Below are 71,552 nucleotides of genomic sequence, written 5' to 3'. Positions count from 1 at the left end.
AATGACTCTTCCAGCACTCTTAACAACGATTGATTCATAATGCGCAGTAATACCAGAAAACTGCGACAAGACATCATAGGCAATATCATCTTTAATATACAATGAAGTTCGTCCACCTCTACGACCTGATCTATAAACACCCTCAGACCTATAGCCGGAAAAGTGTACAACATCTTGAACATTTTGAAACCAAGTTTCCGTAAATGCTATGAAGTTAAAATTGTAGTCAAGGGATTCAAAAAATGCCTCTGTTTCAAGTTGCTTGTTCCTCAAGCTTCTTATGTTTGCGTGGAAAACTGACATGTTATCACATTCTCTGCGCAGGGTATGTACTAGGGATTTAAAAGAAGATACATCGTGATACATAACTTTAGTGAAGTCAGCCATCGAAAGCAGAAATCATAACAAGGAAAATTATAAGCGGTGCAATCTTGTGGCCGTTCAACGAATCTTATCAAGATCAGCTTCGCAATTGATGCGCACTGCCCGCTGGCCAGATGCCCTACGCATGAAAAGCTTTCCATCCTTTTGCCATGCGAACTCGTAGTGCATTTCCCGCGCCTTCGCCTTCATCATCCACAGAAGTTTCTTATTCTGCGATGTCAAATTGTCTCTGAAATGTATCGCCTATTGAGCAGCTGTAAGCTCGTTTTTCTTTGCCATCCATTCATCGCGCATGACACGTGATGTGAAACGAACTAATATTACCGAGGCTTTGCCAGGCTTGGCAGGCAGTCTGTGTAAGGCCTCAAAGTCGGTACGGGTCAACTGAGGAAGGTGAAGTTTATTTGCCAGTTCATTCACCGTAGCGAGAAGATTCTCGTTTTCAACATCCGGCAGTCCCTGAATTTCTAGATTCTGTCTTCTACTGTACTGTTCGAGGGCTGCGACCTGTTTTTTTAATTCAGACACTTCCTGATTGTCGTTAGAGGATTCCACCATATCGATTCTTTTCCCAAGGCTTAGGATTTCTGCTGATTGTTTTTTTCATTTCTGCAAGTACCATGTCGTACTGTTCAGACAGATGCTCAATGGAGTGTTCCATTTTGTCGACCGTTTCCTTAATTGAAAAAAGAGCATCCACCCTACTCTTAATTGCAGGTAACTGAGTCAATTTTCGATTTATTTCAATGAGCACCTTCTCCAGTGCTTTTTCATCCCGCAAGTTACCACTTGCCCATTGAGTGCCACGGGCAGCTAAGACAAGGCATGTTTGGCATTTCCATGCTCTTTTTGACGTATCATCTTTAGATTTGAAGGCAGTTTTGCTTATGCCCGAGCATGTGCCCAAATGGTAACTGTAGTTACATTCAGAACACGTTGGATTCACACAGTTATCTGGGAGCAGCTCATTACAGACCAAACACAACTCCGACATTTCGCTTCAAAAAACAGAAGCTACAAAGCACTTCAGCGCCGAATGTAAAGGAAGTATACGCAGCAGTGGTGGTGGCAGAAGCAATATAGCACGTTAAAGTAGTGAGAAATTAAACCAACCTGCAAAAGCAGAGGATAGTGATCACTGTAGAGCCGTTCCGTCCGTTGCCACCACCACTGAGCAAATGCGCTCGTCGAAGGCTTGCCGTCGTCTTTATGTCAGCACGGCGGTGACGTGGCTCATGACGTAGGGCTGTAGCTGACACGTAGTAGCGGCCGCTATCGGGAAGCTGCAGCAGGCAAGCGGTGATTTTGAAGACAGTGAAGTGTTACAACGCAGTAACTGCAAAAGCAGAGGATAGTGATCACTGTAGAGCCGTTCCGTCCGTTGCCACCACCACTGAGCAAATGCTCCAACAAATGCTCCAGCAAATGCTCCAACACAACAGATCTACAGCCTCGTTTTATTGACTTCCGTTTCCGAAAACAAGTATTTTTGCATAACTCCGTATAATACACGCTCAGAAAATAAAAAAAAGTGAAATAGGCATGACATGTAAATGACTAATAAACAACACAAAAGTTCACACACAGGGAAATAACAAAAAATAAATAAATATAGCTCGAGAAAACGCGAAGGTCTTTTCATGTACACACATATAAAAGATATTTATATGATGCCCTAAAGACCAAAGTGTAGAAGTGCTTCTGATATGCGCACTGCGAGCTTCTGATATACTCACTGAGATATTGTAGAAAACTGACGACGTGTATGACAGAGTCATGAAAACTAAAGAAAGGGAAAATTTACTGGTAATGGCAAAAACAGCAACACGCAAAATACATGAAAAGTAGAACAAAATGCTAATGTTTTTTGATTGACAGCCATACAAAAAAAACAAAAAAAAGACAAGAGCTTACTTATAAAGCCGCACAAAATATATGTAATGCGTGATATGTTCATTACTACTGAACAAAATGGAAAAGCCTGGCAGAACAAAAATAACATTGTACTAAAACGGAAATACACATTATCACATTATTTTGCACTTGGCCACAAGTTGAGTAACGGTGGCAAAGGGGGCACAGAAGGTAGTCAGCTTTTGCAGCAGCACATAGAAAACATTCGCAGAAAGGTCTATTCCTCAATCAAAGACAAGGCATAAGCCGAGAACACGGTTTTTCTTTCACCCAGAATGCAATGCTTAGCAGTAAAATTACGTCACTTAAAGCGCTAAGTCGTACCTATCGGCACTCCTTTGTGTAATAAAAAAGAACTGCAAAAATCTGCATTTAGGACACTCGCAGTGCTCATGCTTTCCAGAAGAAAAAAAAAACGTATCATGCCTACACAGGTTTTTGGCGCGGTTTACCCAACGGCGATTACTGAGACAATACGTAAACACGAACAGTAATTTTACAGCTGTTAGTACGTTTGTGGAACGTGGCACACAGAAAAAGTACTGAGGGGGGAATGGAAAGCTTAGCAAGTTACTGAAGTTGCAGGCTGAGACTTGGCACAGAAAAACACAAGCCATACACCAGGTGACAATGAGGAGGAGCACCTATTTGTCAGCTTCCTCTACCGGTAAGAGGGCAGTGTGGCACAATCAAGGCGCAACGACGTCCGGGGACTCGTGGAGCACACCCATGGGCAGGGACGTGTTCATGTGCATGCGCCTTCTGATGTCCTTGGGTCTGCGCGCTCACCTGTTGTCTTTAGGCTCCCGGAACAACCTTGCAGGTGCTTCCGGGCGCCAGGTTGTTCCAGGTGTTCCGTCAACCTTGCAGGTTCACGATCATAATCGTCGGTGACTGTATATGATGGCGCATACTTCCTGCGGGGGGTCGGCGAATATTTCGACGATGTGATTGGAAAATTACGCTTACTGATACAATTGGTAATATAGTCTGGAAGAAATGAGTACAAATAACGTATGAAGATTTTAGGAAAATCTCCCTGAAACAACCATGAACTCCTCTACGGCTGAGCAAATACCCATGATGTATCTTCGAAGACAGGAGGCTTCTATAGAAAGAATATTCAGAATGGAAAAACTGAAACCAAGTTGTCCCAACATTGATACTAAAATATTTTTCCTTAAGATAAACAGTAAGAGAATAAGGAAAAATGATCTAGGGCCTCATCTTCTCGACATATCGGGCACAGACAGGAGAGTGCCCGACGAGCCCGATGAGGATAAAAGGTTAACACTGGTGTCTCACAATGTAATGGGATAAAAATTCCTTCAGCTTCTTTTGTTGTGAAAGAAATATCCGTGCCAAGGTAATAGGAAATGTTGATATTCTGAAAAATTAGCTGTAGCTGAGCTGAAAAGGTCCTGAAAAATTACATATCCCCTGAATCAAGCAGTAGTTTGGTAAGTTGATGTAGGATGTAACGAGCACACGCTGCTGTAGCTTAGCGGCTACGGGGGCGAATTGCAAAACCGCCCACGTGCCGTGCTTTGTGGGTACGTTAAGGATTCCCTGGAGGTCAATTAATCCGGAGTCCCCCCCTAGGGTGTGCCTCATAATCGAATCGTGGTTTTGGAAAAGAAAAACCCCAGAATTTCGGAAGTAATATTAGTACAGGGCCATTGAGAGTGTCAGCAGTGTGTCAGCGAGAGTGTCAGCAGTGTCGTTCATGAGTAATGCGTTATTCCAGGCACCCAAAGCAAGATAAATAAGTTTATGTGGCCAGGCACAAGAAAATGAAAGGTGCGTAAACATTAGTTCTACTATTTGCTCTAAGCGATCAACATAAAGATAAAGAATCCCTTATTGTGACTACCATCGATATTAGTGAATTTAGTTTGCGTAATGTTAACAGTACAGCAAGAATTTCAGCCAGAATGACGGATAAGAAGTCCGGAATCCTGACTGAGAATGACGAGTCAGAGCAACAGCGAAACTGTCAACTCTAGATTTTTATTCACTATCTGCGGCGGGTGGCGCAATGCCGTATTTATAGCTAAACTGAATAAATGATCTTATAATAGTCTATTTATTACAACGTGAGACGATGGTCTTGCTCTGTTTCGGTAGGTGACGTCATAGATGATTCGTACACTCACGTGAGAAATAGGTGGCACCTCCCAGATACGTACATTTAAGGGATTTATCAATGTCTATACAAAGAATAGATCTGGTGTATAAAACCGAGGCCAGTGTATCCCGTAGAGAAGTTGACAGTCATTTTAGCATACTCTAAAAAAGATGAAGGCGAACGCCTGCGCGCCCACCAGAGATTCATTACCTTCAAATCAGTTTATTATTATTATTACATCGTATGCTAATTACTACGTAAAAGATATACAGACGAGGGTCCCAAAGTGCGAGACAACGGGACCCTCGTTGAAGATTACAGTTAAACAATACAAGGATTAGGAGCAGTGCAGACAATAGAATAAATATATCAATTAAGAAAGAACAGTAAGCATAACAGAATTGCTTAACTTTTTCTTTGGAATGCGTTGTTACTTACCATTACTTTGTTTACTCCCACCAAAGATCGTGCATTCGAGTACCTAAATAACCCTCTCTTAATTAACATCATAGTTAGTGGGTTCGACTCTCGACTTTCACGATGTCACTTGCAATCTAGCTTGAAGATATGACTGGTTCTCCCATACCTCCATGTGGGGTAGTGCCTTCGAGTGCCTTGATACACGTTAACTTCAACTTCATTTATTTTTTACCTTTAGTAATTTGTACCAAAGGTCGTGGGTTTGACTCCCACCAAAGGTCGTGGGTTCGACTCTCGACCTTCACGATTTCAACTGGAATTCAACTTAGAAATATGGTCGGTTCGCTCATATCTCCCCGTGGGTTCGACTCGCAGCAAAGGTCGTGGGTTCGAGCGCCTTAATTAATTTCGCCTTAACTAACACCAGAAGTCGAGAGAGCGACTCCCGCCATAGGTCATGGGTTGTACTCTAGACCCTCAAGAGGTCAATTAGAATCCAACTAGGAGATTTGGCCGGTTCGCCCATATCTGCAAGTTGGTTTGTTTTGATTTTTGTGACTTAAGGCCAGACAACGGAATTTTTGACCGCTGCGCCATGTAAGGTATTTGCCTTAATAACGCAGGCTAGAAAATGGATATGGTTTGCAATCTTCTAGTAGGGGATTCATGCATACTTAGGAATCAGTAATCAGTAAACGAAATCTACACAATATTAACAACCTGATTTCTTCGCAACAACTTTTGATAATCCGCAGCACAGGCGCAGGGCTTGCCGCTCAAGCAGGACCAGAGGGCGTGATTTATAAGCTGGCGCAGCTGAACATAACAGAGATCCAAATTCCAGAATGGGCCACACATATACTTCGTATATCATTAGAAGTGGGTCTCTCCGCATCCCCTATCAACCCTAGCATAGCTTACGTAGCATAGCAACTGCTCTCACTCCGGTTTTAACTATATGGCAAATATCGCCAAGCCATCTGAGGCAAGTCATTGGCTAATCCCAAATACTTCACCGACTCCACTTACAGTACAGTCTCGAGACTGTAGCATAGAGATGTGTTGATGGGATTATTAAGAGGAAAAAAAATGACGAGTACTTTATAACGTTACCTTGTTTACGCGACACGTTTAGATATTCATATTTTTCATGGGCAATCGAAATCTGTAATTCGTTGCCAAAGGAAATCATAGAATCAGATTCTGTGGATGGCTTTGTCGCAAAATTGGAGCCATATTTTGGTTGCTCATGAAAGTATTTGGGTGCGTAGTTTAAAGATAATGAGTTGGTTGAGTGATTGCACACTAGTGCATGTGTGATTGTATACTGCCTTATGATTTCAAATGTAAATATTGCAATGTGCTGAATAGTGGTGTTTTATAGATCCCCAATAACTACAAGAATGTTATACGACTAATATTGCAATTGTTTTGAGCACCTTTTGTTGTTCCTTGATTCATGAGAAACAAAGAAAATGTCTTGTGTTGAATACCAGTGTTGTTGTATGGCAATTTTCTTTTCCTTTCTATATTTTGTCTTCTTTTTCTTTTTTTCCTGTTTTTTCCATGCTCATGTGTATTTTTACAATCCACTTCCTGTTTGAGCCTGCGTAAAGGCCTACAGTATTGTTAAATAAAATGAAATAAATAATCTTGTTTAACCAGGTCTTTATGGCGTCAAGGTAGTTTGTAGCCTATATTCGGTAGGACTTGTTGTTGGGCTAGTTGGTGTTTGCTTATCTACATAATGTAGCGCGAAGGCACAATTACAAAGAGACACAGAACACGTCAAAGGCGCTGTTCTGTGCCTCTTCTCTGTAATTGTGTCTCCACGCTGCATTATGTCGGTAAGTTGTAGTCGACAATAAAAGGAGTGCATATCACTGTCTGATGCGAAGAAAGCAATGTCAGCTGCTTGCAATATTGTAACACGACGAGAAGAGGAACAAGAAGAGGACGACGACAGTCTCTCAGGCGAGCAGCAGCACTTCTACGGCTAATTTTCCGATCGATCATCTCTGCCCACGTACATCTGTAAATAAACACACAATTATCCGTAAGAGTTGTGCTGAAGGTGCTGGGTACTGTGATCACGCCAACACGGTTCTCCAATCACCTCATCTTCGTCGAAGCCGCCGCCTTGCTGGACTGCCTCTATTACCGCTGGTGGTCGAGATGTCCCGCGATGAAGACAGAGACCGGACTGTAACAGATCCAGCGCTCTCTTCGGTACCAGTTTCAGCGGCGGCAGGTTCCTAGCGACGCCAGCACCTCGTAGAGCCTCGAGTTTTCGCAGGCAAGCGGCTCAAGCTCTAGAAACGGGTGAGCAACTACTACCATTGGGACGGAGTAAGCCAGATCTCAAGCACTGTGTTTTTCGTGACGGACGCGGCGCTCACGTGGTTCGATAACTACGAGAATACGCTTGCAACATGGGATCGCTTCGTGTCGCGAACAAGAAGCACGGAGAGCAGGCGCAGCTTCAAAGAGCCGAAATTCCAGGCGAGACGTGCACAACGTATACAGAAGCCATACTGAAGATCTGCACAACGGTGAATCCTCGCATGTTAGAGGAAAACAACGTTCAACACTTCTTGAAGGGAATCGCCGATGATGTTTTTACTTCTTCATCGGCAAGGAGAGCCTCTTCTCAGTCGCCGACGTAATTCGTTATTGTCGAACATTTGAGACCCTCAAGACGCGGCGCATCATACCGAAGCTTGACCACAAAGACGAGCAATGGAAGTCATCATCAGTATGTTAAATAATATTGGCGAAGTGATAGCTTTCTGATGAACGCCACGTGATTACTTATTTATACTCGAAGAAAAGCCTCTTGGAGAGCAGTAAAATCTCCACCCATTTAAAAATTTACACATTCAGAATAAAAGATAATTTGTAAACTCTAGATTAAAAATATGCCCTTTAAAATTATGTATTCGCAAAGTGAAGCGAACAGGGCATACATTCATTGAAATCACCCATGCAACACACAGAACAGCATACATTTCAATAATTAAGAAGTTCAAACAAACATTCGAACCATCAATAGAGCTGCGCATAACCCCCTCACCAGTCGCAGTGATGGTTTTGCAACAGCTTCGCCGGAGATCCACTTCCACAGGGGCGGCATGGCGAGTCACTTTTTGTATATCCTTCCCCATGATTTTTTAGGAATTGGGCTGATTTTAGCAATTTCCCACTTAGACGGATTTTCTAAAACCCTCACTAAGTTATGTATAACAGCAAAAAGGTCAACAGGAGCTTCCTTAAATAAAATTTTGATCATACCAGAGGTTACCGAATTTGAGACGGTAGTTGAATCTGGAAGTTGCTCCACGATTTCAGGCAATTCTAACATAGTTTCTTTTTCTGTAAAATCATTTTATGCACTTCGCAAACCAGAATAATTTTGCAAGATGAAAGAAAATGTAATTTAGAGTTTCTTCACAATTTCTTCCAACGATTGGCTCATTTCATCACAACGTATGACTATCGAGTCAATATTAGTTGGAGGCCGAAGTGTTTTCCCACTGTGGAAAAAACTGATAAACGCGTGCTTATTTTTGTTGTTAGGTAGGAAATCTAAATTCTTGCAGCCTTATTCGTCTTTCCGTTTTGAAACTGCATGTCTGAAGATGGCTAGAAAAAGATTTATAATAGCTCTAAATTTCCGGACTCTGCTTATGGAATAGCTTTTCCAAGCGACCTTTCTTTTTCTGTAATCACGAGAACGTTGTTTATTCCACCAAGGGCTGTATGAATTTCTTTTACTTAATGGAATCTCAAATTCGGACTTCTTGCGCGAACTTTCGAAAGCGGAACAGATAATCGTAGTTTCTTGCTCACTATAAGCATCAGAATGTGGCGAAATACATTTCGTGAGCACTTTTTAAAAATATTGTCGTTAAGTATTGTCCATACCTGATCACTGATAAATGTTACCGCTTGTGCTACTTCTAAATTGCTGGAAGGTCATCAGTGTTTGTACAATACTCAACAGTTGACCAGAAAGTTACGGAGAAACTCGGGCAACAGAATCTAAGGTCTATTGCAGAGTAAGCTCAGCCCCGCACAAATGTAATAAATCCGGAATTTACACACGTTAGACGATTGCCCAACGACCAGCTCTAAAATCGGGTGCCACACAAACCAGTCCTTAATCCAAATGAAATATGGTGAGAAATCAAATCGCCTTTCAGTAAAATGTCACCACCACAAGAAGAAAACTATCCAGTGTGTGTTTGTCGTGTACGCCAATACGAAAGTATGCATTTACTATGGTAGACGGGCAACAGCCAGGGACATTCAGCTCTATCGCTAGGATTTCACAATCAGTAGTAGAAAGTTGAAACGGAAGTTTGCTCTGATGGTAAATTTTAGATTAAATAAATGCAATTATTCCGTCACATCTATTAGGACGGTCTAAAGAACTGATCTGTAAAATTTCATAGGAAAGTCAGGCTTTGTGGACTTCTTGTTTTTCACCTCAATCTAACAATATGTATAAAAAAGAAGACGAAATATTTTTAATCGCAAGATATAAAATTGAAAGCAATCTAAAACCAACTGGCACATACTGAGTTGCTCCAGTGGATATAGCAAGTGACAAACCCAGTGGCTTTAAACACACCGACACAGTGGCATTACAAGGGGACAGAAGGTTGCAGCCTGAATTGTAAAATTGTGAAGTGATAGGAAAGGATGGACGGCAAATATCTCAGCAACCATCGTTTTGCCCGGGACCTTGTTCTATTCAGTAATACTGCAGGCGAGTTACAACAAATGTTTGAGGGCCTTAACAGAGAGAGTGCAAAAGGGGGTTTGAAGATTGATATGCAGAAGACAAAAATAATGATGAATAGCCGGGCAAGGGAACAACAGTTCAGGATCCCCAGTCAGCCTCTAGATTCTGTGGAGTACGCTTACCTTGGTCAAATAATCACATGGAACCCTGACAAGGAGAAGGAAATTCATAGAACAATAAAGATGGGTTGGATCGCATACGGCAGACACTGTCAGCTGCTGACTGGAAGCTTACCATTATCATTGAAAATGAAGGTGTACAATCAGCGAATTTTACCGGTGCCGACATATGGGGCAGAGACTTGGAGACTGACAAAGAAGATTGAGAACAAATCAAGAGGAAGCATTAGCTCGGGACCAACTCCGACGCGGCCTATTCAAATACATGTAAAACGCGAAAACGCTTTTCTGATATAACCACTGGATCGATTTTAATGAACTTTGTTGTATTTGAGAGAAAATGTCACATTATAGTGACTCTTGGAAGTGGAATTTCGATTTAGGGCGTGAGTTGTTTGGTAAAAGAATTTTCATAAATGTGGAAGTTCTAAATATAGATGCCCGAAGCTTATAAATCAATAGCTTTGCATCAAGAACAGATATCACGGTTCTGTAAACGGCATCCATTAGATCATACAAAGCGGACAAAATCCATATGTCAATTTATATCTTAGGTGAATTTTTTAAGTTGTTTACAAGGGTTCTGCAAAAGCTATATTTCCATATTACTGAATTATCTTGGATTCATACGTAACATATGAGTTTTGTCCGCTTTAGATGTACTATCAGATGCAATTAAAAGATTTGTGATATCTTTTTTCTTTGCTTTGTTAGAGGGTTGCAATCTTGATAGTATAGTTTTCTGAAAGCTTTCAATTTTTGTGAATTTTTAATAAAAAATTGACAATCTAAATTGAAAATCCGAAACCAACAGTCGCTAGACTTGAACTTTTTCCTTTAAATGCAAGAAACTTCGTCAAATTTGGTGCAGTGGTCGCCGAGAAAAACGAATTCTCCTTTTACATGTATTTAGATAGGAGCACCCGATCTAAACCTTCCTCTTAAGGACCGCACAAAGAGCGATGGAACGAAGAATGCTACGCATAACGTTAAGAGATATAAAGAGAGTAGTTTGGCTCAGAGAGCAAACGGGCATAGGCGATATTTTATTTGACAATAAGAAAGAAAGTGGAACTGGGCAGGTCATCTAATGCGCAGGTTAAACAACCGTTATACCATTAGGGTTACAGACAGGGTACCAAGAGAAGGGAGAACAACCGAGGACGGCTGAAGACTGGGTGGGGCGATGAAATTAGGAAATTCACGGGCGCTTGTTGGAATCGGTTGACGCTGGACAGGGCTAATTGGTGATTGCATGGAGAGGCCTCCGTCCTGCAATGACCATATAATGGGCTGATGATGCTGAAGATAATGATGATGGTGATGAGCGAAACAGAGCAACCAAATTACTAGAGAAATACACGAAGCTCATGCAATGTGAATATTGAAACAGAAATATGCCAATACGCCACATGTCTCGCTATCGACAAGGAAAAGGCGTCTGTTGACCAGAGGCAGCTACCGCGCGCATGTACCGTTGTGTACGGATGCCAGCAGCTGCCTCTGTTTCTTTTTCATGTATTTTATGCCTTTCACGAGCTCTAGCAATATAGATATTTAGCTATCGCAAAAATAAGTCAGTTGATGGACAGCGCAGCTTGTCATTTTCCATGTGCCTTCACCTATGTCCCTGTCTTTGGTGTTGTTCCCGCCTGAAAATGAATAACCAACTGGACGATGCTATCGCGTTAATTAACTGCATATAAACATTTGACCCGCAATACATAAATTATGGCAATAAATTACATTACATACAATAATTATTAATTACAAGACATAAATTAGGAAATCTACACAGCTGGTGCCAGTGTACAGGTAAAGCAGACGTGCATGAGAGAGGCTCACTGTCATCATATATACATATATACATATATACATATATGTGTGTGTGTGTGTGTGTGTGTGTGTGTGTGTGTGTGTGTGTGTGTGTGTGTGTATACACCATCTACGTGTTGGTAGCACGTCTTCGCCCCCCCCCCCAAAAAAAAAGGAAGCTCAATGTCTTCCACTATGTGAAGAAGGATGACCAGCGAAGCTGTGTGTATGTGGGACCCTTAATGGCGAACTGCACCTCCGCCGCGGGTCGGCCTGGCATTGCACAATTTCGGGATCGGCCCACGTATAGGGAGTGTTTAACGCCTGCTTCACCTGTGCCGCGGGTCGGCCCGGTATTGCACTAACTTTGGAATCAGCTCAGGTATGGGGAGTGCTTAACGCGGGCTCCATCTTCTCCGCGGGTCGGCCCGGCATTGCACTATCTTCTGGATCGGCCCACGTATGGGGAGTGCTTAACGCCTGCTTCACATCTACCGCGGGTCGGCCCGGCATAGCACTATCTTCGGGATCGGACCACGTATGGGGAGTGGTTAACGTCTGCTGCTTCTCTGCCGCGGGTCAGCCCGGCATTGCACTATCTTCGGGATCGGTCCCCGTATGGGGAGTGCTTAATGCCTGCTTCACGTCTGCCGCGGGTCGGCCCGGCATTGCACGGTCTTCGGGATCGGCCCACGTATGAGGAGTGCTTAACGCCTTGAGGAGGAGGAGAAGTAGGAGAAACATTTATATAAAAAAGGAAAGGACAAGCAGGTGTCTTTCTGCTTGTGCGGGAGGTGTCCTTAGTCCAGGGCTCCTGCGGCTTTTGCTGTCTCCCGGGCCCGCCGCGCCAGTTGCTGCTGGTTGCGTGGGTCCGAACTAGTCAACAAGGCCTCCCACTTCTCGGGTGTGGGGTTGGGTATTGCGGGGCCGCCTTCACGTCGGGGCACGCCCATGTGGTGTGATACTGGGAGGCGTAATCGTTACAAAAGGACACTTGTATGAATATAGTTTGAGGTGTATTACGTGTAGTCTGCTTAAAGGGGGGTATGCATTGGTTTGTATTTGTCGCCATCTTACGGCTCCTTCACGTGAGAAGGTGTTGTGTGGAGGTGATTATTCTCGTCTGTTCAATCTGTGGTGTTGTAGTATGGCGCTGTATCGTAAAGGTGCGGGCTCCATAGATGCAGCCGTATACCTCTCTTGTGGCACCCGGGAGGCATTAGCTCGGGCTGCAGCGTACGCACGCTGATTTCGACGGAGTGACTCGTGTCCTGGAGTCCATACTATTTCAACGTTCGGCAATTGGGATGCTTGTTTGAGGACTCAGTAGGCAATTGAAGATTTCTACCACTCGCGTAGCCACGATAAGCTGCTGGGAGTCAGTAATAATTGTGACGTACTCGTTGGACAGACTAGAGGTGATGGCCAAGGCGATGGCTGTCTGCTCCGCTACGAGGTGACAGTGCGGACTCCTCCTCCTCCGCAACTGGCTGTGCGGACTGTCATCGAGACCACCTCTTGAAGGTTATAGTCGACAACGCTGGCCGTCATGGCTGCTTTTTGGGGGCACTGCGCGGCATCTGTGTATAGTGTGGTGGGAAGGCTGCCATATTTTGTCTGTAGAGTTTTTGCGCGAGCTGGTCGACGATCGGCATGATGTTCCGGGTGCATGCTTATGGGGATAGGGGCTACCTTGGTGTGATCCCGGAAGGTGGGGGCTAGATGAATTGCTTGTTCGTGGCCTTTGCCGTGCGTGGGGTAGGCTCGACGCGCTGCGCTAGGACTGTTTTTCCTGTTGGTGTGAGGGCTAGGCGTTCTCGTTGGCTTGTGAGGTGGGCGTCTATAATTTCTCGTATAGTATTATGGACTCCTAGGGCTTCAAGCTTGAGTGTCGCTATTCCCGGTGGTAGGCCACCTCTGCTGCGGGTCGGCCCGGCATTGCACAATCTTCGGCATCGGCCCATGTATTGGGAGTGCTTAACGCGTGCTTCACCTCTGCCGTGGGTCGGCCCAGCATTGCACTATCTCCGGGATCGGCCCACGTACAGGGAGTTTTTGCTTGCCACGCTAACGACATGAAAATTTCCTTGGATGGTAGAGGTATACAGCTTCGCTGTAAAATAAAGAGTATACTGGATAAGCCCCTGCTGACAGCTGCCAGGGCACCGTTTCTTCAGCTTAGCAGATTTGCTTTCGTGCTAATCGTGATGAACATGTCGTATACGTGTACAGTTAGGACCTTGGTTCGAGAAGACCAAAAGCAATGCTAAGCCTTGTTATCACTTTTTATAATTACCCCTTCGGGCAAAATTACCAAATGATTTTGTCTTTAACTAATGGCTTATTTACGTCTCCCCATTGTTCGTCTTGCCTACAGATAGCATGTTCATGAATTCTGAGAGAGCAACCTATTCGGCATCTTTTATGTAACTAAAGCTATTCATTCGGCATGTTTTAAACTACTACTTTTTAAACTAAGTAGACCTAATTAAGATTATCACGTGTTCCAAGATACTGTCACATGGTAGTGACGGTTAAGAAGACAGCAAAACTGTGACTAACAAAACGAGCGTTTTATTGGGCGAACTTGTGCCCTCAAAAACAGGCTACATTCAAAGAACAACGGTAGCGGCGAACACGATCGGCGATCGTCGAAAATCTGATCAGCGGGTGAAGCACGTCGGCTTTCATAGACCAGTCGTCGAATGTTCCAGAGTAACCGCTGGGACCCGAATGCCTCCTACAAAGTTCTACGCCATTCGCGTCGTGCATACGTGCAGTCAGATTACACAATTCGGTAACAATAGAGAGCGGATGGAACCATCGATAACATTCCAGAAACTTCCGACACATGCAAGCGTGTCCTGCGCTGTTTGAGTACATTTGTTAGGTGGTGAAACGTGTCGTCCGATAAAGACAAGTACACGTGTCAATAAAGTGCTTCCTGTCTAGGCACACGCAATTCGTAACAGTTAGAGGTGCCCTGAAACACCTTTTTGAACATAGTAAGAAAACGTTAGCGATCCGTTTACGAGGATCCTGTGAACAAGTAATTCAAATATTATGGCACTACATGCAGCAGGAAATAAAGAATTTTGCGGTAAAAGCAGTCAATAATCGCTTGCTCTTCTCTTCACAATGTCGACATGCAGCGTCATGGCAAGCAGCTGGGCCCACCAACAGCTATTAGCTGATATCATGGTCGGTGAGAGCATTCTCAATAATGCAATTGCTCATTTGAGTTAAATAAATAAAAACATATGCATGTTTGCGATCTCAAAGCGACAGAACAAACATTTCATCACTGCACTGCCGGTTTACGTACGACAGTTGCGCATTGCTGGTTCTGGCGAGGTATTCCGTAAGAGTCTACCTAGTGGACATGGCCATTTCTGCTGCTGTTGAATTTCTGATTGGCTGGGCTGGTCTGCGCATCCGCAGCAGCGAGGTGCGACACCTTATCAGCACTTCAGCAGCAGACGATATAGACGTGTCCACTAGGTGGACTCTTACAATATCTCCCCTGCCACTTGTGGCTTCCGACATGAAAAGCGTAGCGCAGATACCGCGGCCGCCCCGGGGTGGCGCCACGAGCTGTCTCGTCGTAAAACCCCTCAATCTCCCAAAGTAGCGCCATTCACTTCCCTCCTCCTCCGCTCGGCGCGGCCTCGACGGTGGCGCCGCCGGTGGTGGGCCTGCCGTAGCAGACGACGGCTAACACGCTACGCGAGGAAATCCGCAGAAAAGTTCGTTCGAGCCCTGCGGAGCAGTTTTTTCAATCGAGATCTTTCTTCGTCAGTCGGTAACTGGCCTTTAGAATTTCGTGTTGGAATTGCGGAAGAAATAGAGAAAAGGACCATTATTCAAGGCGTATTTGAGGCGTAAAGTGCGCGACGTTGAGAGTTCGTGTTGCTGAAACACGACGCAAGCACGCGGTGTACTCAAACACGCGCGTAATTACCAAAGTTTCGGGTGTTGACAGCGTGAAAGTATGTGTACGTGGTTTCGTAGGTTCATTTACGTACCTGCAGGATACTTTTGTTCGACCGGCGCGTGAGGGATTGCTGACCGCACACAGCCGGAATGGCTGTGTGCAGTCAGCAATGCCTGGCAACAGGGCCGTTTTTTTCATTGCGGGTTGCTTTGGTAATAATGAAGATATATTGTTTTTTTTTACAAGTACTGCTCCAGGAGGGCACATGTAATGGCTAACGGAGCCCTCTGAAGAGCACGTGCCATTACAATAATGCAGGCGTCGCAGGGAGTGTTCGATTACAAAATTGGCTGTCCGCGATCTTATACCCCCTTGGCATGCACAGGCTTCGGCGAGCCCCATCCAGCCCTGGTTCTAGCTTTGGTGTTCCCGTTGCCGCTTTGGTGCCCTGGAGGCGCCGTCAATAATACGAAATAATGACAAGGTGTTACAACTAGTAAATAAAATTTATTGAAGAAATACAATCGCGCCGAGGCGCCAACTTCTAAAGCAGCGATAGCGCGCCCGCGCGAGTATTATGAAACGCCAACGAGGAATTTACTGGCCCACGTACGACTCTACCATCAAAGTGCACGTTAAACATCCCCAGGCGAGCTAGATAATGTCATCTGGAGCCATCCACTACGACCTGCATCCTAGCTTTAGTCGCTTCGGAACGTTAAATACGTTAATCACCACAAACCAAATCAATACATGCGGGCGTACATCCGAAGCTAAAAGACTGCATCGTAAGTCATATTGAGCCTTGCAAAAGAGTCGAGAATGTGCTAACTTCTGGTGGAGCTCAAAACACACCCTGAATAAAGTCGCTTTTATGTCACAGGCCAGCTGCAGATGCGTGCATTTCACCGCAAGACGAAACTACATGAAACAAAGAGAGCTCATTCGAGAAAAAAAAGTCAGACAACGCACTAAAAACCACGCAGAGCATGAACACACACCTTTTCGAAGCGGAAGGCGTGAACTAGGCTCAAAATAAGAGGTTGTGAGTAGCCGTGGCCCTTACTTCACTAAGCCGTGCGTTCTTTGCCACTTCCTCGAAGTCAGCCCGCCCGATCCTGCGAATCCACACTTCTTTTTGCGTTGCGTCCACCGGACGGCAAAGCAAAAAACTTTTTCCCCTCGCTGTGTCTGTTGCGGCAACCGAAGGCGCAGCAGCATGGCATCGCAATTAAGTTCTCGGCCCTGCACATCTGCTACGCTAACGCACTCCGTCAGTCCGCCAGCCGTACTTTCGTCGCCCAGGCCCAACAATGGAGGTCGGCGCGCGCTGGAAAGAAAAAATATACAAAAGCGCGGCGCCTGCTCCGCGCTGGAAAGAAAAAATATACAAAAGCGCGGCGCCTGCTTCCACGTGGCACAGATTGGCCAATGGGGGAGCGGAGGAGGCCGGGGCGACAGGAGGCGTGGAGGAGGACGCGCCAGGGTGAGCGGGGTGGCGGAAAGATCTAAGAATGGCGCTACTTTTGAAAAATTGAGGGGCTTTATCTCGTCGTCGAGGCGTACAACCTTTAATGGCACGTTCACACTGAGGAATCCGGCGTCTACAGCGAATCGAATTCTCCTGCCGCCGAAAATCGCGTCGTTCACACCGCTTGCGCACCGCGCCGCCGGAACGACATACAGCGCCATCTGCCCCATAAAATGTTAACCTAGAAGCAAGCGCGGGATATCCCGGATGTTCGCGCTGCTCGAAATTGCGCAGTTGTCTCCGCCCACGTCCAGTTCGTGTGTTCATTTTGCGCGTCTCCCCCATTGCTTGGAAAGGCAATGATGAACCCTGAGCAAGAAGAGGCAGTACTGCTAGCCCTATTTGGCGAGCACCTTTCTGGCGAAGCGTGACGCGCAGAAGCATTCGCCGAAGAGACGACGCCACCGGCGTTGGTGGGTTCGTCCTGCTTTGCAAGAGCGCGCGTAACTTGGTCAGGTCACCTTGTCAAGTCGCTTAGACCTTGTGCTTCGCGCGGTATTTTTGTCGAAAAGGACGGGGCGGTTACGCACCAATTCGATGAGCATTTGATGAGACTGCGATATGACGAGCGCGTCGAGCTTGGCCGCCATCTTTCGAATTGCTGAGACGCGCTCCGATTGGACCGCGGCGAGGGAATCCGGCGGCAGCTGCCGCAAAAATCGGTCCGGGAGCGATCGGCGCGAAAGGGGCTATTCCGGCGGATCTCGCCGCCGCCGAACTTGGTTCCGCCGAACTGGGCGCCGCTCCAGACGCCGAATGTCTCAGTGTCAACGCGCCATAAGAGGGGCTGAGCACGCGTGGCTCCCTTGCATGTAAGGCCCCCGAAGCTTCGTAAAGTAGTGACACGCTTTGACGAACACCGCCTCTTCCACGCGCATCCTCGCCCAGGCCGTCGCCGCGTTGCTATTGGTCTACTGACGTCACGTGAAACCTCGCGCGAGATTCGTTTGTTTACTGATGCACACCAGCACCATTTATTCTTGAAAAGCGTCGACAAACTGGCGGGGAGCGCATGTTTGCGCTGTTCTTTCGTGTGAGTTGTTTGTGTGGCTTGTGAACTTCCTGGACTAAGTTTTATGACAAGTGCGCGGTCGCTTCGCGGCGTTTTCCATTAGAATGAGCAGCTGCGCCAGCGGGTGTTGAAGCAGATCCAGCGAAGGCAAAAAAGCTCTTCGCAATGCTGCGCGACAAGGGCGTCGGATCACGAAGACAGACGTAGGTTCAACAAATTGGGAGGGAGATATCCAGACCGACATCCCCCGCACGACTATGCGAGGCAAGTTGCGAGTTTTTCATCGTGTTTGCTGCGCGATTGAACTATAGGTGGCCGCACTGTCGCTGCGTTGGTGTGGATAGGCGGTCGACGGCGCGCATTGAAATGTACGCGTCGGCGTTTCGCTGTGGAGAATTTGGTCCAATTTTCTGATAGTGAAACCTGTTTACTGCAGTGAACTAATCTTATATTGCCATCCTATGCCACATTTTTGCACGAAATACGCACAACATTTCCATTTAATTTGAAGAAGCGCGAACTGTCGTACAACGCGGGACAGGCACTCACCCACCAAGTCCCTTGCAATGCCGCCAACTGGCGCCCGCCTTCGCCGCATGACGGGCCACGAGAGAGACCGCTTTTCTACTACAAAGCCTGCCTTCGTACATAGCGTTCGCGGCCAGCGTTTCCCGGTAAACATTACGGTTACATACGCTCCAGTTTCCGGGAAGCGTGAGAAGCATTCAGATATGTTTGAATGATATCGCATTGCACTCTTAAAGGCGAATTTAAGCGTCCTCCTAATGTTTTGTGTATGTTTCACTTGCGTTCCACCTATTTTGTTAATATTGTTATGTCCGTTATTATTACCGCATTCTCTGCGTATCTTGCACTGGTTTAATGAAGATTATTCCGGCGCAAAGTGGGCAAGGCACCAAGTTAATGCACACTCTACACCACCAGTTAATGCGTACTACTCAGTCCCTTCTCTTCTTCTGTTTTTTTTTATTCGGTGTGAAATGCAAACAGTTAATAAGTGCAATTAAGCATGCTTGGACTCGGTGAAAGTTTGTTATCAGGATTCTGAGGTTGCTTCAGAAGAGATTATTTTTATTGCCCTTGCATCGTTACACGCACGACAGCGGTGTGATAAAGTTGTAACTGTTTGAAAAGGTAAAATTATTAGGTAGTTTTATTACAGCAAATAGTGGCCACTCTCTTGCATTAAGCTGACAGCACCACAATGAAGAGAGAAAGGAAATTACAATAGCCACCTTTCAACTCAGCGTATTTGACGTCCTCCGTCTAGAGACTGTCATGCCACACACGATCGCATAATACCATATTTTAGCTTTTTATTTGTATAGTTACTAACCAATGTACGAAAGCACACGACTTGACTGTGAGGCCTAATTAATTCTCCATTGTGGCATCATAACCACCACATAATAATATAACCTCTGTGGACGTGTAACGACTAAGTGAGAGTCATGCGATTACCGCAATTATAGTAATGCAGTTATCCAAATATAAAGCACTTCACCAGTCTTTTTTTTCTTCTGCTGAGTGGTGTTCACGCCACCAATTCATGCTTCCTGGTATCACATAGTTTTAGGAGCGATGAGACACCGTGATTAGTCACTGGTGCGCGGCGTTCACGTCTCGCTGCTACCCTTCCATTTATTTAAATCTAGGTAAAATGCATTTGGGCGACGTTCTCGAAACACGATTCGCTAAAAAGATTGATATTGTCACCGGTATAAACTATTTGCACGATGTATTTACACGATGTATTTACACGATGGGTATATATACAGCAGCACAGAACCACGAGAGGCTGTTGCCACTTCGTCGTCTTTACCGTCGACGACCTTGCCCTCTATTCCACCGTAACATCAACCCCGGCAGAAAAAGCACCATCCCGGTGCTTTAGACAGGGCCGTCGGTAAGGGCATAGTACGGCTTAAGCCGAAAGTACGACGTCACGTGATGTGAAACCGGGCTCCATGACGGAGGTCTAGGGGATTACCTCGTAAGTGACATTGGTCACTTGACGTAGAACACGGTAAGGGCCTTTGTAGCACGGGAGGAGTTTCTCAGAGAGCGCCACTCGTCGGCAAGGGGACCAAAGTAGCACGAGAGAGCCTGGTGAAAAATATGTGTCACGATGGCGGCGATTGTAAGCCTGTCGTTGAGATCCCTGTGATGCCAACAGACGAGTACGGGCAAGCTGGCGCACATGGTCAGCGTGGGCGATGGCGTCGCGGGCATACTCGGTCCTCGGATCCTGTATCAAGGGCAGGGTAGCGTCCAATGGTAATACGGGGTCACGACCATACAGTAAGTAAAAGGGGGAATACCCAGCAGTATCGTGGCGTGATGAATTATAGGCGAACGTGACGTATGGCAGCGCTACATCCCAGTCATTGTGGTCGGGTGAAACATATTTAGATAGCATGTCAGTAATAGTCCGATTAAGTCGCTCAGTAAGGCCGTTGGTCTGGGGATGATAGGAGGTGGTCAGTTTGTGCTTGGTAGAACATGATCGTAGGATATCGGCGATGACTTGGGAGAGGAAGGTGCGGCGGCGGTCAGTAAGGAGCTGTCGCGGGGTGCCATGTACTAAAATGATATCCCGGAGTAGGAAATCTGCGACGTCGGTTGCGCAGCTCGTAGGAAGTGCCCGAGTGATGGCATAGCGCGTCGCGTAATCAGTAGCCACTGCGATCCACGTGTTGCCGGAGCTGGACTCGGGGAAAGGGCCAAAGAGATCCAAACCCACGGCAAAGAACGGCTCAGGTGGAATGTCAATCGGCTGTAAGTACCCGGCAGGAAGCATTGCTGACTTTTTGCGATGTTGACAGGGCTTGTGGGCATCTACATAGCGCCGTACGGAGCGTGCGAGGCCGGGCCAGTAGAAGCGGTGGCGCACGCGGTCGTAAGTGCGAGCAAAGCCAAGGTGTCCGGCAGTTGGGGCGTCATGTAGCTCCTGAAGCACGGTTGAGCGGAGGTGTTGAGGAACGACAAGGAGAAGGGCAGGACCATCAGAATGAAAAGTGCGTCGGTACAATATCCCGTCGTTGAGAACGAACCACCGTAACGATGGATCAGTAGGAGCGGATTACATTATGTCAATGAGGGTCCTCAAAGTAGTGTCATGGCGTTGCTGGTTGACCATGTCCAAAAGTTGGGAAATGGAAAGAACACTTGCGGCAACGTCTATGTCGGCGTTCAGGGTAACGGGACAAACAGTCAGCGTCCTTGTGTAGGCGACCAGACCTATACACCACCGAATAGGAATACTCTTGTAGCCGCAAAGCCCATCATCCAAGCCTCCCTGTGGGATCTTTTAAGGACGAAAGCCAAGAGAGGGCGTGGTGGTCCGTTAAAATATAAAAGGGCCTGCCGTATAAGTAGGTGCGAAATTTCACCACTGCCCAATACAACGGCCAAACATGCGCGCTCGGTAATAGAGTAGTCCCGCTCCCCAGGTGACAAAAGACAGCTAGCGTACACGATGACACGTTCATGGCCGTGTTTAACTTGTGCCAAGACGGCACCGATTCCGTGGCCACTGCCATCCGTGCACACCTCTGTAGGGGCTGAAGTAGCCACATGTCCTAGAATCGATGGGGTGGTGAGCATGATGGTAAGGCGAGAAAAGGCGGTGGCCTGAGAGGATCCCCATGAAAACGGTACACTTTTCTTTAGGAGATCTGTGAGAGGGCGCGCTGTCGTGGCAAAATCTTTAACAAAGCGGCGGAAGTAAGAGCAAAGGCCCACGAAACTTCGGACATCTTTTGCGGACCGTGGAACAGGGAACTCTTTCACGACGCGAATTTTCTCTGGGTCGGGTTGGATGCCAGTCGCATTGACGACATGTCCGAGAACAGTAATCTCACGGTGGCCGAAGTTACATTTCTTGGAGTTGAGCTGTAGACCGGCCTTGCGAAAAACGGCAAGTACAGCTGAAAGGCGCTCAATGTGTGTGCTGAATGAGGGTGAGAACATAATAACATCATCTAGGCAGCAGAGACAAGTCGACCACTAGAATCCTTGGAGTAACGAGTCTATCATGCGCTCAAAGGTAGCCGGAGTGTTACATAGCCCAAAAGGCATAACGTTGAATTGGTAAAGACCATCAGGCGTTATAAAGGCGGTCTTTTCACGATCTAGATCATCGACAGCGATTTGCCAATATCCTGACCGCAGGTCGATGGACGAAAAATACTGTGCCCCGTATAGGCAATCGAGGGCGTCATCGATACGAGGTAGCGGGTAGACGTCCTTCTTCGTTATGCGGTTGAGGTGGCGGTAATCGACGCAGAATCTCCGTGAATGGTCCTTGTTTTTGACCAGCACTACAGGGGATGCCCAGGGACTTGACGATGGCTCAATTATGTCTTTCGCCAGCATCTTGTCAACTTCCGTTTTGATGACGTGATGCTCCGAGGCTGACACTCGATGGGGTCGCCGATGGATGGGTGGATTATCGCCTGTATGTATACGATGTTTGACAAGTGACGTCTGGCTTAAGGGTCGGTTGTTGAGGTCGAATATATCCTTGTAGGAAAGCAATAGACTGCAGAGCTGTTTAGTTTCTGCAGGAGTGAGATCCGGGGCGATCATTTTCCTAATGTCGTTGTCAGTACATTTAGCAGACCGGAAAGGCTCACAGGCAGCGTCGACGGCGAAGGTCTCAACGCAACTAACTTCGAAAGGAGTGATTGTAGCCAGGGTGATATCTTTCGGCAGAATTTGCTTAGCGAGCCCGAAATTCACCACGCGATTGTCTGTGACCATCCCTATTGTATGCGGAACGGTAACGTTGTGCGTGAGAACGATGGCAGGTATGGGATCGGAGATGTAATCACCATCGGGTACTGGTGTAGAAGGCGACATTTCGATGTATGTGAAGACCTGTGGTGGAACGTGAACAAAATCAGTCGGTCCTAGGCGAATATCGTGTGGTGTCGGAGGAACGTCCAGCAGAGGCAGGTCAAGACGCACAGTACTTGAGGAACAATCGATGAGCGCTGAACGGGCGGAGAGGAAGTCTAGGCCTAGTATGAGGTCATGGGGGCATTAGTGAAGTACGTTGAAAAGGACGACAGTATGGCGGCCGGAAATGCTCACACGTGCAGTACACATTGCGACCATGGTCACCATGCTACCGTCGGCGATTCGTACGAACCGAGTAACGGCAGGCGTAACAATTATCTTTAAATGGCGGCGTAGGCGGCTGGTCATACTCAATATGTTTGCTCCGGTATCTGTGAGTGCTGTGACAGGTGTTCCATCAACTTGGATTTTAAGAAGGTTATGTCTCGTAAAAAGCGTCAAAGGAGGATTTTGCGGCGAATGCGACATTGCAGCACCACGTAGAGGTGCCGCATTGCCTAGTTTTCCTGCTGGGACGGTCCTGGGTAGGTCGACGACGGCGAGCGGTGAAGCTGGGGCGGACGTGGCTGACGACGTTGAGGTGAGGGCGAGCGAGCATAGCGGCGAGTCGACGTATAGTGGCGTCGGAAGCGTCATAGAAGCGAAGAGGTGAGGAACTTCGGGGCGAACTTGCATTCCGGAAGGTGGTTCGAGGAGGGAACGGCCAACGGCTCCGGCAGTGATGAGAAACGTGACCGATTCGGCCGCAGCAGAAACAGATCGCTCTGTCGTCAGGTGTACGCCAGTCCGATGGATTCCTGGTAGTATAGGGATAACGGACACTGTGAGGTGGACTGCGATAGGACCGAGGCATAGGAGTAGGGGGAGTGTCAGGGCGACTCAAGGAGCAGGCGCTGGGAAGACGCATATTAGCGATTTCCTGGCGGACCACGGACTGGATAAGCGATATCGTCTCAGCAGTATTGTTCCAAGACGTCTGTTGAGGTGAGACAGGAAGCGCTGCTTGGCGTGCGCGGTGTACAATTCGGGTCACGTTTTCGCTTGGTGGTGGCGAGCTAGATTGGTCGGTGGGGTCGGTACATGAAGAGGTCGCTGTAGTATTTGGAAGCCGTGTAAACTTATTGTATATACGGCGACTCTTCGCTTGCTGGAAACGGCGACATTCCTTCCCGATGGCGTCGACAGTCGATAAGTTTCTAAAGACCAGAAGGTTGAATGCGTCGTCAGCGATGCCTTTGATAATGTGTCTAACCTTGTCCGCCTCTGGCATGGACGTGTCGATTTTATGACAGAGGGCTAGGACATCCTGAATGTAGGAGACATCGGACTCGGTAGCAGTTTGGGCACGCGTGGCGAGTTGTTGCTTGGCGGCTAGTTGTCGACGGGTCGGATTGCCAAAAACGTCCGACAGCTTCTCTTTGACCAAGTCCCAGCTGGTTAACTCTTCTTTGTGTGTGTAAAACCACGTACGCGGTGTTCCGTCGAGGTAGAACACGACATTGGCCAGCATTATGGTCGGATCCCACCTGCTCACCTTGCTGACGCGCTCATACATCTTCAACTATTCTGCGTCAACACCTTCGAGGCCGGTGAACCTGCCGGGTTCTTGCGGCTGAGGTAGAGCAACGTACTGGGTATACGTAGTCGGCATTGTAGCTGCAGACTAGAATCATGGTCCCAGGCTGGATGAGACGTCCGCTTCGAAGCTCCATGGCGAAGACGCGTACCCAGCACGTCCACCAAAATGTCACGGGTATAAACTATTTACACGATGTATTTACACGATGCGTATATATACAGCAGCACAGAACCCCGAGAGGCTGTTGCCACTTCGTTGTCTTCACCGTCGACGACCTTGTCCTCTTTTCCACCATAACAATATGATTGTGGCGACCGGAGGGTGCGACAATCACACATCGCGCACTCGACGCTGGCGTCTTACTACAGGACAAGGTTATGGCCACAGCGCAACGCCAAATAATTTTGTACACCGTCAAAAGTACCGACCAGCATTTATGACTGTGCTACAGCCACGGAAGAAGCAGCCTTTAAAGCTATCCACGTCGTACACGCACAGGTAAACACGTAGTGCCTAGAAGACGACGCGCGGCGCAATCCACGCTGCGGTTCCCCCAGGGTCCGCCACGCGGCGACCCTCATCGATCTCGCGGCCAATTGTGTGCGTGTCAAGGCTTGCGTAATTTGCTGCGGGCGATAACGTAGATCTGTTACAAAGTTCACTGAGCGTGTTGCCATTTATCTGCACGTTTTAACATGATTCCTATGCGACGTGTGCTATGTTTATATAAGCCCTACGTGGTCGCACTTTGTGCGCCTAATAGCTATGTACGCCAACAGGCTTGAACTCGCAGGCACGCGAGGCTGCGTGCAAGAACTTGATTACGAAACTTTTAGATTCAACAAAGTCCCTTTCACTAAATTTGTGGCTCGAGCGTGAAAAGTCATCTTAGGAAGGCAACTCTCTGCCTTTCTTGGTTACTTACTAGCCTTCTTTAGAACGAACAGCTTTGTCTGCCTCTTTCGTTCGTGTTCGTCGTTGGCGACCGGTCTTTGAATTTGGGATACAAATGCAAAAATGAAACTCGTGCGTGCCCCCCCCCCCCCCCCCCATGAAATTGAGTTACGGGGCGTGTTCTTCTCCGAACGACACTGTCATAGTTGTTTCAGTCGCATACATGCTTATTAGCGTGAGCTTTAAAGTGTGTGAAGGTTTAGATGCGGCAACAGAGCACTCGCAAAGAATACGTGCGGTTGGCCGCTCGTTTGCCGACTTGTTTAGTGGTAGGTTGTGAAGTTGTTCGCTCGCTTTAGTCGTTTGCTGGATCGTAATTTCACAAAAGTCATATCTCAAATGTTATTTTGTAGCCAGCGCAACCGCCTTCAATGCATGCAGCTGGGTTGATGCAATTGGGTTAGTGGCAATTGCGTCGCTTCGTGAACAGACGAGCGTTGCTCGTGATGAGTCAGTAACTTGAAAAACTACAGATAATTTACTTAACGTAAGTTAAGTAGGCTCTTGTTTCAGCCTGAGTGAAACGCTGTTACCGCTTCGCGAACGAATGCTAAGATACTGATTTCATTTTCCATGTACGCAGAGTCTCAACCGGATGTACGGCCACGCGTATTTCTGTCGACTTCATGACACGAGAGACACAATAGCACCACGGCGCACCTTCCAGCCTTCGCGCTTCCTTAGAAGATTGGCGAGCATGCATGAAGGTTCGCATATATGTTGCCTGCTAGCTTGTAATACCCCATCTAGCCTTCGAAGAAGCGATCGTTGGTGCCTTCTGCCAGCCTCTGTGCGTCTTAGTTGATGCGCGCCGCGAATTCACCTGGAAAGGACGGCCCGGATAATTTAGGCTACTGAAAGTGCGCTAGAGGCCATGATGTTAGCCTTCGATCGTAAACTTGTAATCCGCAACTATTTGCAACAAGATCTTGCAACAAACGTTTCACAAATGCTACGTACCTAATTGCGTGTACGCAATACATTTGAAGTCGTCATGGGACTGCGTCAGCACTGGTTTCGTTAGTTTTAAATAATTATGTATGAAAACAAGAAAAAGAAAGCTGCAATCACTGAATTTCTGTAACTTTTTGTGCAGAAATTATACGCTGCACTCGAAGTTAATCGGAGATAGAAAGTCAACGCGAACGCTTAAAGCGAACCGCCTGGCTGTGCGTGCATTCACTGTGCGAAAGGTCGTCCGCTACGCTGAAGCATTGTAGGCGGCGCCACGATCGATGAGAAAACGTATAAGACAGGAGAAACGGGGAAGAGTGAAGGCTGAAGAGGAGAGTGTTGCTACTTTACGAAGTTTGAGGCGTTTCACTTGCATGGAAAGCACATTTAGCACTAGCTGAAAGTTTCAATGCTGAAATGTTTACTTGCATCTGCTTACCCTTGCCCTTGTATAGCTTCCAGCGCGTTAGTTCAAATAAAACGAGTAAGAAAGGCGCTCACCGATTTGGTTACTACGTCTATCTCTGCTTGCGTTTGATGGATTCGAAAAAATTTCCAGAAGCAGTTACGTAAAGCGAATTTATTTCACAGTAATGTCATTCTATGACTAGTCAGAAAAGTATTTCAGGGCCCTTTTAAGAGCCAGAACTATTTTTGATCTCCTATATCATTAGGAGTACCGCAGGCCTCAGTTCATGATATATTTGTTCTTTGTTATATACATTAACGACTGGCCTAATTTCATGTTTTTCTATAAGATTTTTGCACATAGTTGCGTTATTTAGCGCGAAATACGAACCATTACAGGGCACGTGATACTTCAATCCAACATAAAATGTGTATGCGTGGTGTAAGACTTGATTAATGAAACCTAATCTTACCAAATGTAAGGCAATCAGACTTACCCGCGGTATTCCTCACGACGCACTGTGGATCTATTACCGTTCCCACAACCGAGCTTTCTAGTTACAGATGGTGCCTTGACATTTATATTTCGAAGAACGTTTTTTGGCAAGCTCGTGGTAATTAGATAGCTTGGAACACTAGTCGTACCCCTGATTTGTTAACAAAACTTCTTTTCATGCACTGAAGCACACAACTAACTGGAACGCCAATGCCTTTCTCCTCAAAGTTCGGCAATTTGTTTCTCGAAACTGGTGTCGTCCTGAAAATTCGTTCCAAGTGGAAGTCCAAGTGGAAGCCTTGCCAAGTCCACTGCTAGAATTTGTAAATTGCAATGTGGGTCATGATATAATTAGCTTAAACGTTAATTAGTGAATTATTCTTAATTAGTAGATTTTGCATTTCAATTTTTTGTGCAAGTAGTGTCCGCCGCTTCGAGTAGACCGACTCATAAGCTAGAATTGAGCTTTCTGCCACCTTTAAAAAATTTTGAAAGTGTTCACTGGAACACCCTGTATATTGTGTTATTCATGGCAATCTCCTGACTGCCATTTCTTGTGACACAGTGTATTTCCATGCTTTATATAGCCCTTACGGCATGAGCCAAAACTGTTGGCTTACAGTATAAATAAATAAATAAATAAATAAATAAATAAATGGGTTCACATCGACACGAACATTAATCGGTTTCAGCAACGGCAGAAGCGTGTGCTCGAAGAGAAATCAGATATAGTTAAACTCATGACGGAACAAAGGTACGTAGACCAGGCTGTAGAGCACTTCCAACTGAACCACCAACGTCATACAGATGTCCAGCGGAGATACGAAGCGGGACATTGGAACGTCCCTAGGACATATGTGAAGAGCCTGTGGATTATTCTGGAGGTCCAAGGGATCGTCCCATGCACGCGAATTGACGTTCATAGAAACGTCGCACGAACGTCATAATGGGATATTCGGACGTTCAAGAGATGTCTAAATATGGATTATTTTTATTGCATAATTTAAAGTACGTTCTAAGGACACCTTTGTCAGGATGTAGGGCCCTTTGGGACGTTTTCCTGTTACCTATAGTCCAAAGGGCGTTTGTGAGACATTTGGTTATGGATCTAGGATATCCACATGACTTGCACACTGATTATAAATTAATATAATAGGGACGGTGCTAATTATGTGCCCTAGCATTACAGCAGGCTTGCTGCATTTTACACCCCATTAACAATGCATGGCCTGGTTTTGTGTTGGCCTGTGGCGCAATGATGAAAAGTGTCTGTATGGCTCTTGAAGATCCATCCCAGCGGTCCAATAAGCGGAACAAACATTTTTGTCTTGTAAAAGCTTAAGTACCATGAGACAGGCCAGAAAAACAGCCCACCGCATCTCAAAGTATGCCAAAGAAGGCTGCAGTGCAGCTAATCATTACTGTGCACATAATTCCCTGCTACGGTAAGCGAATACATAACATACAACTTGATAAACTGCAATAAATCAAAACATATAGACATGCAACCTCTACAGTTTGGGGCTAACAGGAACGAAGCTACAGAACTAAGTTCTGTAGGTTGCTAAATTTTTTGACAATCTCATTAAATATACAGCATTTATTTCAATAAAACAGTTGCACGAAGATCACAAGTTCAACTCTCTAATGCACTCAGCAATTTTCAGTAAAGCCCACCAATGCAAGCAAACAAAACTCACTAATTTCCCCACCCAAGCTGAGCCATTTAGAAGTTATTTATGCTGCACCATGGTTAGTAAAAATGTGCATGAATGAAACTGTTTACAAATGCACTTTCAGCTGCAAGAAAATTTACGAATTCCCAATGGGGCCACTACGGAAGTTACCATAAGGCTTGCTGTGGGCTTATTTTGGTAGTCGCATGCACATCAATGCGAAATTCGCTTAACAGTTCAGATATGTTAGCCAATTTAAGTTACCAAAGCCTTTCTCTAGGCCATATTTAGTAGTTACACACACCAGCACCAGTTATGCTAAAGACGTCACCACTACATTAACCATTAACCAATTATTGGTGACTAGTTCAATGGTCATATATAGACACAAACAGCTGCTGTATGATCATCCAGTTATGTAGAAAATGCGCTCTGTATTCATAACAAATTCCGGGAAAGATCGCCAGAGCAAACACTGACACTTTCCTGTAGTGATGAGACCACTTCAGTGGAGCTAATACGTTGCAGATGCACCTCGGCCAGTAAAAGAATTTAAAAGCCCTCTACAAGGATAGGGGGTGCAAAAGAAGTTAGCAGGAGGACTACTGCAGGCTGGCTCACTTCAGCGGTCGCAGGCACATAAATGCAATATATGCTGGAAAGTTCATAGGTGTCTTCGAAATGAAAGATGCCCACTGCAGAATTTCTTCGGGCCTGTTCCAGGGGGGACACACAGTAAAGTTATAAAGATTTGATAGATATATTGGGCATTAATAAATTTAATTTACAAGAGGATCCCTCAAGCAGTTGCAGACACGAACATTAGTGGAGAGTTCAGAGGCACAAGAGCAGTTACAAGACCCTTGCTTCAGCACAAAGCCAAGCTGATTTCACAGGTACTAGAAGTTAAAAGATACTTGCTGTACTTGAGTGGTCAGAAACTCAAATTCACCGTAAGAGTCCACAGGCTCCTAGGCCTCTAAGCAAATAAACAGCAGCTGAATGCGACCGTTCCGTGGTTGCAGCCAAATATTGCTGCAGCCGTCACAGGTACTTCGGCGACTACACAATTACCTAAAGGCTTGCAGCATGCTCGCTTCAGCAGTCCTAGACACAAAAATGCACTGTAGGAGTTCACCTGTACCAAAGTTAACAGATGATTTGTGTGGGCTTGGTTCCCCAGAGGTCACATATCAACACAAGTTAGTCCTAAAAATTCCCCGGTATTGGACAGCCTCGATGGAAGTTACCAGAGGCAGAGCGTGGCTGTGCAATCATGGCTGCAAATACAAATACTTCTGAAAAGATTACAGGTATTTTTGGCAGCTAAACATTTTACGAAGGCTTGCTGCAGGCTGGCTTCAGCAGTTGCAGACAATTACATTGCAGTTGACATGTGCTACGAAATTTAGTGGGGAATTTCTGTGGACTTGCTTCAACAGTCACAGAGACAATACTTAACGCAGAGTTTGCAGGTGTGTCGGAGGAAGTTAGCACTAGCTGGGTGCAGCCTTTTATCCATGGTTGCAGATGCAGAAGAGATCACGGGTACGCTGAACAATTTACTAGTCATCCTGTAGGGTCAGCTCCAGTGGTCGCAGACACGATAATGCACTGTTAAGATCAGAGATACTAAGGTACTAAGGAAAGTCGCAGATTTCTGTGAGCTTGTTTTTGTGCTGATCATCAACGAAGAATGATGTCGGCCCAAAGTGACACCAGGCTTATGGCATGAACACAGCATAGCTGTAAAGTATGCAAGGAAAACATATTAGAATTATGTACGAAAATTACTATACACCATTTCCATGTTAAAAACCTTCACTTTTAACAGTGATCTGCTGGTTCTGACAGCAACTTTGCTTTCTTGTGGCTTTATAGAAACTTGCCGAGCTACAGTCATCAGAAAAGAAGTTGTAAGAATTTCAACTCTGTGCAAAGATAAAAGGGATTCTCCTAGTCTCTACGTCAGCTTATCTTTGTCAAACGAGCTGATAACAGTAAAGAATGCCGCAATTTCGCCCAAAAAGCGAAGCAGTGATCACGACAGCAAATTACCAGACAGTTATAATTAAGCGGTTGTACGCGTCATCGACAGAGCCAATTACAGCAAACCTTCGCTTCCTTGTTAACAAATTTGGTGTCGTGCGCAAAGCCAAACATAAACGTATCTCCCTGACGAAAAACTCGCTGTAGGAACGCTGGCGGGACAAAGCCAAGCAGAAGCGACAAGCGATCGCTTCTTGCTGCCAAGTTTACGCGAGCTTCGGCACTACAGCTGCGCGGGAATAGCCCCTCACGAAGCCACAACGCACCGCGGCGCATGTTCGGATCAACGGAATTTCATCAGGAGTGTCCCTAAAATTTCTGTCACAGTAACAATAAAAAAATAAGGCGAATGTGGACATACAGCTTCACTAAGGATACAATGACAATATCGGGATGCAACAGTGTCGTAATCTTCTCCGGCGCGTTGCGCACACATATCAGCACATACGCTGGCCCAAACGATAGAAAATGCGATAGGAAAGAAAACTGAAGCAGCAGGATTAGTCAGCCGCCCTGTGCGAGAGGTGCTGCCGATGAAATACAAATGCCTACAATAGTAACGTTATTCGGCCCTTCCGCGGCTTTATTATTGCTCTTGCAATCACGGTTACGCTAAAAAAACTCAAACAGTAGACGAAGCTTAAGCGACACGGTCAATCACCTGACAGAAATTTAAATAAGTCTACATAGACAAGCGTTTTCCATTACCAAAATAATTGAATTATTGGGTTTTACATGCCAAAAACACCATCTGATTAAGAGACACACTGTATTGGAGGACTCCGGAATAATTTGGACCACCTAGGGTTCTTAATGTGTACCTAATCTAAGTACACGGGCGTTATCGCATATTGCTCCCATTTAAATTCAGGTGCCGTGGCAGTGACTGTATTACTGAAGATACAACAACTGCGGAGGAGCAATAGCCTAATGAGCGTAAACATTTCGATCGTTACAGACAACTGAGGCGTAAGCTCGACCTCACCATCATATAAGCATGCACCCGAGAACATGTAAATAAGCAGCATTTCCACAATCGCCCAAAAGTTTCATATCTCCAGAACCGCAAGTGTACGGCATTCTTTGGCACGAGCAATATACAGACTTAAAATTAACGTGAGAATTCAGCAGTTGGGCCACCCAATCACCACCTGCAGAAAGCGCTCGGATCATGATAGAAATACATACACAAGTGTAGTCATATCATAAGAAGCCAACAAACACTAACACCAAGGACAACCTAGGGGAAAATACTTCTGCTTAATAAATGAAATAAAGAAACGATAAATTATTGGAAATTGAACTGGATGAAAATACAACTGGCCGTAGGTGGGAACCGAACCCACAACCTTCGCATTTCGCGTGCGATGCTCTACCAATTGAGCTACTGCGGCGCCTTTTTCCCATCCACTTTCCTGGGTATTTATGAGTCCTATAGAACCCTGGGAGTGTTAGCCAGCGCCACCACTCACAGACCTTGGCAGCGGACGTGGAACGTCCTTTTTGCCGCAGGCGTCACGAGAACGTGATCTTTTTGGGTGAAGGCAACTGGTCAATACACCCTCATATGCTACCTGAAGGCATCAATGTTGCCGGATTCGGGACCCTCGTTATGTAATCAACGAGAAGAAAGGGGGTCAACCGAGGGGCCCGATTTTTATTAGTCATATCATAAGAAACCAACAAACACTGACACCAAGGACAACCTAGGGGAAATTACTTGTGCTTAATAAATGAAATAAAGAAACAATAAATCAATGGAAATTGAAGTGGATGAAATTTGGATGATTTTGAATTTGGGAGTGGATGATTTCATCCACTTCAATTTCAATTAATTTATCGTGCGAACGAAAGCGAAAGAGGAGCAGGGGGGTGGCATGCGCGGTATCGAAGGCGGCTGTGCTGGTGCTGAAACATGACGGTGAAACATCACCGCTCTACCTCCCCGGAAATTTTCGATATTCTCGCCTTGCTTACTACACCCGGGGGGGGGGGGAGGTGACAAAAGACCATGGGCCCCGTGTGTCAGACGACCTAGCTACGCCACTGCGTCCGCGCCTCTTGGATAGATGGATAGATGAATGGATGCTATAAGCGTCCCCTTTGGAATGGGGTGGTCGGTTGTGCCACCGAGCTCTTGTTACTATATTGCCTAATGTCCTACCTATGTTAAAAAAGAAAAAATAGAAAAGGACAAAAGGACACGAGGAATTCCCATAAGCAAACTTTGTGAGCCCCTATTCGGAACTTTGTTTTTGTGTGCCTCCGTTGTTTGTCGTTTCTCTACTTTTCTTCCATCAATCTTCCAACCTCTTCTTGCTAATCGCACGCGCAAGAACAGCGCCCTCAGTGGGGACTTCAAAGTACATCGTCCCTGACCTCACTGCCTGCACGTACGTCCGTCGCGCATGTGCGGTGTGACCTGCGGATGCAACGCGGTGCCCTCAGACGTACGGCTGATAATAGACAGTTTTAGCAGAACGTTTTTGACGGTCCGCTCCGCTCAGCGGGCTAGCGGAAGCGCAAGTGCGCATGCGCGACGCGTTCAGCCGTGAGCGGGTGAGCGGACGGGAGCCCCCTCTCCGCTAGAAAGCTTTCTCAGCGGAGCGCGGCGAGCGCGTCAAGCGGGTCTAGCGAAGCAAAATGGCTGCCCCCAGTGCTGCTGGCCCGTCAACGAGCTCGTTGGAATCGCGAGGTGCAAAACGCAAACCTAGAGTACACTTTAGAAGACACGAGGATCTTCTTCTACTTCGGGAGGTTGTGGCGATAAATCCATTTCAGAACCCTGCCATGTGGGAAACACTTCTCACGAACGTGATCGCAGTCCTGCGCAGGGACGTCTCGCTTCGTGCGATCAAAGATCGCGTGGAGCTGCTAGTCGGCTACTTCAGACAGGACGACCGAGAGAACCTGCGGAAGTAAGTGACTTTTCTTATTTGTGCGTAGATTGCTGTTGATTCTGCTGTTGATTCTAGCAGAAAAAAAACCGTCCACGCTTGGCCTACTATTTGTTTTTAGGTCCGGCACCGAGGAACAGTACGATGAGCTGCAGCGGCTGCTGCAAGAAGTCTCTGACTTGGCGCGGGAATTCAATTATGTGATGAAAATAAAACCGAGGAAACGAAAAGGGGTCGCGGAGGTGCGACGGCAGCAGGGACCGTCAGCTGCTGCCAAGGCAACTACCAGTGCGCAGCGTATGAGAGACGCCGCTGCCGAGACCCTCGCATCGCAGTCCAGCCATGTCGTGGACAGAGAGTTGAACGGTAATTGTCGCGCGTAAACAGGTTCATTTGCCGATTAGTACATACATGGTCTTCCAACGTACATTATTCGCGAAGGTAGGACAACGTAGCTTGCATTGCTTATATGGATCGTGAGGCATTTGTTAAAAAGAGTGCAGTACGAGAGGCCATTGCTTCGTGTCGCATTTGCTTGACGCATGCGGAAAGCCGCAATTTTGACACGTTCATGAATGCATATGTAGTGGGTAGCATATTGCAGTACATAATAAAGCAGGCACAATCTTGGACGTTATGTATGACATAAAGACATGTTACAGGCTCGTAAGTGTAATCGCCAAGCAGGTTTTATGATACATTAATTTCACTGAGTATCTTGGCAACCACACAGTACAGCACATTGAAAGAACGGAAAGCCTGGATAAAATATTTCTCATGTGCCATCTGCTTCTGGCACTTCTGTATAGAAGCAGCTCACGTTGAACAGTCAATACAACTTTTTTTGAGATGCTGCCGTTTTGTGTGCATGGTGGTGTTCATGTGAAAGAACAGGTGATCGCTCTAGTCTCAAGCATATTGCATCAACTGCTTCCATAACATCAAAAGGAAGACAAAGTACACAGTACCGCAAGATAGTAATAATAATTTCTACACCACATTTTACTACTGCGAAAAAAGTGTGGTATTGCACAGATTTTTCTTTTTTTTTGAGCAGATCAGAATGCATTATCTGCCATTACATTGCCAGTGATTTTTTTTACTCTTTTGCTTCTGTAGAAATCGAGTCGCCAGCTGCAGAGCTGCTCTGCGGCATCTATTCTGTCGAGTCACACTCTCCAGTATACGAATGCCCTATGCCGAATTCCCCTGCACCTCCGGACGCCAGGCCAGTGGAGGATGCCTCGGATGACGGCAATATCGGAACACCTGAGCAGCAACCTCAACGCAAGCGACAGTGCGTTCCAGGAACTGCACGAGGTGAGGACAATCATTTACCCTGTTTTTACTCATCAGAGTATATCAATAATGCTACATGCATTTTTTTTTTCCACATATGGCATGGTTTCTTATGCATCATTCTTTTTAAGCTATCTTCAGTCAGAGAATGGTCATACTGTATTTTTTACTGTTAATGTAGTGCATTGCCTCTTCATATGGAACATGGGGAGCTTCACCACAGAAAGGGCCAGCTATCCCAGAGTTGTAGCTAAGGAAAGAAAAAAGGTAATCAAATAGCAAAACACTGCCAAAGTCTACAAGGTTATAAAAGTACGAGAACACAGGCATAAACAGGCCATGGGATCATAGGAGTATACAAGGTAATAAAAGTATGAGAACATAGTCATAAACAGGCCATGGGATCATAGGAGAATTTATAATGTAAAGTACTGTTTAAGAGAAGCTTGTCAAGCCACTGCCTACGAAAAAATCCTATAGAGCCTTGAGAGATGTTCAAGTACCTGTGAAAGGCTTCCGACTACTGCGCTGCATTGTCAGTTTTCTCACATCTTTGAAGAAACTTGTTTCTCATTGGATGATTGTTCTGCCCACAGTGGAAGAATACGAGAGGTACATGAACAGACCTCCACACGAGATAGAAGACTGGCCAACATGAACTGCTTTCTGCGACATATGGCACAGGAGAGCAATAGCCATCAGTGAGGTTCCCGTTGGCTTGCCATTTTAAAAGAGCTACCACAAGCGAACTTGAAAAACGTGTTCCAAAGCTTATTTTTGCATATACATTGTTTTGTTGGTGTTCACATGACAGAATGTTGTTGTCTGGGCAAGTCAGCGGCGCTAAATGAAGTTGCCAATCGCTGCATAGGTAAATGCGTCGCTAAAGAAATGAAGAGGTTGTTAAATATGCTCACTCTGAAAATGTGTTACTTGATTTATTTGTCGTTATAATTAAAAAAAAAAAAGAAACTGCTCTTAAGGGCAGCTTTCCTTCAATGCCGATTGTAACTCGTCTTTGGCAGTGGGAGCAGCACAACATCGAGCTGAACGAGTTTGACTTGTCATTAGCGATATTGGTACAACCTCCCATGACGAGTACAGCCTGGTATTAGGGGTTAAAGAGTTAATATGAGGCATCCGTATAGTTTTGCCCATCTTCATACTGCTTAGAACCTCAGCAACAGTTTTCAGTTTTCTTTTGCCGCCTCCACAGGAATCCGAGCATTACAAGAGCTTGGATTGGAGCTCCTGGCCAGACGGGAGGAGCACGAGTTTTCTGTCCGCAAAGAAGAACTGGCCCTGGCACAGCGTAGGCTAGAGTATGACGAAAGGAAGCTTGCTTTCGAAGAAGAAAAGCACAGGTACATGTGGTATATATTGCACAGGTATCTTCATCTGGAGTAGTGATGAATAACCTAGGTTGTCCATCTCCTCCCTCTCTGCATTCCTTTTGGTGCCCATTACGCTATGACTAGAGATGAGGTCACAAGACCCTTGCGAGACGAAACGAGGAAAAGCGGCAGGAGAAGATGAAATAACACTCTACTTAATCAAAGATGGAGGAGACATAATGCTTGAAAAACTGGCGGCTCGTTTATCTACTGCAAGTGTCCCAGAAAACTGGAATAATGCAAACATTATATTAATCCACAAAAAGGGAAAGGTTAAAGATCTGAAAAATTATAGGCCCATTAGCTTGCTCCCAGTATTATATAAAATGTTTACCAAAATAATCTCCAACAGAATAAGGGCAACACTGGACTTTAGTCAACCAAGGGAACAGGCGGGCTTAAGGGATTCTCTACAATGGATAACATCCATGTCATTAATCATGTTATCGAGAAATCTGCAGAGTGCAATAAGCCCCTCTATATGGCTTTCATAGATTACAAAAAAGCATTTGATTCAGTAGAAATACCAGTAGTCATAGAGGCATTGCGTAATCAAGGAGTACAGACGGCTTACATAAATACCATGCAAAATATCTACAGAGAGTCCACAGCCACCTTAATTCGACACAAGAAAAGTAAGAAGATACCAATAAAAACACTGTGGTGTAAAGGTTATGAACAGGGATAAGTGCCCCAGAGAGACTGGCCAACGTTTCGATAAGTGGACCTATCTTCGTCAAAGGTGGCCTCGTCATCCTCGGCGTGTTAGTTTTGAAGGGTTACTAGAGTGACGTCAAGTGCGGTTGTTTTAGGTGGTGGCTGGCTGGCTGGTGCCACAAAAACATGCAGCCAACGACACCCTGAATCTCCCTAACCTCTTGCTTCCCCAACGCCCTCCCATGCCTTTCTTGCTCCATTTCCCTCTTGGTGTCGGTTTTGTTTTTCTTTTCTTCTCCCCGCCTTCCGACTCTCTCACTCTAGTCCGCTCGTCTTAGAAACCACGTTTACAGATGTCAAGTGACAACGCTCATTCGATTTCAAGTCTCCCTTTACAACCAGCCACCACCGACAACAACCGCTTGTGATGTCACTCTACTAACAGTTTAAAACTAACACGCCGAGGATGACGAGGCCGCCTTTGATGGAGATGGGTCCACCTATCGAAACGTTGGCCAGCCTTTCTGAGGCACTTATCCCTGTTCATAACCTTATACCACACTGTGCTATTCCATCAGTCAGTCCCGTTGATTATAAAGAAAAGTCAGACAAGGAGACACAATATCTCCAAGGCTATTCACTGCGTGCTTGGAAGAAGTATTCAAGCTATTAAACTGGGAAGGCTTAGGAGTAAGGATCGACGGCAAATATCTCTGCAACCTTCGGTTTGTCGAAGGCATTGTTCTATCCAGCAACAATGCAGACGAGTTACAACAAATTATTGGGGGCCTTAACAGAGAGAGTGTAAGAATGGGGCCGAAGATTAATAAGCAGAAGACAAAGATAATGATGAGTAACCGGGCAAGGGAGCAAGAGTTCAGGATTGCCAGTCAGCCTCTTGAGTCCGTGAAGGCATTCATTTACCTAGGTCAACTAATCACAGGGAACCCTGACCATGAGAAATAAGTTCGCAGAACAAAAATGGGCTGGATCACGTAGGGTAGACATCATGAGCTCCTGACTGAAAGCTTACCGTTATCATTGAAAAGAAAGGTATGCAATCAGTGAATTTTACCGGTGCTGACATATGGGGCAGAGACTTGGGGACTGACAAAGTAACTTGAGAACAAGTTAAGGACTGCGCAGAGAGCGATGGAACGAAGAATGCTAAGCATAACTTTAACCGACAGAAAGAGCGGTTTGTATCAGAGAGCAAATGGGTGTAGACGATATTCCATTTGACATTAAGAGAAAAAAAATGGCGCTTGGCAGGTCATGTAATGCGAAGATTAGGTAACCGTTGGACCATTAGGGTGACAGAATGGGTACCAAGAGAAGGGAAGCGCATTGGAAGCGGCAGAAAGCTAGATGGTGCGACAAAATTAGGAGCTTTGCGGGTGCTATTTGGAATCTGTTGGCGCAGGACAGAGGTAATTGGAGATCGCAGGGAGAAGTCTTTGTCCTGCAGTGGACATGAAATAGGCTGATGATGATGATGACACCATGACTTCTGTCTTCATTCATTGTATGTTTCTATGTACAGATGTGGCCAAAAATATGTCTATCCCTTTGGATACCCATATTCTTCTCATTGTGTACGGTATGTACAACTGCAGTACCTTATTTTCCTAAGCATGGGAATGCAACCTTTCGGTGGTGGTGCACTGTCATGTTCTAGAGTGGGCATACTCTTGCACAAGCCCATTTTGCATATCCTGACACACAGGAATGTATATATTAGGATACGTGGAATATGACAGCAGGGAGCATGTTTGCCAGACAACCTAATTCTAAGATGTGTAGCAATATGCACACACAATCTAGAGCATTGAAACTCGGCCATGAAGACCAGGCCACACATGTACACAGTGCAGGACAGCTTGTACACGTTGAAGCGTTGATCTCTTCCACTCAAATATTGGCACAAGGGCTACCTCGCGTCGCTGCGCAGCTACGGTGTGGAGCAGTCAGTACTCAGTGAAGCTGATTTATGTGGAGCAAGAAACTGATTTTTTTGTGTGCTCATTAACAACTTGAATACTAAAAATTATGTTTACAGATATTCAAGCATTTCGAAGCACTGTCAGTAGGTCCGTTTGATTTGCCTGCACCACCTGAACTAGTTACGAGGTGCTGCATCCTAACATTCACTTGAGCTGTACAGCAATGTTGCAGGATTGGTTCAACATTTTCCTGCACCCTCTAATGTTGATGCCACCTTGGTGAAGGTGTGCAAGTGGGTCACAGTAGTGCAGGACAGAGGTGCAAGTACTGTTAGAGCCCTGCTTACTTGCGTCTGATGCAACTATGCGAATGTGGTGTGTATTTACCCTGAAAAGCCGATCATAACAGCAGACCGTCAAACTTATGCACTCTGCACATTAGTTAGCCAAACCATAAGGCCTGCAACAAGTCTTTGCTGTCCGAGTGTTGTGTTGTTCGTAAACTGCCGTGAACTGGTTCGGAATGGTGCAGGCGAATCGAATGGACCTAATAGCTCAATTAGCAACACTGTCTGTCAAGGCATCTATGCGTGAGCGCCATCAGCCTGTTTGAAAAATGCAACCTATTCATCCTTCAAAAAATTCACACCTTTACAGGTATGAAGTGCAGCGTCGAGCTGAAGAAAGAGAGCAGCTTTTGGAACGACTGGAAAACCTCGAGAGACGTGTCGATAAAGAAAATCGCCCGAGCCTGTGATAAAAGTTTGTTTAGCTTTGAGCACAATAAATTGTTTTACAATATAAAGTACACAGAGTCCATGTGCTGTGACCTTTGGGTCATATAATTCACTTTTATTTTTGCTTCCTTGTGAACAAAGTGTGGCGACTTCTACACAGCAACCCGGTACACATTTATTGTCATACAGTGCACTACTCAAACTGTAATGTTTCTTAAAAGGCCCTTAGACCACTCTTAACATTTCAAGTGCACATTGTACACAGGATACTGTGCCAAAAATTTTTTATGAACACAGCAGCAATACACTTTGCTGTTGTTGATACACTGTTGAACAACAAATTTTTGAGGTAACATGGGTTTAGGGGCTCTTTAAGGCATGACGCCAAGTTCAATACTGGATTTCTTACAAAAGTATCACTTTTTATTATTTGCTTAGACGTGTTTGCTCTAGTGACACTCAGTCACTTCAACAATGGCAGTACAGGCACACTAGATATGATGTGTAAGCAACGAACACTGCGCCTTCACTACAAGACCCTGTTTTTCTAAGAAATCGAGGTGCCTGGAAGACATAGAGGAGACAGTGCCACAAGCGGCGGGCTGCATGCCTGCAGCCTCGCCGCCACCCCTGGTTCGACCCCCCTTCGCTGACCGCAGGCACCTCCCTCCACCTCGAGTCCCGCGTTTTACGACCCTGGCGGTGTACAGTAGCCTGTGTCGGAGAGAGTAAAGTTGCATTTCAAAGAGAAAGGTTGTGTGTCTGCTTGCTCCCCCGAGTTCGCGAGGCGCCCTTGTTGCGTGGGAGCCGCTTGGGGCGAGTCTACGCGTGAGCCTTACTTTGTGTCACGTTTTCTGGCCCACAGTGGCATATTCGCGGGCCACTGTCGGCCTGAGCTAGTGTTTTAGCCAAGTGCGCGGTTAGCTAGCTGAGTCCGCATTAGAGAACCCCTTTTTGTTTACACTCAGAAGTGGGATAATCCCAACAAGCCCGTCAAGATGAGCCAGGAAGGCGAACATCCGTACAACACACGTCTTGCTGCCCAGTCGCGCGCTGCTGAGGAGGTGACAAGCGCCACCGAGCTCCAACAAGACAGCAGGCAACGCAATGATCGCGGCGCACCAGACCAGTTCCAAGAAAAAGTCGCCCAGCTTTCGCGACTGCAGGAGGAAATTCGGGAGCTCGGCGGCTCTACTCCTGCTTCCTCAACACCGTTGTTCCAGCCGGATTCAGGCCCGAGCAACGCCATCTTGGGACAGCTCACCGAGGCCTTCTCTGCAATGGCCCGCATGATGGAGAGGATGAATCCGCCCTCGACAGCGACAACTGTTCAAGTGAGTCCGGACCCCTCTACCGCCATCCCAAGCTTTAACGGGGACAGCGCCCAAATCAGTGCTGAAGATTGGCTGGAAACATTTTCGCGTGTTGCGGACTTAGCCAACTGGTCTGAACAACAACGCCTAACTGCAATTCACCTCAAGCTGCAGGGCCCCGCTAAGGATTGGCTAATCTGGTCAGCAACAAGGCATAGTCGTGGCAAGAGTTCGAAACTGCATTTAAATCAGCCTTCGTGACTGAAGAAAGCTTGCCGGACTTATGGAGGAGAATGGCCGAACGAGTTCAGAGTCGTGACGAGGAGGTGACGAAGTACGTCAGAGAAAAGGAACGAATGTGCACCAGGGTCAAGCTAAGTCTGCCGGACACAATTACCGAGATTGTCAGATGCCTCTGGTCGACTGAAATGAGTTTCGCGCTGCGGGACAGAAGCTACAGAAGTGTGGACGAGTTGCTTCAAGCTATCAAAGCGTATGAAAATTTAACAGAAAGCCGCGAAAAGCAATTCCCATCGGCACAAAGATTCGGCAGCCGAAGCCGACCGAGCAGTGGCCACCAGCCATTTCCTTCGTCAACAGAAGTAGACGATGCTGTACGCAGCAGTACCGTGCGAGAAGGAGTGCGACACGCGCACGGAGTACGTTGTTACAACTGCCAAAAAACTGGCCACCTGTCGCGTCAGTGTTCTGAGCCACGGCGCCCACTTCACTGCACGAAGTGCAATTACGATGGGCACAGCACGAAATTTTGTCTGAATCAGGGCCGCTCAGAGAACGTGACCAATATTGTACGCACCACACCTTCAAAGAGGGTGTACAAAAGCGTTTGCATTGACGGCAAATGGATGCTCGTTCTTCTCGATATGGGTGCCAATGTGAGCTTGTTCAAGCTGACGCCATCCGTGCAGCTGAACAGGGAGCTTACGGCACCTCCCGGAGCGGCCATACGCGCTGTGGGTGGACAGCGGTCATCCCTCGGCGAACTGGACTTAAGGGTGTGCGTCGATGATGTTGATCTTCCCGCCGTCCACTTTTACATAGTCAGCGACGACGCCTTTGTTGGACCGGACGTGATTGACTTGCCCGATTTGCTTCTGGTCCGTAGTGGTGGGTGTGCCCATTTGCTAAACCAAAGGGAAGCACAAGAGCTGGCAGGTCTTGTTGCAGAATTGGAAAGACTGAGAGAGGTCGGTCGTCAAGGGTCGCGAAAGCGTTGAGGCTGCCCCTCGGACGGTTCTGTCTGTGTCGGGAACGCCTTCCCTTGATGAACCTGATGTTTTCAGTGACCCAGTTGCAAACTACAGCGACGTCAAGTTGCCCATGTAGCAAGGTAATAAACTCAAGTGTACACCCGCTCCTTGCAACATGCCAGAGCAAGTTTTACTGACTGCCAATGAGGAGGCCCATGCGCTGCAATTAATAAGCCGAAGTGATAGTAATGTTGGCTCGATCGTCTATGGAGAAGAGAAAACATAGCCCTGCGTGTTGCTTAACAAGCATAATAATTGTTGTGCAGTGCAAATCGAAGAACTGGGGTGCACCGGCATCGCTGAAATGAAAATCGTGGAGCTCCCTGGAAGCAAGCCGGTTTTCCAGCCACCATACCGCAGCTCTTGCTATGAAAGGCGGGTACTGAAGGACATTACTGATGAGCTGAAATCATGTGGATTAATCCGTGACAGTAGTTTCCAGTACAGCAGCCCTGTTCTTCTCGCACAGAAGAAAGGATTGCGCATACAAGAGGGTGATCGACTACCGCCGCCTCCATGGCCACAAACAGTTAAGGACACAGGACAGCCTACGAACACGCAACCTAAACACAGAAGCCCGTACATTGTTACAGAGGTGCTGCCTGCAGACACATATCGCATCTCGAACCTACGAATATCGAAGGTGTCGACGGGGCCAGACCACGTCACGAGCGCCCATGTAAGCCAGATGAAACAGTTTAAATTGGCGTCGAACAGCGAGTGCGGAAGCGAGTGAGAATGACGAGACTCTCTCGGGACGAGATCGTGCAGGATGGTCAAGTGTAAGCAACGAACACTGCGCCTTGCATTTCAAAGAGAAAGGTTGTGTGTCTGCTTGCTCCCCCAAGTTCGCGAGGCGCCCTTGTTGCGTGGGAGCCGCTTGGGGCGAGTCTACGCGTGAGCCTTACTTTGCGTCGCGTTTTCTGGCCCACAGTGGCATATTCGTGGGCCACTGTCGGCCTGAGCTAGTGTTTTAGCCAAGTGCGCGGTTAGCTAGCTGAGTCCGCGTTAGAGAACCCCTTTTTGTTTACAGATGACACAAGTTGGATTGGAATGTGGCCTTCGCACAATTAAAAAATTATCTCGTAAAGCATTTGCCAAAGTCCTTCTCTGACTGCACTAGTGCTGCACAAGGTAGAAAAAGAAAAGGTGCACACAAGAAGACAAGAAAAAAAGTTTGGAGGGGACAAACTAAAAATCTGTGGAAAACGAACCCCTGAAACACTTTCGTGCATAAAGCTGATGTTTAAAATTCCTTTTTTGTTCCTTTAACCATTTTTTTTTTGCAATTCTATCATACGCCAACAAGCACAAATTTTTCGAGGAAACACGTTCTAGTGACATACATTCATTTTTTACATGGTTGAGCAATGAACAACAAAAGTAGTAAGCTTTTCTATAGCAAAGCATAGTCTTATATTGGGGTTTCAGTTCTGAAACCGAAGCCCCGATAAAACACCATCTCCCTCTTTTTTGAAAGTAAGTCAGGGGAAGGAACATCATTATACATTCGTTAATGGTGTACATTATACAATGCCAAAGTAACTCCCAACTCTTCCCCCTTGCAGAACAAAAAGGAGAAATGTGACAAAATAGAGCACTCATTTTTTTTTCAATGCAAATACAAACACGCAAGACGGGAAAATTATGTTGCAACTGCACTGCGAAGCAGATAAAGACAAGAAAGTGCAAACTTATGTCCATAGTCGCACAGTAATGGAACAAACATGAAAAAACTAAGAACGCAATGAACTGCACAGCAGCCCCAAAAAAATATCTGCACACCTGTCCAGGTATGTAACATAGAAATGCAAAGGAATAACAGGAACTATGAACACATGAAACATCATAAAAGTGGCGTGGTTTCTGGTGCCGCCTTTTTGACTACCATGTAATTCCCGTTATAGGTGCCAGCAATGGCTCCGAAGTTACTTTTGAGCTTTGCTGTTCAGCTAAGCACCCACCAGGCAAAACTGGGGGCGGAGGTAAAGATTTGAAATTTGAGCTTTCTAGCTCACTGAAGCGCCTGTCAGACGACTCAGGACAAAGAACAAGATTCAAAAGAATCCGAAGATTCATGGACGCGCTCCTTAGACACAGCTGGGAATGCAGATTTGTGAAGAACTGCATGTGAGCACGAAGGCTCAAAGACATGAGCATTAGGTGTTTTGGAGAAAGCATAGGGACTACACACATCAGTCATTTGTTGTGAAGGTGCCTACATAGAACCAGTCGGCTCAGTTACACGCCTATCAGGCAAATTAACTTCATGCTGGCTGGGCACCACAGCTGGTAACAATAAAATTCAAACAGCGCTAGACGACAGGACCAGAAAGAGGAGGAGACAAACACGGCGCTGAACTTACAGCTGATTTATCTGAAGAAGTCAACATTTATGCGTACAAAACTGGGCACGATGAGTGCACATTCCAAGATAATTTTGGCATTTCGAGTGGGTATTTCATGGAACTTTTATCCTTTCATTTAGAGAATACCTATGTAATGTGGGAAGACAAAGTATTCAAGCAAAAATCGAGGGTGTGTATTGGTGCCAAAATTGCCCCAATACTTAGTAACATTTTTCTAAGTTATGTTGACAGGAAAGTAGAGAAGGACTTAAATGGAAGGTATATTCGAATTGTTCGATGCGTGAACGACTTCCTAATTTTAGTTAGGTCTAAGGGTGCTGAATGTGTACCTGACTTAATCGATGTTTTTTCTAAGCATGGGTCTGGACTGAGCTTCACACATGAGATCCCACACAGCAACGACCTGCAGTTCTTAGATCTGAATTTGACCTTTTTGTCTAACCATGTATGCTGGCGATACGCTCCCAGGAGTGAAAAACCTCTTGTAAACTACGCGTCTTGTCACTCTAAGCTTGTTAAATTTGGAATTGTAACAGGATGTATTGGTATGGCTGTCAAAAAATCGCGTACTCATCAAATGTCCAGTAGCCTGATGGTCCAAGGCCAGAGATGCAGAGAGGGCGGTTTTCCAGATTCTGTAATTGTGGCTGGTGCTAATAAGATTATAAAAACGCTGAAATGTTCGGAACAGCCCAAAGAAAATGTGGGGAAAAAAGTTGTTGTCATGCCTTATGAGCACGCATTGTCACATCGTTTTAAGAGGGTAGGGGCCAAGTATGGTGTGAGGGTAGTTTTTTCTGCTCCGATGAAGCTGGGTAAATTAGGGGCAGCATTCCAGAGGAAGCAGGAAGGCTTTAAACGGTATGCTGCATGCAAGGTAAATCATGTCAATAAGTACATCAGTTGCAAGAAGGGCGCTGTCTACCAAATTCCTTTATCTTGTGGTCAAACTTACATACGCCAGACAGGCCGTTGCATCAATATTAGACTAATGGAGCATGCCAATTCATTGGACAAAAAAGACACTAACCTGGCAAAGCATTGCAGTATTTGTAAATGCGTACCTTTCTTTGACGATACACAATTGTTATTTTTTCATAGTGACAAGACTACCAGAGAAGTCACTGAAGCATTCCATATCATCAGAAAATGTAATAGTTAGCAAAACATCTTTAACCTTGTCAGCGAAAGAAATGGCATTGCTGCATAAAGGGTAGATTGCAAGGCAGGTACAACGCGTGCGTATGTTGGCTGTCCGGAGTTTGTATCTGATCATCGATGTATGACCGGGCGCATGCGTGCCCAGTTTTGTATGTATAAATGTTGACTTCTTACTTCAAATAAATCAGTTGTAAGTTCAGCGCTGTGTTTGTCTCCTCCTCTTTCTGGTCCTGTCGTCTAGCACTGTTTGAATTTTATTGTTACCATGGAACTCCAACTTGCCCAATCCGCTGCCCTTCTGCACCACAGCTGGACATATAACTGGTGGGGAAGAAGTTTGGGTGTGTTGGTGGGATACATTCAGACTGGGATACATAGCGCAACAAAATATGACACAGAGACAAGCAGAACACAGGACGAGCGGTGAGATGATGGGGTACGTGGTCGAATTCTGACTGACGTGCCCAGTCAAAATGCTCTGCTAGCAGCGTCGACTGCCGAGGATCTGAGGATTATATTCAGGCACCAGTTATATTCAGACTGGGATACATAGCGCAACAAAATATGACACAGAGACAAGCAGAACACAGGACGAGCGCTCAGAGACAAGCAGAACACAGGACGAGCGCTCAGCGCTCGTCCTGTGTTCTGCTTGTCTCTGTGTCATATTTTGTTGCGCTATGTATCCCAGTCTGAATATAACTGGTGCCTGAATATAATCCTCAGATCCTCGGCAGTCGACGCTGCTAGCAGAGCATTTTGACTGGGCACGTCAGTCAGAATTCGACCACGTACCCCATCATCTCACCTTTCGGCTAGGTGATTTCACCGCAAATTCAGGTACATTTCCAAGGCTGGTGGCTCAAGACCAAAGTAAGTGGACACCTGTGAGCCATAGAGGCAGGTGTGACAGTTGGCCAGAAGAGCACTTACTTTGTACATTTGCGGCAAATTCTGGCGGTACAGTTTTTGATTTTTGCGAAAGTCAACAAATGCAAATAAGCCTGCAATCTTGCCAAAACCCCATTCAACAGCTTGGCGCACTTTGCTCATTTCCTTGTTGAAACGCAACTGGTGCCCACTAGAAGATGTTCCGCTGTAGGGCTTCAGCAAAAGTGGCCTCAGAGGATATGCAGGATCACCATAGATGCAATAGCTGTGGCCCTGGACAAGCTTTTCTAGTTTTTCATAGGTCTTACTTATTCGGAGTATACCTGCAAGATCACAAAGTGGTTTTTGCACTCAGAATATGATGCAATCTTCCAAAACCGCTGCAACCAAGACAAAATAGGCAATAGTAGACTGTTTTATCAGTTGCATCACCTACCTTTATATGTTGCATGTTATTATCTGTGCCCTCTCAAAGTACACAAGGTAAACCAACCTACAGGTCTATCCCTATTCAGCCAAGTTTCTCTGCACATAGGTCCCTATACTCTGCAGTACAGCTGTGCCGCCTGCAATTGGGTCCTCGATTGCATGGGGTGCAAGGCGAGGTGCTGACATGGTGCAGTGCACCCTTGAACCTTGCTGCGTGTGCAACGTGGCAGACAACCTGCACTGCTTGCACCTTTTCAGAATTTTGTTTAACAAAACTAATTACTCCACACAAATGTGACAGTCGCACACCCTGTAAAATGTATTTGCTTTGAATTTACAATTACTGATAAGCAAGATTGAAATAAAAAAGTTAACCATAGAATGTTCTCAGGAGTCGTCGCAGGTCTTAATAAAAAATTTAATTTTCATATTGCTTCAGTCGTTAGGAAATAAACTGGTTTTCTCATGAGAGCCCTAATTAAATTTCGTTCAGTATTCAGCATTGCTACAATTTTCTCATTTTATCACGCATTCATTCATACACACTCATTGTATAGCTACATTTGCTTTATCAAATAACATTGCCCTGCCACAAGTTGCTACAAATTATGAAAAATTATTTGTTTCAGTGCCCTTTCCTTCTAAACAGTTTAGAGTTATATTTTAAAATGTTGCCGTACAGTAGTTTGATATTTTTTGAAAACATACTTGTTTTTGTCTGCCTACTTAGAATAATTATTACCTTCTTGAAATACATGTGTTACAAACATATGAGCCTTGAAAGCTGTTGAATTTTAGCTCAAGGTAATCCAGGGCATTCTCATTCCTGGCACGAGAAAAATATTTTACAGAAACTCTTTCAGAAAGAGCAATACAAGGTTTTTCAAGGCTGCACGACAAGTTGATGTTCTTGCTTATGTACTTTACCACATGTATTATTTTGCTAACCTTCGTTAATTGCTGCTTACTGAAAATGTACCGTCCTTGATCTACATATTGTGAATGCATTTATGCCAATGAGCATGTAACTGAACATGACGGCTGCGTCGATCACGTCTAGTAACAACTTGCGAATAGGAACTCTCGTCTCTGTTGGATCAACTCACCTGCATCATGTCGGCTGCCGAAGTACGGTCCATTTAATTGGCAGATTATGCCGTTTGGACACATGATCGACTGGTATTTCACAGCATGGGTGCGCTTGTGCCCGGAAAAAAACATCTTCTGATTTGTCGACGGGCGGCAGATAGCCCTCGCGGTGCCGTCGATGAATCCCCAACAGTTATCCAGGGGTGCACCTTTGGAATGCACGGCCTGCAAAGTTTAGGTGTGAAAAAAATATAAATAAATAATGACGGGCACGAACCAAAATGTCTGATACCAACCTGCGAAAATTCCTCCAAGGTAGGGATGTCAAGCCAGGAGTGACTGTTCACGTCCTTCAAAAGGTGTTTGAAATTACTTTCAATGTGCGAAAGAACGATATTTGTCACTGATGATATCACTGAATAATGTCTCCCAAAAAGGTGCTCTAGATCGCACAGCCTGTTGGGGTACGAGAGCCGGCGTAGCGTAATACACAAACTCTCCTCTCCTGGCACAGTCACTCGTTGAGCTGTTGTGATGACAGCTGGCATCCTTAAGGCATTATGAAGCCTTGATATATCATTTTTTTCAAACCGGAAATAAGACCTGAAAACACCAGCGTCCATGGTATCCATGTTCAGAAGTCCGTTGGCCGAAAGCGGGTCTCTTCGTGTGCTACCAAAAACTTCACACAGCAAAATGTCTTCTAGTTCCTTCCATTTCAATTGATTGAGTAGCACCGGGTCTTGCAAGATGCTCTGCCGTGTTGTCATGTCTTGCAGTACTCTAGCAGTGCGATACACCGAAACTCTGGGAGAACAGCGGACGTGTCAGAGGTGAACAGAGATGAACACGTTTGTCACTTGTGTGCACGTTTGTTTATCCGGACCATGTGACCACGTTTTAGGTGTACTGAAAGAGCAAAAGACCTTGCCTTGGCTACAACACAGCGTAACGGCTTTGTTAATGTAAGGATTATATATATAAATAAAAAATGAAAATGCAATGTATTGCGTGAAATGCCTTCAGACATTTGGGTAATTCCAAATATATTATTTTATTGCGGCAATTTTTACAACTTGAGTATTATGTTTATAGCGGTTTTACCTTCTGCGGCAAGGTGGCGCGTCAGGCGAGCACATGCCCATACTTGCCTTCCCGACGCAGCCGGGCGCTCCGCTAAAACTGATTCTTCGCCCGCCGCTCCGCTAACTGTGAGCGGGAACGGGAGAGCGGAGCGGACCGTCAAAAACGTTCTGCTAAAACTGTCTATCATAGCGTCGTGCGGATCCTTGTTCGTAGCAGCAACTGACGTTTGAATCGCTGTCTTGTCACTTTATCACCGTCGCCATATAGTGCACCGGGAAGAATCAGTTTATTTACACCTTCCGAGAGTTCTGCTCACTTCGCGCCCTAGTTCGCGCTCTGCGCTATGGCGTTGTAAAGCGGAAAACTTAAGACGTTGCGTACTCGAAACAATTGGGCATGATGTTTTGAAACGTCATGTACAACTTCACATAAGATCTTAGGTGACTGCGCAAGTAATCAGGAATGCGGTTTTCTCAAATTGCTTACGGAATGGTAACCGAGAAATTCACCAGTTTGCGCACGACACACTTTGTGTCATCATCCTGTGTTGTTCTTTCTCTCTCTCTCTCTGTATCTCTCTTCACCTTTCTGTTTGTGTGCGTACGGCAGCTGGTTGAACATCTGAATACATGTCTTACAGTCTGTATATCGTATCTTGTATTGTATCCGTAGGACACTGTAGTGCATGTGCATATTTCTTTTGTATCTGGCTGTCTTGTATGAACGTATATGTAACATCCCTCCCTGTTATGACCCTCAACTGAGGGTTGACAGTATTTCTAAATAAAAAAAAAGTTAACTTGGCCCGGGTGAGCTGGGGCACACGCTATATCGTTTCCATTTACAACAGCCGCCATGTTAGGTCTCTAGCACGCCAAGAACATGCGTTTAAATAACCCAGAGAGGCCACATGCAGCTCACTGTCTGCATCAGTCTAAGCGAACGGCACTAAGCGCACAGTCGTTTTCGGCGACGGGCACCGTCCGGAACAAGCTCCCTCGAAATGGCAAAAGCCGCGACGGCGCACAAAGACCAAATATAGACGACCAATTGATAAGTTGTAATCCTGCGAAAAACAGCGGTTACTGTCAAAAAGCAAACCATGTTCATTAATAAAGGGAAAATCAGACATCCACCCGTTCGTAGCAATGGCTACAAAGGAAACCCGTTTAACGTAGTAGTTCCGCAGAACTACGACGTCAAACACTTGCCTTTCCTTCGTGTGTTGTCGACAAATTTGACTTCGCCCTGCCATTTGCTAGCCGCCTGGTTAGCTCAGATGGTAGAGCGGCTGCCCCGGAAAGGTGGTGGTCCCGGGTTCGAGTCCCGGACCAGGACGAATTTTTCTTCAACTCTAAGGCTTTTCTTTCGAGGAAACCGTATGGGTTTCCTTTGTAGCAATTGCTACGAACGGGTGGATGTCTGATTTTCCCTTTATTAATTACTTCTCTCCACCTTGCGGGTTTCCGCAGAACTACTACGGCAAACACTTGCCTTTGCTTCGTGTGTTGTCGACGAATTCGACTTCGCCCTGCCATCTGCTAGCCGCCTGGTTAGCTCAGATGGTAGAGCGGCTGGCCCGGAAAGGCGGTGGTCCCGCGTTCGAGACCAGGACGAATTTTTCTTCAACTCTGAGGCTTTTCTTTCGAGGAACCCGTTTGGGTTTCCTTTGTAGCAATTGCTACGAACGGGTGGATGTCTGATTTTCCCTTTATTAATTACTTCTCTCGACCTTGCGGGTTTCCGCAGAAGTACTACGTCAAACCATGTTCATGTGATTTTAATAACGATTTCTGGGGTTTACCGTGCCTGAACCATGATATTATTATGAGGCCTGCCACCTGCCGCAATTTTGACAACCAGGGTTTCTCGAACGTGCGCCTCAATCTAAGTACTCTGGGATTCCTGCATTTCACGTCCAAAGAAATGCGGCCGCCGTGGCCGGGAATCGAACCTGCTTCCTCGAGCCAGCAGTGCGACAACTCACCTGCTAAGGTATATAGTACGGTGGGTGATGTTCACGTTACGAAATGGACTGATGTCATCGTGGCAAACAAGTTTCGATAATAACACAATTATCACCTGCATCTGTGGCGTTATTGACAAACCGCCAGGATCCATCTTTGAGCTCGGGCTCTTGCTCCCATTCTTTCTTATAGTTTCTCGCAAACTTTGCCGACTTCCCCATGGTTCAATTCTCCTCTCCGAGAAGAATCTGATCTTGAGCCCATTCTGTCGAAATTAATCTCGAATGTCAGCTCTACCAAAATTCATCACGCAGGAACAGGCAAATGGCAGCAAAGAGAGGCTTACCGTAATAAAAGTGGAGAAGGTTTCACCCAAAATCCATGGTCATGAACACACTGGAGCGTGTTGCACACACGCATGCACACACACACGGCAGCGCTGCCGGCTCAGCCAGCTAAAACATAGCTTTCGAAATTTGTTTCTACTCATGAGAGCCACCTCTACAGCGTGTATTAGTGCGGCATTTAAAGTTGAAAGAAAGCCAAGTCCCGGGTTTTCAGTAGCCCAAATATACCCACATAGCGAACACGCCCAAGTCGACGCCAAAAATTTTTTTGCTGTAGCCCAATTTGGCTATACATATCTCCAAATTTGGCAAGACTGATGCGCGGGGCGCACCAACCTTCAGGCATTCCGAGCCTACAGAGAAGGGCCAAGAGATCCAATAAAACAGCGGCGTTAACTCATGTGACCTACTATGCGTAAATCAGCGCAAATCGCGCATGCAACTGACAGAGGTGACTCGAATGGGTAAAGGCGGTCACTACTCTGTTCTACGACAGTGGTTGAGCTGTTTCAGAGGTTGCAGTACTCGGCTTTATCGACATGTTCGGAGAGCATAGGAGCCTAGGACACGATTGATTCGGTTATGCCTTGCGGTAGGTGGTAATGCTTGATAATGCGCAGATGTTCCCGCCAGCTGCCTACCACTTTGTGACGTTTCCTCCCAATATGCTTCTGCAGTTTCGGTCGTTCATTGCAGCTTCTCCATTTATCGTCTGCATTGAAAGTTTCATCCTGAGTGCAGCAGCCTCATGTTGCTGGATGACATGTCTTTTTGGAAGAGCCTGCGCAGAGGGCAACCGTGAAAGAGACAAGACATTGGATGATATGACCCCGTACTACGTGTTGGATGTGTATTGGTCTCACATATGTCCGGTATGGGACAACCGCGTTGAAAACATCCTTCAGACATCCGTAGGATTAAAGTTTGGTATTTGTTTAGATGCCAGAAGTTCAATCGTGTGGATGTCCGAAGGATGTCTTAAAGAGGACATCCCAAAATTAATGTCCTCATGTTATCCACTGGACGTCACTACCGGGACTTGGACGTTTTAATCTAATCGGGTTGTCCACAAGATATTTGTGGTCCAGTGGGTTACGCAATCCTAACCAAGGCGTTTCTTTTTTCACCAACGTAACCGTTTGCTAGCGAAAGCGTCTGCTAATTGATCAGTGTCAAACAAGAGAGACAGACTCGGCGATTACCTCCTCTCCGCAACAACAAACACAGCGCTAGCGCACGCATGCACGCACGCACGCATTCACGCGCACAACACAAACACGAGCGCGCGAGCCCACGGTAACACACACACAGAGAGAGACTGTTATACAAAAAAATCTTTGGACACAGGGCTCAACTCCACGCTATATAACGAACGACGAGGAGAGCAGCCAATGGGGCACAGAAAGACGACAGAGACAGAAAAAAGAACAATAACCATCTTCGACTGTGTGCACAGACATGCGGGTTCGTGTGCGATGACGTATAATCACGTGCCATCGAAGGACACTTTCACGCATTGGGTAGGTGTTACACGCATGCTCATTTTAGCGTGAAGTGCAGTTATTTGATATATTAGGCAAATATATAACTGTCAGACCGGCCCTGTATGACTCGAAACGAGGACACTATTGCATTCCGAAGAAGTCGACCCTTCAAGGGAGCGAGAAACTCAACAAGGAATGTCCGCGCGGCCACGCACGGCCTACCAACGGCTCTGCAGCGCGAGTTCCGGTTTACGCTGATCATCGTACGCTTCGTAGCAGTGTCCATTCGCCGCCACGATCGCATCCGGCACGTGACGAGAATTAATCTCCTCCCAATGAGTGGCCCACCCCTACGAGCCGCACTCCGGCTCGGGCGTGAACGTCACCGTTCATTCAACGCAACCGAGCCATCCTCCCTCGCCGACCGCGTTCTCGGCCTCGCTTGACGGCCGGCGCAGGTAACGGCGAAGCGCGCGTGTCTGCGGGGAAAAACTGGCGTCCTTGAAATCTGTTGTCGCGCTCGGCGTCGCCCTTTCGCTGTCGGAGCGCCTCTCCGATGGTTGCTCATCCTTTCCGAAAACGGGTTTTCGTGCGTTGCGCTCGCGCTGGTAATGGAAAAAGCGGCTTGCGTTTGATTCCCCTCCCGGCTGTGCGCTCGACTCTCGGCTCAAACAAGGGCGGCATGGCTGCGCCGTCGTCCTCGCTGAGCTGTCGCTGTCGCTCGTATCGCTGCGAGTAAAACGCGTCTGTCCAGCGGGTCTCACCAACCAGCTCGTTGGCACTCCGTACTTCTAAGACGGCTGGCTGTCGTCTATCCACGGGCAAGTATTTCAGTTCATCAAAACTTTGTTCCTCTGGCGATAACCAGGGACCTTGGATCACTACTTTAACGGAGCACCTCGTCTGCAACCAGCTGTGTCAGTGTTCAGAAGAGCGATGAAATGTGGTAGTTGTTGGATTTTGACGGTTTTCTTGGCATCAGTCATGGTAGCACGGGGACGGGAAATCGCGGACAACTTTGGCCCACTGTTTCTGCGTTTTCCAGCTCCCGTACTTTGACACACAGCGTAAGAAGAATGCGTGTCAGTTGTTTATATTGAGCGACGCGGCATTTGTATATATTATCGTTTTAGTTCCGTAGCTCCTTTAACGGGCTGTTGATGACGTAAACGATAACATAGTGTTTGAAAGAAATCCCCCAGTAAATTTCGAGACGGCGTACATTACGGCTACTCGTCGTATTGCTTTTTTCTGCAGAGAAGGGCAGTTTTGCAAGTTATAAAGAGTTTCCATAAGGAGCCATTGAAGGAAATAAATCGTACAACATTCGGTCGTGTTTCGCTTTCGCCTTCTTCCAGAAAGATTTTCTCGTTTATTTCAACAAAGCGAGTTTGAAAGCGAAGTGCTCATTTAGTAGCGAACGATGACCATAGTAAAAAATGAAATAAACGGCTTGTCGTTTTAACTGCGCACTACAGGATTTGGACCAGCTTCGTCTAGCCTTCGCTGGAAACACATCAGCGCAGTAGCATTTGCCGAAAGCGCGAAATAATACTTCCAGATGAATAGAAACACGGCAAAAAAAAGTGTCGTTTGGTTACCGTCAGTTGCAGACAGAGACCTACCTGATGCTTTCGTGATTGCCGAAAAATGTTTGTTATTGCGCTGGCCCAAGTGCGTTTCGTTGTACGCCACGCCTATTTTTACGAAGTGACTTTTGCTTCTTGTCCCCGCACAGCCATTCACGCCGCGGATACAGCCCCTCAGCAGGCGGAGCTGCGTCCGAGGTGGATCGAGCGGAGACGCGGAAATGAAGCTCGCCTGGCTCGTTTTCTGCATCATGGCCCCTCTGGGAGTCCATGGGGGTCTTTTAGACTCTCTCCGTGAACTCAAAGCACAGAAAGCGCAACAACGAGCTCAGAAAACGATCGGCGATGTTGTGAAGGGCAACAACGGGCTGGGCATCAGCCTTCTCCAAGCCTTAGGCGACCAGAATGTGCTGCTTTCCCCAATTAGTGTCAACATAGTCCTTCATATGGTTCTCATGGGAGCGCGGGGACGCACGGCCTACCAGATGTCCGCTCAAATGGGCCGTCCTTCTAGTACTCTCATGAGCGAACTTCTCGGCAGAATGTCATCTCCAGGTGGTAAAAGCAGAGCCACAGCTTTGGACCACGCTTCGGCTGTGCTAATTCAGGAAGGCGCTCCCTTTAATGCCAGCTACTATCGCGAGATCAATCGGCTGTTTGATGCCAGCCTCGCAACAGTGCAGTTCGGCGAAGGCCGAGGAAGCGACGTCGTCAAAGAGGTCAACGAGTGGGCCAGCAGAAAAACTCGAGGACGGATACCTCGCTTTTTGGAAGAGGCTCCCGAGGAAACCACGAAGATGCTGGTGCTCAACGCTATGTATTTCAAGGGCGACTGGAAAACTCAGTTCGATCCCGAGTTCACCGACAAGCGTGTTTTCCGCAACCAGGATGGAACTGCCGCCAATGTTCCCATAATGTTCATCATTGAAACCTTCGACTTCGGGCATGACGACGGCCTGAACGCGGACGCTCTCAGGGTGCCGTACGCGGATGACCAGTATAGCATGATACTCATGCTTCCACGAAACCGCCAGAGCCCCCTCGCGAGCATCGTGCAAGGCCTCAGCGCGGAAAAGATCGATGAAATCATCGGTAACATGAAGCCCGAGCAAGTTGAGCTCAGCCTTCCCAAGTTGAGCTTGCAGAAGATGCTCAAATTGCGCTCTCCTCTCGAGAAACTGGGGCTTAGGGTGCCTTTCACAGACGCCGCAGATTTCAAGGGAATAAGCGAACAGCTGGACCTGCGACTTAACGAGATTCTCCACAAGGGCGCATTGGACGTTGATGAGGTGGGGACGCGTGCCGTCGCGGCGACGCAAGCGCAGTTTGTGTCCAAGTCCCTCGTGCACTTCAAACAGTTCACCGTTGATCGTCCATTTTTGGCGCTTATCCGTCACGAACCCACCGGAGCGATCCTGTTCATTGTTCAGGTCTTATCCATGCAGGCGTGATGCACACACGCTTTCACACTGGATTTTAAAGTGACTCGCAGTCTTGTGTATTGAAAGGTGATCGCGGCTTCGTGTGCGTGCCTATGCAAGTACTGGGAGTCCTTGAAATGCGAATGACCGAAGCGTTCCTCATGGTGAAAACCATATACGCGCAAGGTTGTGTTTCACTTCATGATTTTGTCTCCGAAGCTTTTGCCGATGCTGCGTGCGTTGAGTTCTCTGGAACTGTGAAACAACTTCAACAGAAAATAGAACTGTCGCTACGTGATATGTAGTTTTTTTTTTCGTGAAAAGTGTCTGTGATTGCAAATGTAAAAACGATATTTTTCTTCGATTTGTGAACGGAGTGTTTGTTTTCTTTTCAGCTTAGGATCTATTAAATTTTGCTTTTAGCTCAAATGCAACAATCATAATTAAACATATCATGAACATCGTCTGTATTGAATTGTTTATATTGAACGCACTGGTGATTCATGTTGTTTCAATGAATGTTTTTTTCTTTGAAGGAGGGTTTGTGAGTGTATACATAATTACACGCAGTTTATAGTGAAGGTACTACTAAGGAATGCACATTATATCGAGCGACGCAACAGGCATTTACAATCTCCTAAGGGCCTGCGAATCGAGATGCCCCGCATACTTGTCCACTGGATAGGGACATGCACTGTGTTGAGCATTTAAAATATTTTAGAGGAATAATGCCCTCTCCAGTAAATAAGAAATACAATAAAATTAAATGATAACCAGCCGGACTGGCACCATGGCTTTTGTCTCTTTCTCTTGTTCGATATGTCCACCGCTGTTCATAATGTCGGTGCGTCTAGAAAGAGGAATAGTACATCAATAGCTGTTGTATAGGGCTTTGTATATTGCATAATATTCAATTCAAACAGGACACGAACAACGCTGTCCCACATAAATTTATACTATCATCTGGAAAACGAATATTTTGCTGCAGAGGAACACCTACAAACTATATACACCCGCCGTGGTTGCTCAGTGGCTATGGTGTTGGGCTGCTGAGCACGAGGTCGCGGGATCGAATCCAGGCCACGGCGGCCGCATTTCGATGGGGGCGAAATGCGAAAACACCTATGTACTTAGATTTAGGTGAACGTTAAAGAACCCCAGGTGGTCGAAATTTCCGGAGTCCTCCACTACGGCGTGCCTAATAATCAGAAAGTGGTTTTGGCACGTAAAACCCCATAATTCAATTTTTTTAAATTTTTTTACAAACTATATAGTGCAAGTTGCGGCTGTGAAACAAGAAAGCAGTGCGGAATTAGTTTCGTTGGCACATGTTTGCGGGTAGCGAGTGCAATTCTCACGTATCTAGGGTGAGAAGTTTCAGTAGCACCCACTCGCTGGCGATGTCAAGCCGGGAAGACGACTTGCCATGGACGGATAATTTGTCATCCACCCGTCTATTCCGGAGCTACAGAGAAAATTCATGCGTATTTCTTATAAATGAAGGTTCGCAGTTGAAAAAAAAAAAAAATCCGTCCATGTCCGGGTCTGGATCCCGGTGCCAACGCTTTTCCGGGTTCTTTTATCTTTCATCTGAACTAATCAGGCGGCTGGCAGACCGCAGAGTAATGCCGAGTTAATCTACGAATCAAAGCACAGAATCACCTAACATGGCAAGTAAGTTCTGCGAAATCCCGCAAGGTGGAAGATTCACTGAAAGGGAACATTGTATTTTACCCGAATGTTGCACGAATCCTTTTGGCTATCTTCTCTGCCGCGGGTGTTCGTTCGCTTCGAACAGGCATGCGCGTGAGTCTTGCTCTATGAAGGATGTCTGAAATTATTGTTTGTTTTGCGCCTAAATGGTGTGATTTGCGAAAATGCGTTTTAGATATCGCATCCACAGAGTTCAAGAGGTCTAGTGACCTTGCATTGCCAAATTTCACTGAGCTTAACTGTTATTTTTGGGGAAAAACAATGCCTGTCAATTCATTATGATAAAAAGATTGTGGATTGATTTCCTTAATATATTCCTTTTTATATTTAGTCGGCATATACATTAAATTTATTATGGTACAGCTGTCATATACTACATGTTCCTAATGTTGTAAATGTGTATATGAGACGGATACTGCCAGAAAAACGTTGAAACTTCGATTTCTTCAGTGAGTTTCTCTCGTCCAATGCATGTATTGTTATAGTACATTAAAGAACGAGTTCCGCGTACACTTTCTATAAATGAATATGCTGTTACAGCATCTGTTCTCTGAAACAAAAATTCAGAAAAAAAGCATTCCTGTTGTTCTTACGCTAGCGTCATATCAAATAATTCACACAAGCTTAAATTTCAATCTCCTCAAGGAGATTCTATTTTGTTAATCCTTTCAAGCACCAAATAATTGCGTTAATTGAAAAATTCGTTTCCACGCATTTCTCACATTTAAAGAACAGTAAAAGGCGTACAGCTGCAGATACGATTTATATTTTTTTAATCTTTAGTGAGCTTTAGCAAGTTTACAGAACATTGATTCCATGCAAAACTGCCTACAGGACTTTTAAATATGAGAACATCAAGTATTTCCTGTCTAGCAGGCTTAAAATCATTTATCGAGCCACTGGAAAGTTATATCGAGTGCAACAGATAGAGAAACGCAATGAAATGAGTTAACCTACTGCATACAATGACACAGAATCACCTAGAAAGAACGTGCAACCGTGTACCTTCCCACTTGTCTTACTAAAACTGATTGCTCAAGTTATTAAAATTCGATGCACAATCCCACTCTGAAGTTTTGCAAGATGTATGCGGCACATCTTAAATATCATTCCTTTTGTCGATGCTTTTGCTCTTGATGCACCATCTGGGTGTAGACAATTGTGTACAAAGTATACACGAAAGGGTCAAGTCGAAAGCCAAGCCATTAAGAGCGATGAGGTGTTTGATACTAGTCTTCGGTAAAATCCATTAGAGGGTATCATAAGCCTCACTACGGAGTATTCCACGCATCGCTCGCGATACTCAACTATCTTTATACCTTCAATCTAGTGAACCTAAGTTGCAGTGACCAAGTGTAACGACCCTGAACTCCCGCATCTGTTTTTTTTTCTTGTGCGTGCGTGCGAGTTTCTGCATTCCTCTATTCTCCACTCTTGTAATCGTTTATTCTTTCTGTCTCATTGCTAATTTATCAATGCAAGGTAGCAGAACGAATATTCGCCTTCTCTCAGAATTTCTCTTCTCTTTTTTCTATATCGAGAATTGCAGCGATGAAGCGGTTCTTTACAGCGCACTTATAGTGACTTAGTGTACTTTAGGTACTGAAGGGCAGCTTATGCTTCCTCGCAGTAAATGCATTGGATCTTCAATGAGTAGCGAGAATTGCCGGAAGCGCGTAGTGGCTCGTACATAGAACAAAAGATTCAGTTGCATGAGCCCTAGAAGCCACGGTATATTTTTCTGCTGTATGACATTAAACGGCCAATGCGGGAGTTTGGTGTCTCTTATAAAGCAGTTCACTCGTTTCCATTTCTCTTTGTGCAAACAAACGAAGATGAACCGGGAAACTGCGAAAGCAGTTATCGTGATATCGAAGTGCACGTCCAGTCGCAAACGTGGCGCCGTTTGAGATCGGGTAATTATGCGCGCGAGGTGAGTGTCGTCCACCAGCTGCTCCTGGCCGAAACCAAGGGTCGCGCTGAAGTTCCCATCCATCTGAACTCCTTGAAGCGAGAGCAGGGGGAAAGAAAACATGTCCGCAATATATATTAGTAAGAGGCGATTACAAGATTGGTGGAAGAAAAGTAAGGAAACCACAAAAAACAGAAACGTACAAAAACAAACTTCGCAATAGGGGCTCAGAAAATTTGGTTATGGGAAGTCATAGTGCGTTTCTTTTTTTCTTTTTTTTTTTGAACCTAGGTAGGACATTAGGCAGTATGAAAGCAAGACCTTGGTGGCCCAATCCACCACCCCGATCCAAAGGGTCGCTCATTATATCCATCCATCCATTCATATGGTCGCGTACCTTGGCAGCGATATTAAAGCCTTTAGCTAGTTTTGGAAGACTTATAAGCTGTACCACAACGAGACAAACCACCTTGAGTGGCACAATCTTTCGAATCTCTGTGGTTTCATTTTGACAGTACAGAAAACACTGCCGCATTCATACCAGAGTTTGTTGCTTTGGAAGAGCCATTTGGATGGAGCGTAGATGAGCTCGAGCACATGTCCGTGCTGTCCAGCTGTCAGCGCAGCCCGTGGTGTGATGCCTCTTTGATGATGGCGTAGCTGACGACAAACTTATGGCGAGCGAGCACTGGTAGCAAGAGTACGATAAGAACCGGCTACGCGTCATGGTGGTGACTCTTTCTTTTTTTTTTCTGCCATGGCAAGAGATGGGGCACACACCCTAGATGCGCTGAAAATTCTGGTCTATAATATTGCAGACACGAGACGTCTTCAATGAATATCGTTAGTTTTGACGCTCCACCAAGCATCCAGTGATGTTATTTTCAGAGCACCGCAGACGACGAAATCTATGAGGCTTTGGCGCCTTATCAGCTACAGCCGTACAGTAGCCTCAAAGACGTCTATCATCCTAATTCGGTTTACTGTCCTGGTTGCCGAAGAAACAATACCCAGAAATAGGGGGGACAACAATTGCGCGGTAAACTGCATGATTTAGTACCAGGTAGCACCCGTTGAAGGCTCATTGAGTCTATAGCCCCCCAAAAAAGAATACGCTAAAGCTCCTCTGAGAGTTGCCCGAGTATGTGTAAACATTGTGCCACGTTCTCATCTCCACGCAGCCCGGTGTCATTATCAATGTTATGAAGCTTGATCTCATGAGTACAAACGACAGCGCTGCGGCGACGCAAACTGGTGCGGACGGCGCTGCAAGGAGCGTTGATGATGCAAGTTAAGTAGTGATGGTGGTGATGAGAAGTGCGCTAATGACTTTCGGATCATTATAATCGTTATCGAATTTTGGTGCCTATCCTTGAAAAGTTATGCAGAAACGTTTCGCGTGCGCCAAATTGTGCCTTCTCCAAGCTGACAAGAGCGGGGGCTTCACGTGAGACCAGCAGATATGTGCATTGTAAAGGCAGGACAGGCTGTGGCCAAGGACTTCGTAAACATAAATACGAATGAAACAAAGGTGAAAAACAAGGCGGTTGCTTCGTGTAAGTACTTGCAATTGAGGAAACTTGCACGGGCTATTGGTATTTGTTAGGGCAATCCCTTGGCTGTGTTCTTCACAGCCAAAACACACCAACCTGAGGTTCCTTTTAAGACAATTGTGAGTTAACGAAGTTCTTGGCAGAACGTGATTAGTCAGTTTTTGTTCAAGCATCTTAATTCATTTCGCATTAATGACCCATCTGCAACGGAAAACTCAAAGAATGACACGCAATTTTTGCAGACAAACCCTTCAATTATTTACTTTTATGTAGTTGTAGATGGTTTATTTTGCTGTGTTCGGCGCCATAAACTGTTTGCCAGAGTCAGGAACTGCATTGACGAGAACGGTGCCATTGCTTTCCACACTACAGCAGGCGTGACTGTTGGAGCTCTTTTATCCTTACTTCAGCTTCATCTAAGAGTCACCTTCATCAGTTTATAGATGAATTTCATGTACAAAGACAAGGCATTTGTATTGGCATCTTTATCGCACCTGTGCTTTGTCATGAGCAAAACGAGAACTAGGTGAAAAAAAGCTCCTGCTTTCACCTTGTTGTCGTTTTGCTCATCATCCTCAATTTCCTTCTCCAGCTTCCCCCTGTTTTCCCTGCTCTCTGTGAGATATTTTTGTCCACTGTTGAGCATGCCTTGCACCAGGATTTCATTGGAGGGGGGGGGGGGGGTATGTTGCGCATCTTTAGATATGTGGCTGATTTTGTTATTTATTTTAAAACAACAACCTCTGGATATCTACCAGCCAATTGAAGATGTTCATACGGCATTTTGCTGCAATGGGAACGGATTGCTGTTTACACATGAACTGCCGCCTGAAAATTCTTTACTGTTTTTAGACGTCAACATAACTTTTCAGCAGGGTCCTACTTGCTGCGCATACTCGTCACGGGCAAGGAAGGAATTGACGCCATCCGAGTCAACACATTCCAAGGCAGTCAAGATAGCTATACCCTGTCACTGCCTCGAATCTGCTCTTGTAAGGCCGTGCCCTCACGCCGTGCAGGCAAGTTTTACACGACGACTTGATCGCCTGTTTTCGGCTCGGTTACTGTTTGATAGTATTTTCGGCGCATGCTGTCTGATTGTAGTAAGCAGCGTGATTGCTCCAAGAAACACTCCTGACCACATATAAATGTGCTACTGGAGTGGTGCTCAGAATACCACTATCCTGCGGCAAGACCTACACCGGTAAAACTGGGCGCTTTGTAAATAAGCTTGCGCGGGAGCACAAGCTGTCTTTAAAAAGTGAAGATGGGGCACTGTTGCTAACCCACTGCCAAACACAACAGTGGAAGCCACGGCTAGACCAGATAAGGATAATAGGTAGAAGTAAAGATGCAGCTGTAGGTGAGTTATTAGAATCCAAACAAATGAGGAAATTTCGGACGTCTGATATCAGTGACACGTCGATGCGCTGTTTCCCTCTGAGAGTCGCTTTAGTGAGAGAATGTGGCGGGTGCCGTAATGCGCTTTTCTTATGAGCTGTATGGAGGATCTCTTGGAATAAATTCGACGTACTTGTATGCACAATAAACAGTGGAGAGTTAGCGCTCTCCTTGCCCATACTTTCCTTATTTAGTCGATTTGCGCTAAAGTGGCCACAGTTCCTATGGTTCGTAGTACACCAGGAACCGACTAGACCAGCAACAAGTATCACTGCATCACACTACATGGCACTCCGTGATGATCAAACAAAAAGTCCACATCGCCGCCCTCGGTAAAGCAATAAAGGTTAGGTTAGCCTAGGTTACGCTGTCTTGCTCTCTTGAGAATGCTTACGCCAGTCACTTCTCGCTTGCAGGCGTGCCACTTAAGTGCTCGGCACACAAGTCGCAGATGCGCGTACAGCAGTGGGAACATCCTTTCTGTTAGCGTTTTCATTTTTTTTTTTTTGTGCGTGTAAATGAACCACCGTCGCGTGGTCGCTCGTAGGTGATTCCACGTCACATTGAGCACTGTTAAAACAGGAATGTATACAGTCGCAGCGTACGAGAGAGGGGGGGGGGGGGTATAAGGAAGGCAGGGATGTTAACCAGTCCAGTGTCCGGTTGGCTACCCTACACTGGCGAAGGAAGAAGGGGAAGAGAGAGCGAACGAAATGGCTTAAGCGGCTGCGCGGCAATTTCAGAGACTAGCTCTACAGGCGAGTAAAAACAAACTATCTACTAGACAGTCTTGGTTTTCGAGTTCTTCAGTTCATCGCTAAATCTCAGACGCCTTCTGGCTCTTCGCGGAATGATCGTCTGACGGACACCTTATTCTGCGAGAAGGTGTGTGAAATAAAGCGAGGGGGCGAGATAAGCTTTTAAAAGAGCGTGATAGAACCCCCTCCCCCCCCCCCCCCGCCCTGGATGCACCAGTGTCGTGACACAGGTACCCACATTCGACGACCCCCGTTAACCTATATTTATGAGCGTTCAAAAGGAAATAGCAATTCTTTTAGAACATAGTGCAAAAGCTCAATTAAGGCAAAGTGTCAGCTCGGGAGCACCAATCTGAACATACAAGTGCGAAAAAACATTCGTCTTCGTAAACGCTGCGCCATATTTGATCAAGTTTGTTGCATATAAAAGAAAATGTTGAAGTCTATTTACTGCAAAAGCATATTCTTTTATTTACGGGGTTGACATCTAAGTGTAACATTTCTTGCAAGTGCAATATTTTAAAAAAGGAAACAACCAACTTCACAAGTAACACAGCAGTGAAAAATGATAGGTCAATTTTGTAGGCGACACCTTTTGTACATTTAAAGTTTAAAAGATTGATGAGTGACGCAGTTGGCAGAACTATAACACTAGTTTGCAAGTAGGACTTTTTTAAAACATTCCTAATCAGTGTGACGAGTTTACGCAAGTTCTGAATTTGTAAATCAACTTTGTTCTCTTAGATGGTTTAGCAGATGCAGTTTACAGAAATGTGATATTTGTTTTGGGGAGCATTGATACTTTTGCATGGTCTTAACTGGAAAACGTGTATCTGCTACTTAGATGATGTGGTTATTTTTTCGCCCAATTTTCCCACCCATCTCGGTAGGCTAAAGGGAGAGCTACAGTGCCTAAGTGGCACCGGCCTTCATCTCAACCTGAAGGTATGTCAATTTGGCGCAAGTCAGCTCACCATCCTTGGCCGTGTATTATCTAAAGACGGTATCCCTCCAGACGCCGCCAATTTCCATGAAGTTGCTAATTTCTCCAAGCCTTCCTCCATAAAAGAACTTCGCGGCTTGCTTGGCCTCTGTTCTTACTTTAGCCGCTTCATTCGGAATTTTGCGTCCATTGCTTCCTTGAATCAGCTTCTACGGAGCGACCTCCACAACTACGCCTGGTCACTCGCCTGTCTCGATGCCTTCCAAGAGCTGCGTCGTCTGATAACCTCGCCGCTTATACTGCGTCACTTCGACCCGACAGCTCCGAGCGAAGCACACACCCACGCCAGCGGTGTCGGGCTCGGCGCTGTACTCGCACAGCAAAAATCTGGATTTGACGAGTACGTCTTTGTATACGCAAGCCGCACCCTCACCAAAGCGCAGAAGAATTATTCCGTTATGGAGAAAAAATATCTAGCCATAATATGGGCCATAACTTGGGCACCTCCACCAAAACTTAATGCTAGCCGAGGACACGACACGAAAGTAGCAGGCGGTGTTGGCACCGCTTGAATCAGATCAGCCCAGGCAATGTCAAGCTTGTGCTTGTGCCTCTCCGGAGAACTGGCGATGTTGGCGCCGCGCCGAGCATTGCTCTTCACTACAATACAAACTATGTGACAACACCGGACACAAGGTAAGAAGGGGACAGACGAGCACAGCTGGTTTTGGAGCAGAGTTACGGATTTGTAAACTTCGTGCTTCTATCTTACTTAAACTTACTAATTGTCGGAAATATATGCAAAAATACAGGCAATAAATTGAAATTCTGCTTCTACAGTTATTTGCATAAAAGTGTCTTTGTCAAATGTAAGACATTTCATTGGAATCGTTTCAGTGGTTTTCTTGAAAAATGATTTCTGTGCTTCACATGCACTTCAATAGCGAAATCGGAGCTGGTTCCTAGCTACAGTTTCCACTTAAGACGATCAATCTGATTTCGTATGAGTGGACCAAGGTCACGGAGTCATGATAAGTAATGTTTCCTCTTGCACTGAACCCTCCTGGCACTGCCCCGGGAAAACGTAAGACACTAGTAAGCTCAGAAAATACTCACACGCGTTATAAACTAGATATGATGCCCAGTTATCCTAGAAGACAACATACAAGGCAACGCGAGAGTATAGACACAATGGCAAAAAGATACGTCGTTTGCGTTTATGGCGAAGCACGTACACAAGAGTGCATTTAAGCGCCATAAGTTTCAAACCGCAAGGGGCGGTTCTCTCGATTGCTCTCCTATGTTTAGGAAGCCGTAATTATCTTCAAAGGCTGTTGAGCTTAGATTTGCGCCCTCCTTGCCCCCCTTCAGAACAACCACTTAACTACGTGCAACTGACAGCCGCGTAACGTGCGACAAGGACATTCCGTACGATTGCACGAAGTTTCTCCTGGCACGAGGATCTGCGCTGCAGCCAGCGAATATCCTGCTCTCACGACATGGGCGCGGCTGAGGCACTTGCGACACTCCGAAGGAAATGACAGCCTTTTCGTGCTCGCTGCGTGCCCGAAAATGAGCAGGCTTCACTGAGGAGAAGCCATCGTACGACGGGGTCCCCGCGGCGACAGGCAATTCAGCCCCGCGCCGATGGCGTCGTTTCCCAGGGATCGAACAATATGCGCGCTCACGTCGGTGAGCCATGGGCGAATGTTACCGGGAACACAGGTGAGAAATTGATAGACGAAACTCCGCGCGCCGCACACTGATGAAAGCAAGCAACAGAAAATATAAAGGACGGTTTTCGGGCTCATTCTCGGAAGCACAACGCTGCTGTGTAACGGGCATGCAGACGCGGCTACGAGTGACGGAGTGAGATGAAAAAGAAAGGGGGGACGTACGAGGAAAGTACAAAGACGCGTCAGCGCTACTTCTAATGACTCGGACTTTGATGCTTGCAGGTCTTACTCGGCGTACTCGCGTCGACATTCTGTCGCTGCGTCGGGACGTTCTCGAGAAACTGTTGAAGCACTATTCTCGTTATGCATTACACATTCGCACTTTTGTTGCCGCGCGCCTGAAGGTTCGATGCATTACACAGCATTTATTTTAGCAGGTGACGTTTCCGCTTTTGCAGTGACGCTGTCATGATACTAGAGGTACTAGAAAATGGTATATGCCTGTTATGACGTTATTTTTTAATGTAGAAATAAATTAGGCGGTTTATATTGACAGGTTTGAATTTTAACCGGAAACTGACGCTTCTTTCTTTACACCTGCACGATCGGTGTCCAGCGATGAAGCTGGAATGAAGGGCTGATGATGAGCGTGTAGATGAGGAAGAATGGGAAAAACGTTTAGCTCGGGGAATCCCATCTGAATTCTTGGGAAAGAATAAATCGTTTTTCTCTGCAACCGGTGCACTGAATGTGATGTATTTTCTGGCATTTAAAAGAAAAAGTTAGAACATAGTGACTGTAAAAAGCTGATTTCTTAGTTAGGCCATCTATTCTTTTTATAAATATTGTTGATAAGCTCAAAATGTTTACACCTTTGTAACTCAGCAATGAAAAATGCTATCACAATATTTTAAACTGCAACTTTGACAAGTACTTAAACAGGTGGCATTGGAATTAGCGCTGAGCTAAAACTTCCTCTTAAGTTCTTACACTGTTTTTCCCCGGGGACGGAATGACAGCGCAATGTCGTGTGACGCCGCTACTTAGGACATGATATTTTGGGGAAACGTGGGAAATGGTGGAATGACACGCAGCCAAATTTTGAAGTGCGCGGTTTAATAAGGAGTTAAATAAATATCAATAAATCCTAGTATCGGGCTGTTTTGAGGCGTTCGGAAACGCTTAAGAAGTTACCTCGCTGCCCTGAAAGTACCAAAGAGGGCAGCAATTTTATATTTAAAGAAAATTGGGACCACGCTGTGAGTGACGTGTACTAAAGATGAAGTATGATCGGTATGAAATGGTGTTTCGAAATTACTGAATGCTATATTCATCCTATTTTCTTGCGTCGCACGAGGCGTGCGATCGTTTTCCCGGTCTCCTCCGTGGACTATGAAAGACAATTTGTTTATATTTCCTTGAAGTGGGAATCATGTTGTGAGTGAGAAATGATAAATGTTTAACCTGTGTAGGATAATTACACCCTTTGTGGAAAATTGCTCATTGAAGCGTTACAGAGTGCCATATGATTGCTGCCCAATAGGGTCCTCGAAGAGCTACACCTACTTAATGTTAGTAAAGCAAAGAGCACGTTCTCGGTGATGTGCAGAGTTCAAAGTGTGTGGGTTAGTTGCGGCCTTCACAACAAAATACATATTTATTCGCTCGAGTGAATCCTAATTGTGTTTAACGAACAACGCAGTATTAAGTTTGCTGCGCTGGGTGAATAATAAACAGCCTTAAAATATTATAAAGAAGAATTGAAGAAAGCATTTCGTGAAATCCCTATACCAAGTTCAATGTGTGTGGATCGATACGCCGGCGTAAAATTTTCCTTTAGCAAGTGCTCTAAACGCTATAAACCAATATTAAGCTATGTTACCCACTGTCCCGAGATAACTCTGCGTCGCAAAACCTAGGGCTTCCGCGCTGAAGAGCCTATTGTTTCGTTTTCTACGGGTACAACGCTTTGTTACCGAAATTTTACAGCGAAGCTGTATATGGGCTAGTTTCCGGCGGATCGAGTTCCGTTGACCAAAAATCGTGGACCGATCCCGAACATAGTGCAATACCGAGCCTACCCGCGGCGGAGGTGAAGCAGGCTTCAAGCACTCCGCCAACATGCAAAAGTAGGTTTAATATCTTGGGCCACAATACAACCCGTATCAGATATTAAGCTGCTAAGAACAGATACTAGGAGAAAGAAAAACTTTATTTGCTCTAATTGGTTAGAAATTCGCCGTGGCAGATGTGGTCGGCCGTTTTCACGGTCTTCATCCCCATTTGCGCTGGGTAGAGGCCCCTATTGCAGGGCACCCCTAACTAGTGTCTACGTTCGCTAAGGTGACTGGTTGGGCATGTTGGTAGGACACGAGTGCAGCTTTTTGCGCTCAAGATGAGGACAAAGAAGAGGCTGAGACACACGAGCGCTGGCTGACAAGGTTGTTTTATTTTTAAGCAAGTGACCACATATAAGTCACATATAGCCGAATATGTGACAAATCCCGTGTGCGCCGTCCGCAGAAAATTCCTATCTCTATACGCAAGGATAGCTCCTTGATGGAAATGGCGATGAACGGTTTTGACACACAGGTGTCACCCAACCTGTCAATTAATCTGGTCCGATGATTTCTCTCGTTAACCGATTACAATTGTTGCTGACAATCGAGCATGCACTATATATACGTCACAGATTCTGCTATATATGTGGTCACTTTCTTCAAAATAAAACAATGTTGTAAGTCTGCGCTCCTGTGTCTCAGCCTCTGCTTCAGCTTCATTGCAGTTTATTAATATTTCAAGATACATTGTTGGTTGTTAGTAATATACAGGCGAGGATCCCAAAGTAGGAAGACTGCAGCGGGTACCCTCGGTTAACAAGATTGGTACAAAATGATTAATTAATGCAGCAGTGTAAAATTATGCATTATATATGCAAATAAGAAGTGCAGGAAATAGTGAAAATGAACACATTCGATTTTCATATAAGCAGTGATACATAAAAAAAAATTCGTACGTTACCAATATAAATTGTCATAACTCATTTAATAAATGAAGTATACACTTTATATACAAAGTAAGTTAATCAGGACAAGTAGTTACACAAAATGAAATTTTTAAGTGCATATTTGAATGCGTGCAAGGATGATGATGATTTAAGAGCATGGGGTAAGTCATTCCAAAGTTGAATCGCTGTGAAGGAGCAAGTCATTTTGCCATAATTCGTGTTGGATATAGGTAATAGAAAATTGTGATTATGCGTAAACCTAGTGCTATTGGTATGTGTGAGCAATCTAGAATCTATTAAATGAAACGCGAGTTGTTTGTTAAGTAATTTAAATAGAGAGAAGTTAATGAAATGTAAACAAACCAGATAGGAAGAATGAAGGAAGAATAATATAGCAAGAATGAAGTTCGGAGCAGCACTAGAGTAAAAAGAACTGTTGGTAATGATGCGAATGGCCTGGTTCTGAATGTGCTGCATGGACGAAAGGTGACAGATATATATATATTTCCTCACGTAGTAATGTCATATGTAAAGTGACTATGTATGAAGGCAAAGTATAAAGACAATACGGAGTGAACGGAACAAAATGGGCGAGATTTAATGAGAGCTCTTATGCCAAAGGCACTTTTTTGCCCAACTTAAGCAATATGATAATTAAACTTAAAGTTAGGGTCTAATTTTATGCCAAGGAAAGTTACACAATCGGCCGCTGGGATTAAATGATGGCCTTTGGATACCTGCGGTAGATAAGGGAGAACTTTTTGAGATGATTTAAAAATCATGAACTGAGTTTTAAGCTGGTTAAAAAGTTGGTTGTTTAAAGAACACCATTACATAACTTTGGTCAATTCGTTCTCAATTCGTCCCCGTCTTGTGCACAAAACGCTGCATTCATGTGTCCGTTAGCACCGCTCTCTCTTAGTTGGCGTTCGAAGCGCTTGCTTATCTCCTTCCCTCTCCTTCTGCTCTCCCGGGGTGGTGGTGCCGTCGAAACGTCACGCGTGTCCAGTTATCTCCGCCTCCTCGGGGTGATGGTCCCGTCGTCCTCGCCAATGTATATAAATATCACGGTAAATGAGTGCGTACCAATGTTCAAAATTCTGCGTCACCTCTGTGTCGCATGCTAAACAACTTGCCTGGTCATCCACCTTCACAAAGTCGAATGGCTCATGATTTTTCATCATTCGTTTATGTTCGTTTAAGTGCATTTCATTGCAACAGTAGTCTCGCATTTTGTCGGTGACGTGCTGCTTCTCAGATCATGATGGGTACCTTCACTCAAAGCACTGAGCACGCTCTCTGAATTGACAATTCACTTATTGAAAAAAATAAATACTATGTTTTTATCGTTATTTCGCTTCGAAAATTTTTGCATGTGAACAAAAACCGCTACCAACCGTCACGGACCATTTTTCAGTGGAATGAAACTAAAACCGACACACAGAATTCACAGAATTTTGTTTGGTAATGTGCTAACCGGTGAATATCTGAAGCCTCTTAGGAATCGATGTAGGTGTCATCTCCGATTTTTCAAAGACTGAACAGTCATTAGCAAAGTTTTTTCTTTCAATCTATTGGAGAGTGGAATTCTTAGCAGCTCAATATTTTTGAAGCTAAGGACCATGTAGCTGCACTGGAAATTCACTTTTATTAATCTGAGTTTTCATATTTTGCTGACCTGTGTGTGTGCACGCGGAGGAGGGGGGCAGAAGACATGTTGTTCTCTAATGTTCATTTTGCTGCTCGAATCACCTGCGACATTGATCGATGAAACCCTTCCTGCTTGAGCCAATTCTGTCCTCAAATTTTCTGAAAAAGAAAAAGGGGTTAGAGAGCACGCTATGCGTAATGCATGTCAAAGTTTTCACGTTTAAGTCTTAGAGGCTTCGAAAATGATTACTAAACCCTTTTTTCCTGTTTGGAGGTTTGTTATACTTTTTCCGGTGTCCTAGGTGAACTAATTTCGGCATTTTATTTAAATCCAGTGAATGCAAGATGTAGGTTATGTGAAATACGCAGGTGAAGTCAGAGTAGTGTCAACTATTGGCAAACTTTCCAACAAATTACGTATGCAAGCTCTGCCCTGCGTTATAAGGGTGTCTTACAAACGGCACAAAATTGAAGCCGCTGTCCCCGAACAACGACAAATGCTGCCAAGACCAAATTTATTTAAAATGGCGG

At 45.8% G+C, this 71,552-nt stretch overlaps 4 protein-coding genes and 1 pseudogene across 4 annotated transcripts; 3 read left to right on the top strand and 2 right to left on the bottom strand.

Annotated features, from left to right (window-relative positions):
* Positions 1-33,742: 33,742 nt before the first annotated feature.
* Positions 33,743-40,084, top strand: LOC126530144 (uncharacterized). Its single transcript, XM_050177567.3, has 6 exons — positions 33,743-33,982; positions 34,083-34,327; positions 35,081-35,281; positions 36,477-36,624; positions 38,855-38,911; positions 39,912-40,084. Exons 1-6 carry the CDS (start codon positions 33,855-33,857, stop codon positions 40,009-40,011), a joined length of 879 nt encoding a protein of 292 aa, XP_050033524.3. The 5' UTR covers positions 33,743-33,854; the 3' UTR covers positions 40,012-40,084.
* Positions 40,085-41,592: 1,508 nt separating this feature from the next.
* Positions 41,593-44,931, top strand: LOC140218451 (uncharacterized). The gene has a single exon (XM_072288154.1). The coding sequence runs from the start codon at positions 41,598-41,600 to the stop codon at positions 42,540-42,542; it is 945 nt and encodes a 314-aa protein (XP_072144255.1). The 5' UTR covers positions 41,593-41,597; the 3' UTR covers positions 42,543-44,931.
* Positions 44,932-46,889: 1,958 nt separating this feature from the next.
* Positions 46,890-49,284, bottom strand: LOC129382777 (uncharacterized). Its single transcript, XM_072288289.1, has 3 exons — positions 48,811-49,284; positions 48,532-48,739; positions 46,890-47,319 (listed from the first exon to the last, which is right to left on the bottom strand). The coding sequence occupies exons 1-3, from the start codon at positions 49,282-49,284 to the stop codon at positions 46,931-46,933; spliced, it is 1,071 nt and encodes a 356-aa protein (XP_072144390.1). The 3' UTR covers positions 46,890-46,930.
* Positions 49,285-54,038: 4,754 nt separating this feature from the next.
* Positions 54,039-56,874, top strand: LOC126529961 (leukocyte elastase inhibitor-like). The gene is made up of 2 exons (XM_050177427.2): positions 54,039-54,219; positions 55,137-56,874. Exon 2 carries the CDS (start codon positions 55,209-55,211, stop codon positions 56,436-56,438), a length of 1,230 nt encoding a protein of 409 aa, XP_050033384.1. The 5' UTR covers positions 54,039-54,219; positions 55,137-55,208; the 3' UTR covers positions 56,439-56,874.
* Positions 56,875-68,402: 11,528 nt separating this feature from the next.
* Positions 68,403-68,579, bottom strand: LOC126530162 (U2 spliceosomal RNA; annotated as a pseudogene).
* Between the last annotated feature and the right edge of the window lie 2,973 nt (positions 68,580-71,552).

This window comes from Dermacentor andersoni, chromosome 5 (assembly GCF_023375885.2).
Source record: "Dermacentor andersoni chromosome 5, qqDerAnde1_hic_scaffold, whole genome shotgun sequence".
NCBI classification, from domain to species: Eukaryota; Metazoa; Arthropoda; class Arachnida; order Ixodida; family Ixodidae; genus Dermacentor; species Dermacentor andersoni.
The sequence above is the reverse complement of the archived record's forward strand: the minus strand, read 5'-3'. Positions and strand labels throughout refer to the sequence as shown.

Coding starts and splice junctions, on each gene's coding strand:
- LOC126530144 (XM_050177567.3), top strand. CDS start 33,855: ATGTGGGAAACACTTCTCACGAACGTGATCGCAGTCCTGCGCAGGGAC. Junction 34,328..35,080: donor CGTGGACAGAGAGTTGAACG/GTAATTGTCGCG, acceptor TTGCTTCTGTAG/AAATCGAGTCGCCAGCTGCA. Junction 38,912..39,911: donor TATTCTTCTCATTGTGTACG/GTATGTACAACT, acceptor ACACCTTTACAG/GTATGAAGTGCAGCGTCGAG.
- LOC140218451 (XM_072288154.1), top strand. CDS start 41,598: ATGGCCGAACGAGTTCAGAGTCGTGACGAGGAGGTGACGAAGTACGTC.
- LOC129382777 (XM_072288289.1), bottom strand. CDS start 49,284: ATGACAACACGGCAGAGCATCTTGCAAGACCCGGTGCTACTCAATCAA. Junction 48,740..48,810: donor CCTTGGAGGAATTTTCGCAG/GTTGGTATCAGA, acceptor TAAACTTTGCAG/GCCGTGCATTCCAAAGGTGC. Junction 47,320..48,531: donor CGGCAGCCGACATGATGCAG/GTGAGTTGATCC, acceptor GTGATCTTGCAG/GTATACTCCGAATAAGTAAG.
- LOC126529961 (XM_050177427.2), top strand. CDS start 55,209: ATGAAGCTCGCCTGGCTCGTTTTCTGCATCATGGCCCCTCTGGGAGTC.